Source organism: Urocitellus parryii, chromosome 13 (assembly GCF_045843805.1).
Source record: "Urocitellus parryii isolate mUroPar1 chromosome 13, mUroPar1.hap1, whole genome shotgun sequence".
NCBI classification, from domain to species: domain Eukaryota; kingdom Metazoa; phylum Chordata; class Mammalia; order Rodentia; family Sciuridae; genus Urocitellus; species Urocitellus parryii.
In genome coordinates this window covers 39,885,325-39,957,413 of record NC_135543.1, presented here as the reverse complement: position 1 = coordinate 39,957,413, position 72,089 = coordinate 39,885,325, and the positions used below count along the sequence as shown (strand labels likewise).

Genomic DNA, 72,089 nt, shown 5'->3' with positions numbered 1-72,089 from the left:
TGCATTTTGACACATCACACATAAAAGGAGTATAACTGAGGAAAATAATTTTAACACTCATTTTTTTCTACAATTTTCTTGAAATATGAGGAACAAAATGATAAATATAATGACTATGATTCTGGAAACTAAGAATGGTCCCATAAGTCAGAAGATAAATCCTAATTTAAATAGTGGGCTTTAAAGTATTTATTCAATTCACTGCACAATTAGACTGAAATAGAAGCCCATAAAGTCTTCTTGGTTGCTAGTAAAATACTGTGTGATAATGTACCTTTGAAATTAGAATACACTATACAGATAGTGTGGCTGTGACTGCTATTTTTAAAAGGCAAGTTTCCTAATATCTACTCTCTGATTAAGGACTCCAATAGGAAAAGACAGTTTTTGTTGTGAACATGAAGATCACTGCCATCCCTGACTAAATTTCCCATCAGACACTATCCCTTCCACCCAAGGAAAAGTGGGCATGTAGGAGCAATTGAAACAGGAGTTTCATTGGTAAGAATCATTGTGCACAAATTTTTCCATCCATTCCCAATCAGATGGCACCTAAGTTCTCCTACACTCATAAAGCCTCTGAAAAGCAAACCAGCCCTTTCTCAATGATTCCAAACCTTAATCCTTTATTGCATCATTTGTCAACAGAGTTCCTCCGATTCTTAGCATCTTTCCTTTAAAATGAAATGGGTTTCCTCATTCCTAATAATTGATTGGTTGCTTCCCATCACTTTATTATTCTGTCTAAAATTTCACATAAGCATCTAAATTCTAGAGTGCTTGTCAGTAATCTCCTATCTTCATTTTAGAGCCTATTGGTCATCATGCATATCTAAATTAAATTGCCACATAATCAAATGTTTCCCAGAAAAATAATGAAGCATTTTGTGCCACAGTTTAAGAGACTGAGCTCCTTTGCAAATGGCCACTTGCACCCAACTAGCCCACAGAAGACCATGCACATTAGCAAACAAAAAAGACCCTGGAAGGCAGCAAGTGCAATTTTTTTTTATTTTTTCTTTGGATTTTTTCTAGCCAGAATTTCAATCTCTATTCCTATTGCATCTTCATTATTCTTCTTTCACTTATTTTTTTTTTCTTTTTTCACTTCTGTCTTCTCTTCAGTTTCTGTCTCTGTGAGCCTAGAGGATTTCAGGGACTTTCCTGGGGTATTTTTTAAAGATTGAGATAAAGCACCAAGACAAGAACCAAAGTCACAGAAGTAGCAATAGCCCAAGCTCTCTGAGTGACTGTAATCATGGATGAGTCCTGATTTCATCCAGATGACGACAGCAAAAACTGAAAGGAGACAAAAGTTTACTTGTAAGTTAAAAACAGAAACCTCCAACATACTTGTCCGATACAACTGATTTCTGATTTTTTTTCCTATTTGTGAATAATAAGTTAAGAATTTTTAAAATATTTGCCCTAAATTCTGCTGTTAATATCGTAGACAAAGTACTGCAATTATTCAAGAATTTTCTAGATTGAGATGAGGATATGTAGAGAGAAAAACTGGGCTGCTCTGTTCCATATTTTGCTAAACAGGCTTGAGGAGAGAAGATTTCAGAAAAAGAATGAGGCTCTATTGAACTGGATATGGAATGGCTTGAGCACGAGTAACAGAGGAGAAGAGAGAAAAGTATAAAAAAGAGAAATCAAGCATGATTGACAGGCAGGTGGGGAGCCTAAATAAAAGAGAAATGAACGTTGAAATATAAGAAACAATAGACGGGTTCATATTTCATATAAGTAATTAATAATTGTCTCTGAGGAGTTGGGCAAGGGAAAAAGAAAGGATTATGATGTTGGTAAATGACCCAGGAGAACAAAAAGCAAGAGTTAGAGGGATGATCTAAAGACAAGGGGAAAAAAAATCTTGTTAGTTGAAGGAGTAAGGAAGAAACAAATTTGGAAAGTAACGTGGAGATAGAAGCAGTGAGATTCACCATGAAGAGAAGGGAGGACTGATCTGCCAGGTGGAGGAGATTTGGACACCAGAGTCTGACAGAGGAAATAGTAAGTGCTGAGTGAAGAGTGTCATCTCTGCTTTCAATGGGGAATTAAGTTATGTATTTGTTGCCCATTTAGGCTTGATGTGAAAATCAGCTTGCTGGCTAGAATCACAATCTCATGGGGTGTAATAATAAGGGAATCAAATCATGTACAGCATCAAGCTCATTTCTGGTGCTCGGCTAAAGTGAGCAGGTGAGAATTTGAGTGTATTACTCAGCATTTAGTCACCTGGAAAACTTTAGGTTTGCTTTTAAAATGTGCTTCCTTGTTTCCTGATCCCTCCTTCGAAATAAAGGTACGCATGTACTTCGTTGTTAAAGTGAAGAGAGAAAGGAGAGCCCAGGTAGAGCTACCCCAAAACACCTCCCTCCTCTTTTGCCCATGGGTTGAACAGGCTGGTCACATCAAAGGTGTGGCATCCTCAGCCTCCACCTAGTTTCCAACTCTCCATTCGAATACTGACTCTCCTCTGTGGACTTCCAGGACAGGAATGTAATGGGAATTCTTAGTTTCCACCATGGGTAGATAATAGTTGTTAATTTTCTCCTATGTAGTCCCACATACCTTACCTCTCTAAACATACCTGTGGTGTCAAAGGAATTCTATTTACATGAATGCTCCTATGACCAGCAGGAGACAGGAAACAATGGAGCTCAGATTCAGCTTCTTCTGTGACTGAAGATTAGGAAAAGGCTAGTTTTTTTTTTTTTCTTTCCTTCAAACTCTAGGAAGAATGCCTTAAAAGTATGCTTCCAAACAGAAAAGAGTAAATGCAGTTGCCTCTGGATAAAGGAAAGCAGTGTGAAGACATGTATCTTTTTAAGTAATTTCATTTTTTCTTAATAATTTTTGTTCTAACCAGTCTGTCATTTCCTCTTTTGCAAATTTATCCAAAATACTTTAGATTTTTCCAAACCCAGAAGAGGACTCCTTAGAAAACTTGTTCCGAATTAAAATGCTATTCATTACATTATGACTTCATGCAACTTACTATTATAATTATCAGTAAGGCAAAGCTTTTTTTCCCCCCAACAACTCACAAACTATGAAGAAAGTTAACATGAGATTACATTCTTTGATGTTTACTGTATGCACTTCAAATATACGATTTCATTTAATCCTTTCAACAAACATATGAGTAGGTTTTATTATTGTGTTTTTTCATAGAAAAAGAAACCAAGGTCCAGGAATATAAAAAATCTTGCCCAAAGAAGCAGTGAGGTTAAAATGGGATTCGAAGCCAGAAAAGCTGATTCCAGAGTAGACTCTGGACCATCTCAGCACCCTATAACCAAAGGTAGACCAAGATATGTGCTTCAAAAGAGGGGTAGTGACAGTTTTCTGCAAACTGCAAGTGGGAGAGATGAATTCAGATTACAGGAGTTGGGAATTTTTCATGGAAATGATATAGAATGAGCCAAGTCTTTAAAATCAGATAGCACTTCCCAGGAAAACTATGAGGAGAAGTGCAATTTCAGATAGAGGAATAGTGCAGGTCCCAAGCTGCTTGGGGAAGGAAATTTGCTTTTAGTTTCTGTAATCTGGAGATCAGAAAAAGATCCCTGAGTTAGCTGATGTTGAATGAATATAGAAATGCAGGGCGTATTGGGCACCGTGCACATCCCACTACCACCCTGCAGTTCAGGGTGGCTGATGAAAGACAGAGTAGATGGACACATGAATGGTGAATGTTGCATGTGCAGAGTATCTGGGTCAGCGTGGCCAAAGCATAGGAACTCAGCAAGAGGTTGAAAATTCCTCATCTTTTGCAATTTACTATATACTATTCTATTGTGATCTTCAATTGCAGTAACTTTTAAAAAAAAATTTGGAGTGATTTAAAGGAACATAATTAAGTTGAACTGCATACAAATTAGGCTAAATTTTAAACCACTTTCAATAGCATGGTTTAAACAATACATGTTGAGAAAATATAAAATAAGATGAATAAACAAACATTGGCTAAGTAAATATATTTTAAAATTAGTTCCCTGAAATACTCAGAAGATATTTATATATGCTTATAATCAAAGATTCTTTGTTACAACAACCTCAAGATGCCAAATGACACCCATGAAAGTGCCAAAAATCTACTCAATGATACTGGTGGCTGTGTTGTGAAGGAATTGGCCCAGTGGAACATTGTGTGTGACTTTATAAATTTTACAGTGTTTTCAGAAACAATGTATTTCAATGATCATGAAAAAAATCCACATCACATTTTATTTCTGAAAATTTGCTTATTTATTTATTCAGTGGATTTTTATTGAGCCCTTATGCTAGGTTTCGATAACATAAATATCAGCAATATCCATCCTTTTCCTAATATGCTAATGGAGAGCTTGAAACAAATAATAAATTACTACTTTCCAGTTTAATACTATTTCTATAAGGTACAGTATATATGGGAGACAGAGAAAACTAAGACCATATAATCCTTAGGAAAACACTTTAAAAAATGATAGACTTATCATAATATTAGTGGAAAACTTATAATAACAAAACCAAGGGGAAAAAGTTCAAAAATCTAAAACATATTGTTTTAATGAGACAGTTTAAAGCATTCTAATAAAGCAAAGCAGAATATGACAATACTTTTTAAATTGCAAAACCACAGTCAAGAAAAATATTATAATGTAAAATGGTTTGTGTAATATTGTAATGACCATGTAAAAATGTAGGCAAATATAAAATAATGGATAAAAACTGACTAGCTTTACTAAAGGAATATTTTTTTTAATTTTATTTTATTCGTTCTTCTGAGTGACACATGACAGTACAATTCATTCTGATAAAATTTTATAAGCATAGGCTATATCTGATTCTAATTAAGACCCCATTCATGTGAGCGGGAACAATGATGGAGTTCACTTATGTATTTTCATATGTGCACATAGAAAAATTATGTTAAATTTATTCTAGTGTCTTTCCCATTCCTATCCTCCCTCCCTTCTTTCCATTCCTCTTTGTCTAATCTACTGAATTTCTGTTCTTCTCCTTCTATCCTTTATTGTGATTTAATTAAAAAAATGGCATTATATAAAAATGTCATTTAATGTTTTATATTCTTTCCAGTAAAGAGTAAGCTTTATTCACTTGATGGTTCTTGGAAGCCTGAAAGAAAATACTATTCAAATAATAAAATTATAGAAATTATACCTAAATATTGAGGTAAACACTCTGTTATGTTGCAGAATGTTAAGACAACATAACATTACATTCTCACTGTATATTCCAAGAAGTTCAAAATTCTTCTAAATTATTATCATTATAAATACAATATTCCTGTTGAGTAAGTGGGTGTTGATTGGCAGCTATCTTATATTTTCCAGCTGAGAAAAATGAAAGTGAAATTATTTACATGACCATTTTTTGATGCAAGAACAGAGATCTCTTTATCTAGAGTCAACAATGATTTCTAATAATCCACAATCAAAACTTCTTAAAAGTAACATTCAGTAACTTGCTAAGCTTTGTATACGGAACACAGTTTTCCACCAGAGATTATTTTTATAACACTATAAAATCATTCTGAAGTTTAAGACAGTGCTTTGTATAAAGTTGAGAGAGACATAAATTCTGAAAATCAATTTGAATTGATAAAACTTTTTTCAAGAAGATAAAGATCCCATGAGGTTTTGTTTCCAGGATCTTTATACACAGATTTTTAAAGTCAAAACAAGTAAATGCTATTTAAAAATAATAATAATAACTCTCTGAATTATGCCATTATTGAATCAACTCTTCAGCATTGACCTCTGCTGTTATTATTTGGAATAATACTCCAGGTCTTCAAGAATTACAGGCGGAAACACTTACAACTAATTGCCTTTGTGAATTAAATAACAATGTTTGGGTTGTCCCTTTTGTTCCTCCAAAGCTATTTGCAGTTGTACTGACAAGTTGATGGATTGGATTTGACATCTTGCTCCCAGCTTTGAAAAGAAAAGAAAAGGCTGGTATGTACATGTTACACAATTACCTATAACAATTTATGTTGGCCCTAGCTTCGAAGCAAGTATTGTATCAAAGGAGGTTTATTATTATTATTATTATTAATTATTTTGTAGTCAATAGAAAACTGAAACAAGTCTCTTTATTTAAGAAAAAAAAAGATTTGGACACTCTAAGTGTAGAATTGCTCCAATTTTTCTAGAATCATATCTGTCCTTTCCCAAAAGCCATGTTTGTACAACAGATATTACAACATTAATATTTTTCTCATTCTTTTGAAACAATGATTACTAAAAAGAGAGGTATTAACCAATTATTTTTCCTACTACTATCCTTATGTTCTCAGACTACTTAGATGTTTAGTTGACCCTAATTTACTTATCTTCACCCATGTTCATTTATCCCTCCCAAGTCTGTGTTGTGAGTAATTTCAGTCAGGACAGATTAATAAATCCCAGCCTATGCATGGGAACCCACTGATTCAGAATGAATCTTTCCTAATTGTTTTGTGTGCACATGGGTGTTCACCTCGGCTCCTCGCCAAGATTCCAGCCGGTGGGGAAAATTATCTCTCCACACCCAGCTAAAAACAGAGTCAAAGAATAAGTCTTCTGGTGAGTAGCGTCACTGAATAAGCAGTTCCAGTTTGGTGTGTGTTTTTAAATGAACATCTTTTTGTTGATTAAGTCAATAAAGCAGCTTTCACATAGAAGATCCAAGATCCTTTGTGATTCTTTTCTAGAAACTACATTCTGAAATTGGTAATCTTTACTATCAAGTTTTTAAAATCCCAATTAACATCGTTTCCTATATAAAATAGTTTTCTTTAAAAAAAAAAAACCTGATTCCTCTTTCCATCTACTGCTGTCTTTCAAAAAAATAATAACATATTATTCTTTGGATATTATCATCTTTCAGGCTATTCTAAATGTACAGGTTTTTGAATTAGCTCTTTCTTCTCAAAAGGTGAATATTAGTTCTCCCATTTAAAAATAAAAATCCTCACAATAATATGGAATAGAACTTCTTGCATAGTTTGTGGCCCTTTTGTATACAAAAATTCATGATTAGTCATTATCTTTGACAGAGGATGAGTGTCTGAGCCTCCCAGACAGGCCTGGGCTTAGCTTTCCATATCTGTGAACTCTTTGCTTTAAGAGAGTAAAATAGGTTGGGTGCTTATAAATTATAAAAAAAGCAAAGTGAAGCCTGACCATGAACTGAATTCATATTCTAGGGTAATGTGCGACGCTTTTTATAGAAAAATAAAATTATTAGGTTTTAAGGTCTCATGCCTCCCCAAATCTATGTTGAAGAAGTCCCACCACCTCTTTCCAAGAGGATGAATCTCAATGCACTCATCTCAGGAGAGGTTTTTGCAGTGACGACTGGCAAAGCTCACCACTTGAAGGTTCATAAACAATTTTTTAAAACAGAGCTGATGACAGGCTGAGTGAAGGATGGTAGTTGCATTATTTCAGGTACAGGATTTTTAATAAATGGTACTGAGAATGAGAAGAGCTAAATGAAATCAACCCTGTGTGCGGAGGTGAGAACACAAACAGAAATCAGAAAACCTGTCTGCTTCTACAAGGTCACAAGAGTTTATTTCCAATCCTGAAAATGAATGACTTTCTTTCACATTATGAACACTCTGACCAAAGCTAAAACATAATAACACCAAATGACTATGCCATTGCATTCTTTAAGAGTTTGGGAGAGGTACATGATTCTGCTGCATAATTGTCTCAGTGTTATCTACCAATTAAACTCTGGTTTTGAAAAATTAAAAACTTACCTGACTCCCTATGTTCTATGAATTCCCCCCACTTTATCATTTTAGCCAGTTAAGAAAAACTAGGTCTCTTTAACCTTTGTTAGCCTGTGCCAAGATCTCAATCAAAGTAGGTTTCTATTTTATTTCTCAGAGAATACAATAATTGTGGGCTTGTACCTTCCCAGGCCTCATACACCACACCCTGGATGAAATGAAACTCAGGATCCTTTAAAACAGCAGAGTAGATCTTTCTAGTTTCCTTAACCACATTCTCTTTTCTTCCCTTACTTCATGTCTTTTTTAAAGCAGATTCTTTGTTTAACAGAGACACACACAAGCTTTCTATTCTAATACCCCTAATTCAAAGCTGTGGGAATGGTGCTACCTAATTATATTTTGCTGTGTGTCCAAATTGCTCTGGGTTTAAGTCTTTTTTAATCCTCCTTTTTCTATAGTTTTGCTCTACTCAGAAAATAATCCACAAGCATTTCCATAGCACTTTCCATGTATCTGCAAAACTGGTTTCTTCTTTGAGTGAAGGGCTCCATGAATGTGAGTGGACCTCACCCCTTTCTTCCAGGATGTTAACATTTCAGGATGAGTGTGAGTGTGTGTGTGTGCATGGGCGTGTGTGTGCACACACATGTGCATGTGGGTGCACGTGCCAAAGAGCAGTGAGTGGGGTCACATGCATAAACAATTAACTGCAAAGCAAGTCAGATGAGATGGACAGTAGAGATCTCATGGATGTGTTCCTTCTGATGAGAAGGACATACCCACAGGTCCGTGGAAGGAGCCAGCTGCTTCATGAGAAGGTGGCAGCTGGCAGTTTTGTGGTGGGCAGAGCAGGATGGGGCAGAGACATAAGCCAACACAAGGAACATGAGTGTCCTGCACGAGGATGCTGAGCAGGTGACTTAGTAGGATCCTAGGGAATTTGATGACTTTGATGACCATGCAGGATGGTCAAGTTAATACGTTGTAATCTACACATTGTCATCTACATCAGCCACAGTGAGTTGGATTTCACTTCTATCAGGAAGTAGCCACTGGTTCAAACACGATTTTCTCTTGTAGTTGAAAGTTTCACATTTATGTAGACCTTAGGAAGATGCAGTCTGAATCCTGGTTGGAACCTTTAATTTCATGTGCTTTGAAATCCTCATTTACTTTTTTTAAAAAAAAGACTTCACCAATGTCAAAAAAAATATTCAACAATGAATCCAGAAAATGTAGGTGATTACCCAGGATTGTCTTGTGGGAGGAACACTATAAAAGAGTTCTTGAACCATTTTTTTTTTTGTAGACTTTGAACATCACTTTCTCCCGATTATCTGATCATTCATTTTCTAAAGGATTAAACTTTGTTAGTTCACTGATCTATGCATTTTCAGCATTTATGACAGCATGTTGTGTTCCAAAAACTGTAGGAGAGCTTACAGAGTTTAAAAGGCTGCTTTTTGTTGTCATAGTTTATTTTGTTTTGTTCATAGTTAAAAATAAAAGAAAGGAGTAGGATACACACTCTGGCAGGGGAATTCCAGAGCATTCAGGGAGCCTGTAGAAAAGTATGGTGATATATCCCTGTATGTAATTCCAGCAGCTCAGGAGGCTGAGGTAGGAGGATTACAAGTTGGAGGTTAGCCTCAGCAATTTAGTGAGACCCTAAGCAGCTTAGCAAAGCCCTGCCTCAAAATAAATAATAAAAAGGGCTATGGATATTGCTCAGTGGTTAAGCACCCCTGGGTTTAATCTCCAATACCAAGAGAAAAGAAAAAAAAAAAAAAGAACAGCATCCCATGCCTGTCCAGAGAGGTCAGGAAGGCTTCTAGAGCTCATCCAGGACGACTCTCAAAATAAGAACTAGTGAAGCAGAGGACACAGAGGTCAGATACATAAAGGCAGGAGAGAATGATGAAAGTGAGAAACTGAGAATGATGCAACAGTCCAACCAGGGAGCTGAGCAAAGAGAGAAGCTGGAGCAGCTGGTGATGCTAATGAGATAAGAGAAGGGCGACTCTTCAAGGTAAAGATGTGGAGCCATGAGACCTGGGGCCATTCCCGTTGACTCTCGTTTTCCTACTCCCTGAGCTGACTCCACGTTTGAACACTGGGACAGCTCCCTGTGTGCGGAACCAAGTCCAAACTCCAGAGCAAGCACTCCAGGCTCAGTACTCTGCCTCCAGTGGCCACCTCCCAGCCAACCCCTTCACTCTCCTCTTCTCCTTGTTCTCGAGCACAGTCTGCATCCTCAAATTCTGAGCACTTCCTTATGAAGGCTCTGCCTGGCTTATTCTACGCCGTTAAATGATTCTGATTCTGCAAGGTCTATTTAAATATGGCTTCTTTGGCATGTATTCTGGGACCCCTCATAACCCCTAAGTCAAAGTGTACCAGTCTCTTCCATGCAGTCTTGGTTGTCTTATCTCCATTAAATGAGCACATATTACATTGGACTACAAATAGCTAATAAATAGCTCTAGATACCACTTACTATGTATGTTTTAAAATTATATTAACTAATTTATTCTCATAACTAATGTATGAGGCACATACTCTTATTATCCCATTTTAAAGAAGTACAAACATAGGCAGAGAGAGAGTTTAAGTAACGGGCCCAGAGTCACATTAGCTAATAAGAGCTATAGTAGAGCAGGATTCAGGCCAGCCAGCCTGACTCTCAGGTCTTTACTCTCTATCAATCCACTATGGTGAACTCCTGAAAATCCAAGACAGTTTCATTCATCATTGTATCTCCATTGTCCTGAGTGCGGGAAATATTCCATGAGCATCTGTTACATTATTATTTACATGGATGTTTTTAAATATCAGCATATCAACTTCAAATAACTCCTTATGATTTTATCTTCTGGTCTCAGTGTTAAGTGGTCAATAAGCTCTTTCTAATATTTATCTTGAATATCCCTCAATAGAAGTGAAATGCATTTCCCCTGATTCAGTCCTCGGTGGACAGAAAAACACCCATCTTTTTTCAATTGTTGTCCCTCTATATTGAATCATTTCCACAAACATATAAATGTACTTCCACTTCTCTCATAATAAAATTTTTAAATTTTTATCCAAAAATCTGTTACTGCTTCTTCTTTTTCCAGCTACCTCCTCATTTCCCTCTGGTCTTTCTGTTTTAGCAAATCTCCTGCCAAGATCTGTCCATTTCACCATTTCTTCTTGCCCCATTTCAATCTCTTAAACCAATTCTAGTCAAGCTTTTCTTCTCTAATCTCTCAAAAACTAGATCCAACTAATGGTCGATTTTTCATCTTTCATATCATGTGAAATTATTCAATATAATTGATTGGCTTTATTCAATCATGCTTGATCCGCTTTTCTTTGAAATGTCCTAGTACAGCAAACTTACTTTTCTCCTCTTACCTATTGATTCTTTTGATGGTTCTGCCTCTCTTTCCTTAGCTCCCAGTTTTGTAATTCCACAAGATTAACCATTTGCTCGCATCTTTCTCACTGCACTTCGTTGATTATATTCTCTTGTCTTATAGTCGAAAAACCACAGACACCAATCACTATCGTGTTCATACATCCAGCCCAAACTTCCTTCCTGAACTCCAAAAGCATTTAGCCAACTGCTTATTCAATGATCCTCTTAAAAACATAATCAGCCTATCAAACTGAGCAGTTTCAACTGTATTCCTCTATTTTGTTCATGCTCCATATCCAACTTGTCTGCGAATCCTCTTGACTCAACATCCAAAATCTATCCAGGTCAATTTCCTTCCATGTCCATGGTTGTAATAGTGATACTGGCAACCAAAATCATTCACCTGGATTATTTCTTTAGGCTCTTAGGTGGTCTGACTGCTATCTTTTTTTACCTCTCTGGTATCTATTTTTCACGTTGCAATAAGAAGAATCGTTTGAAAATGAACATTGAATCATAGTTTCTCTCTGCTTAAAAGTCAGAAATATTTTATTATATCCGGTGTAAAAATCAAATTCCTTATGATGTCTTTACAAAGGTCCCACATCATCCATCTGTCCCACTTTTACTTTTACTTTTGTGTCATCTCTTTCCTCTCTGCTTTATTTAAGGTATTTCTGCTTTAAAATATTTGCATTGGCTGTTTCCTCCTGCTGAGATGTTCATCCCCCTGATATGTGCACGGATAATCCCTTTACTCTTCAGTGTTTGTGCTCAAAGGTCATGGGATCAATTATTCTGATCACCCTGTTCAACCATGGCAGGCCCCCACTCTTTTTTTCATATATGTAGATGGACACAATACCTTTGTTTTATTTATTTATTATTATGTGGTGCTGAGAAGAGAACCCAGTGCCTCCTATGTGTTAGGCAAGCGCTCTACCACTCTACCACCTCAGTTCCAGATCCCACTCTTAAATTCCTTTTCCACACTTTGATTTTTACCAAAGCACTTACGCTTTAATACATATCATATAATCTAGCTACCATTTTACTGTTTTTGTCTGTCTTCCCTCACTAGACTGTAAGCTCCAATAACTCAGGGTTTTGGACTATTGGTTTACTTCCCAAACACTTAAAATTGAACCTAGCATATATCAAGAATTGATATATATTTACTAAATGAATAGACATAAAAATAACTATCCTCCCTCAGACTTTAACTTTATAAACGAAATAAACACAGTTTATTGCTTTAAATCTACTATTCAACATGAATAATTATTTTCATTATTCTCTTCTGGATTTTTTCCATATTCTTAACATTTATTACATGCTATGAGAACTTCAGTAAACTCTTCAGAGTCTGAAAGTAGAAAACTGACATTGAAATTCTCCAAATATTCTACTATAGTTGTCAGGCAATTGTTGCTTCATTTCTGATATTATTCCAAAATCTAAAATCAATTTGTCTTAGACAAAGAACCAATAAACTTGAGTTCTTTCTTCAATGACAAATATGTCTGATCTTTGATAACCACAATTTGTGAATAGCAGATTGTTAAGCATCTCCTTGGCCTCCCTGTACCCTCTACACTATGCTATGAAACCATAAGTTTTTATATATTATAAAACCTTAAGTTATTATCTCCTGGCTTTATGTACCATTTTGCATTCTTTCAATCTGGTCTTCAAAGAGGACAAGTAGCCTTCTTTTCTTTCCTTATCTTTCTCTGGTAGCTAGCTACTAGTATTATTCTGGAAGACACACAGACCTTAATTCGCTTTTTGAAATTAGATGTGACCAAAATTTAGTGTTAATAAAAGCTAGCAAAATTCAGCCTTGTGTCTAGTGTGATTTGTTACATTAATGCAACAAAAATATCATTTATCTTAAATTTTATTAATTTTTTTTAATTTGGTGAGGAGGTTGATGGAGGATTGACAAAATGACACAAATTTTTCTTAGTTTTTGTTGTTATTGCTCTTTTTATACATGGTTTTTAAAATGATGACTTGGCAACAGAACTTGAAAATTTTCTGTCTAGGTGATTAAAAGCCCATACTAGCCCTGCAAGATGAGGCACACCTATAATCCCAGCAACTCAGAAGGCTGAAGGAGGAGGATGGCAAGTTCAAAGCAACTTACGGAGGCTCTAAGCAACTTAGGAAGGCCTTTGTCTCAAAATAAAAAATTCTGTGGGGAATGTGGCTCAGTGGTTAAGCACTGGTTTCAATCTCCTATACAAAAAAAAAAAAAAATCAAAGTAAAATGATAACTAAAGACAATTGCACCCTACTTTTCAAAGTGATATATATGTGAAATTTATGTGGAACCCCAAGACGTCTAAAAATGCAAAGTTGTCTCACGTATGCTCATGAACTTGCCCCCACCCCAAGCACCCTCTGTTTTCTTCCTCTTTTCTCTGCTGATATTTTTCCTGTGGGATTCAGTGCTCGGGATAAGCTAGTTTTTCAGGGTTTACCATCATCTTTTATCATGAAACTCTGTATCCTCCAGGAATACTGGACATGTCCAGAATCCTCAAACTACAGAAGCTGCAGTGAGTTCTACAAAGAGTTGTTGGGAATCATGTATTAGTAATCAATGTCTATAGGTTTCAGTGAAATTGTCATTTCAGTCTTACATACATTACCTCCTTTTCTATTGGAATTGGAAATATATTGGGTCAAGAGATAAACCTATATGATGCTCAACAGGTATATTCATCACTGGTTCTTCACATCTTACAACCAATGTTTGTTTCTTCCCCAAGTTTTCCTGATTCTTTTTCCCAGGTAAGATCTTCTGCAAGGTGGCTTATCAGTCCCTCCTGTAGACCACCATTCCTTGTGACCCATCTCATACATGCTGCACCCAAAGGAAAACAATGGGATTGGAGAAAGGGATCTCCCCTACACATAGATTCATGCTTCTTGCAGGTTAACAACCCTTTCATTTTAGGACAGAACATATTTTATGTAATTATATATTTATTCATTGTAATTACTAAATACTAAAAGGGCTCTCTATGGAAAAAAACAAAGTACTTTAGAAGCTCTTAAATGAAAGCATCGATGCTAATTTATTTATTTCCCTTGAGCAACTTTTGAGAGTCCTGTTTCATTTTATAGTCAATTTAAATTATTTGTAAAAAAGTTAAATAAACAATGTGCAGTTGTGTAGCAAGGCAGAGACAACTTCGCTGTAAGGAAAGAGACAGCCCAGCAGGACTCTGCCCAATGGCAAAGCCTTGGCTCTGGGAAAGTCAGGCACCCTGGAGAACAGACACTGTGCATTAACAGAGTTCTCTTGAACTGCCCATGTGTGAGATTTAGGTTCACAGTGGTCCACAGATCTTCACTCTTGAAAGATTTTTATAATGTTTCATTAATTGGATACCCCTCCATAATAAAAGAGGGGTTTCCCAGATGTCTGCATCTAGGATCCATTTGTCCCCCAGTGAAAGTGATAATGTTATCTGGGGATGGGAAGTGCTGCATGTGGCATCCAACCAGTTCTGCCCATGAACACTGGGTGAAATCCTCCTAGAAATCTCAGGCTTGCTTGAGGCAGTTGAGAGGATGATCCTTTTAGTGATCTGAGGGTTTATTAGCAGGTGAGGGGCCCTATCCGGTAAAAGATCAATTAAAATTAAAAGGATCAGAGGTATTTATTTATTCTTTTTCCCCACAGACTGTCCCTCATTGCCTCCATACAGTTTATCGGTTTTAATACGGAGATGACTATAACTTTGGGTGGTTTCTTGGGAGATTAAATACCTCCTTAGAAAACTCCCTAAACAGATCACACTGAGAATCCCACCATTGCCCTTCACATTTCTTCAGTTCTTTATGAATATTGCAATTCAACCCAAGCTCATCATCAGCCACAGAAACCAAAGTTTGAACTTTGCTATTGCAACAACTTCTTGTTCTTATTCCCTGGATCCAGTACAAATCATGAATAGCAACATCACTTTGGTTGCTATTGTTCCATTTAGCTCTTAATTGGCTGTAGGAGCACTAACACACCATCTTGAGTCATAAAGACTCCTGTGTGTCAAAATTTTTATTTAATTGATACCAACCTCTTTTTTTTTTTTTAAGCTCTCCTCCCCAGTATCTCTCAGGGTTCCGCCATGCCCCACCTACTTCCACCTTCTCTTAAGTTTTCAACAGCATTACCCCTAGGAACTGCATCCTATGCTAAGCAAGTTTTAGCCTACTTGCATTTTTTTCTGTCTCTCTCAACCTGCGTTCCATCCTTTCAAGAACCAAGCATGCCTAATCTCAGCGAAGCCTCCCTAGCCCTCAGTACAGCCCAGCCCAGAGTGGAAGCACATGTTACTGCTTGTCCTGGGACCTCTGCAGCTCCACCCTGTTATACTTCTCCACTCCTCCTCGGCCCCTGCCCAGTCTACACCCTGGGGTGATCCCCCGCCCTCCAAGCTGCTTATGCCATTATCTTCACTCCCCATCCCTGGAGCCAGTTTTATTGCTCATTGTTCACTAGAGGGTGAAAACCTGAGACAGCACTCAGAAACTCTCAGGAGCCTATGAATCTAGATGCTCTGGGACGGTCACTTTCAGTCATTTTTTTTTTTTTTCATGACCCAACACAAAAAAAAATCTTTTATTCTCTGACACAGTGCATACATGCACACACTGAAAAAAGTCTGAATTAATTCAACACCCTTGAGGATAGGACAGAATATACCAACACTATCACACCCCAAATCAATTCACGTGAATTCAAACACTCATTTTTAAATTCATGGAAATTAGGGGCTGGGGTTGTGGCTTAGTGGTACAGCGCTTGCCTACTATGTGTGAGGCACTGGTTTCCATCCTCAGCACCACATTAAAAATAAACAAATAGGTGCTAGGGTCATAGTGGGCCGTGGTAGAACACTTGCCTAGCATGTGTAAGGCACTGGGTTTGATTCTCAGTACCACATATAAATATAGATTCATTGACAACTAAAAAAAAATTAAAAATAAATAAAATAAAGGTATCATGTTCATCTATAACAAAATATTTTTAATTAATGGAAATTAATTAAAATTATATATGCATATTCATTATTATAGTATGCTTATTCCTGTGTATAATAATAATAATAATAATAGCTAACATTTATTCAGCATTTTTCTGTGTTTGGCATATATATTAAATCACATAGTTATGAGATAAACACTTGTATTAGCCCTATAAGAAACCTAGGCACAAAGAGGTTAAGTAACTTTCCCAGGATCACATAGATAGGAAATGACTGGACCAGGATTTGTACCCCTGCTGACAAATTCCCTGGCCCCTATATTAGATATCTATAACTTTATAACATATTGCTATATGTGGGTAATTTAATGATTTTCAAAAATAAAATCAATAAAACTTAAAAAAGAAATTAATTTTTAAAAGCTTAAAAACAAATTTAATGATTTTCATAGGTCTTTAAGACCAACATGAATCCAGTTCGAATGATTTACTTCATAATCCTACTCCTTTACTTTAAAGATGAAAGTCAGAGGAAACACTCTTATTTCACAGACACGTTTTATTTTCAAAGATGTAAGCTATCTTCATGCAATAAATTGCTATTGATGATGTATTATTTCTAATTAAATATAAAACAAACTTTTAGTAAATTATATACCTAGATCTTTGGACAGATCAATATTATAAAGAGAATACAAAAGATTTTCAGTTTATTTCTCAATGTATCTTTCTATTATTCTTTTAAACAAAAGGGGGGAAGTATATACATTATTGCTGTCACCATGAATTGTATAGCATTTTTTAAATATCCCTACCAAATGATAATTATGGGCCAGTGTCCAAGCAATCTTAAAATTAATTGTTTGTTTACTGGTACTGTCTTCAGGTACTCACCCCATTTTAATTTTTTTCTTATTTTGAAACAGATTCTAAGTTCTCACTAATTTCTGAGACTGGCCTCAAACTTTCAATCCTTCCATCTCAGACTCCTGAATCAATGGGATCACAGATTGAACCCTCACACAAGGCAAAAATCAGGGGTTGAGCAAACTGAATGAAGATCATTTTTTTTTCCTCCTAACAGAAATAAGCAACAAAGTTTGGGTGCTATATTTTAAATTATTGTTTTGATATTTTAATTTTTGGTTAAAGTTTCTAGCCTTTTTAAAATTGTGAAAATAGTACAACTCTTTTTGTGTATCTTAGGAATGCCTAGTATCTTTATCATTCTGATAATCAGGTTATGCTGTAGTAATTTCAGTCTTTGAATTCTAATCTTCTGTCCCCATAAAAATAGCTGCACTTGGGAAATATCGAATTGAGAAGTTAAGCCAATATGGAAGGAAGACCTAACTTGACCTTGAACAAGTAAGTCCTTTATAACCATCTCAGATTCCCATGTGTCTTTTGTAAAGTGTCATCACTAGATTAAAACAAAGTTTCTTCCCAATTCTAAAATTTGAGTCCTTGAAAAAATTACTGTATGGTAATCACTGGGTTATACAAAAGTAAACATTTTCTATTGTATAGGATACAGAAGTTAATCTTGCAAAAAATCATCAGAGAAGTATACATTACATTAAGAACTAACAGCAATGTTTAACACAATTCCAAAGTTTTCTTTCTCAAATTTATAATAAAATATATTTCTTACAGAAGTATATGTTTTCTGAAATAAAAAAACTGTTAGAACTAGAAGCAACTTCATTTCATCTAACAGAACATTTCCACTTTCTAAACAAGAACTCTGAGACCCAGAGATATGGCAAGTCTGCTTCAGGTATAACTTATTTTTAAATGAATGATAGCAAGACTTTATAAAAATTAACCACAACTTCCCTGAATATTGCCAAGAAAAACTCATTTTTCATGTCACAAAGACTGTGAGACCTTTTAAAAAGTAGTTGGTCTTCTTGATGCTGCTGTATTTTAATCCTTCTCTAAAGTATTTAAAATACTTTGTCTTCAAAACTAAGCTCTATGTATGTAACAAAAATTGGTACAAAGAACAAAGACATAAGTCCAGTGTGAATTTACATTTTGATAGGGCACACCTACTCAGAAAAAAAGAAAACAAGTTTGACAAGTTCTTGCCAAGAACATCTATTAACTAGACCTAGCAAAATAATAGTAATATTGATATAAAGCAACTGTGGAAGGTAGCAGGATAATAAGATTGGAGTGAACGTAGGACAGAGAGCAAATTTTTCCTGAGTTGCAAAAGTTTTATTCTAATTTAATATGGACATGTATCATAAGTTCAGCATGAGGTAGCATTTATATTTATGGTTCTATCTGGGAGGTGTGTCTAAAGGAACAAGTATGTAGTTAGGACGATAAAAGAAAGTCTAGCTTCTATTAGTGTCTCTGATTTCAAAATGATTAGAAAATTGAGGGATTAATGTTTAAATCAAATATGCATGCCCAGTTAGAGAATTTGCAAACAGGTATCATGACTCCATCTCAATACTGCTTTCAGGCAAGGGTCTGGGAAACTCTAGCATGAATCACCCTTACTATCCAACAACTGAACAGGAAGGTTGTTTCCTGGCTAGATCCTGCAAATACTGTCTTGATATGTTAATAGCTCCTAGAACACAAAAGGCTCTTAAGTTAGCTGGAGAAGATGGATAAAAACTGTCGCAGTTTCCTAATTTTCTCATGAAGCAGTGGCTGGTTGTAGACATGACCCAGAACACTAAATCATCCACTGCTTTGGTAAGTTGTGATATACTTTAGCTTTAACAGTCATAACTTCCTAGAATTCAATGACAGTTAAATAAACTTTATATAATGTCTATAAACTGGGCGTGGTGGCCTACACCTGTAATCCCAGTGGCTCAGGAGGCTGAGGCAGGAAGATCGTGAGTTCAAGGCCAGCCTCAGCAAAAGCGAGGTAATAAGCAACTCAGTGAGACCCTGTATGTAAATAAAATACAAAATAGGGGCTGAGGATGTGGCTCAGTGGTTGAGTGCCCCTGAGTTCAATTCCCACTACCCACCCCCACAAAAAAAAAAAAAAAACTTTAAAAGATGTTTAAGAAAATGGTCATTGATTAACTTCATAACAAGTACAAAAGAAATGAACATTTCATGTAAAGTACATGGTACTTTAAGTATAAGAGTTAAGGAGGTTTTATTCATTCATTTATTTATTTTATGTTGTGCTGAGGATGGAACCCTGTTCCTCACACTAAGGAGGTTTTAAAGTACTCTCATTAAATTTGAAAATCTTTTGATCTGCCACCTTTGTTGCAGGAAAATTTATAGGGAAAGTAGCCACACTACCAAAATTGCTGATTTTTTTTTTTTTTGGTTATCACTTTCAGAACTTATATTCCTTTATTTACTTTAAATATAAAATAATGCTTTTAGGGATTATTTCAATATATTTATTCATTTTGAACTTTGCAAAGATTAACAATTTTTCAACAATTTACTATTAAATATGTGGTAAAGAGAGGAATTTAAGCATCAGGGAATATTAGAGAATATCTAAGTTTCTTTCTAACTTTTGCAATTAAAAAAGCATTTGTACCACTTTTATTTGTTTTCTGCATTCTTACTTCATCACATTAACTACCAGATCACTAACATTGTACTTGAAACATTAATAATTTCATGTAAAAGATAATGAGAAATGTAGATTCATTGCAAATTAGTTTATCCATATATTTGTCAAATGATTAATCTTACAAATATTTATCAATTTTTTCTGCAATATTCTGTTGTAGATGCAGCTCCTAGTTGTAGATACTCAATAAATATTAGTGAAATCATTTTTAATTAATGAATTTTTATTTATTTTATGAGCTATGTTTTAGGCTCATTCATGTACACAATTTAAATGGTCAGTGGTTCTCAAGTAGCTCCTATTTTTAGAGTATAGAGTTCCCCTTTTAATTTAATGTTATATAGTTCACAATTATATACAAGTTTTTAATTAGATATAAGTATCACTACTAATATCTGTCAAGAAATACTCAATGACTAAAGTTTCAATTAACCAATTTAATTTGTATTTTATTAATGTCATTATATTTTCCAAATAAGATACTTTTTATAGATATTTGAAAATTCAAATGAATATTTGGGTTTATTACTAAGCTATTTAAATAATGAGTGGAGGACTTAAAATTTGAACCTATCAATTATCTAGTCAATAATGATGGATAAATGTAATATACCAGATGCTTCTTGCAATAATTTCATCCCACTGAGTTTCCAGCTTAAAGGCTGGGCTCCCCTGACATGTAGAAAATAAATACTACACATATGAGTACAAACTAATACTTGTGGTTTTTTCAGGAGAACATCATGCTATCCAGACAGTGATCTCTTTATGGGTATCTTGAATCCCCAATACCTAGCATGGCATCTGACACTTAATAAGAACTCAACCCATGTTTATTGCACGAAAAAATTACTGAATCACACTAATTGGCTGTTCTCTAAATTCATTATCCACTATTCCTAATATTATTCTGCTGTCGGATCTTTTTTCTGTTTTGATAGTCAGTGAGTATTTTTACACCATGTCAGTGTTTGTTGGGATCTGAGTGCAAGTGGAGGGAAGGGTATTCATTCTAAGGAAGAATGCTTGCCTGGGCTCACACCACAGGGTGTGGCCCTATTCACACCGTTTAATTCACAACTAAGGAGGTTCTCTTGAAAGAGGAAGTAACCCCCAAGATCAAAGTACGTCTAACCAAAAATCTTGCCATTGAAGAATGCTGGTCCAAGCAGAGTTTTCTAGGACAGGCCACACCCAATGTTCAAAGGCCCTTTTTTCTAGACTTAGGTACAAAGATGTAAAGATTTCATAATGGGATATATAAGTCCCATAGGAATTTTTCCAAGTCCCCAAGTGTTGACAATAAATAAAAGACATTCAAAAAAAGGAGAATCTTTATATACTATGAGGACATTTGCAGCATCATAGAACATACTGACATGCACATGCACAATAATACACTTAATTACACTACACACACACACACACACACACACACACACATACACACAATGAGAACATCCTCTGGAAAGATATAACAGATAAGCAACAATAATAACTTGTTAAGCAAACACTTGGAAGGGAATACCTAGCTAACATTTAAGAGCTTTGGGGATTCTGGTTGTATAAATAAAACGGATATGAAACTTTCCCAGCAGGACTCTCATTCCCAACTTGTGCTGAAGAGAAAAAGCTTATCACATCCTAAAATGCCTTGCAAATGAGTAACACAACCCAGGTGTTGAACCAGCACCAAGAAAGTAGCACTTGACCTTCAGAAAAGTAATTCTGATGTGGGCTGACGATGGCAAGCCAGTAATGATTGCAGAGCCACCTGTGAGGGTGTGTCCTGGTGAGGAAATGGTGGAGGGAAGAGAATGACGGCCCACATGGCATGCCTTCCCTGTGAGGCCTTTGCAACCCACTCTGCAGCTGGAGAAGGAAGCTCACCTATGACTCCCATTGGAATAAAGAAGGCAGGGCTGGTTACAGCAAAGCTAACCCAGAACAATCACTGGCCAAGTCCTGCCTCTTCCAGCTCTCTAGGCCTGAGCTCAAGGTGGCTTTGGCACCATCTGCTCCCCCTAGGATGACGCACTCCCCTGCCCATGTCCTTCCCTGTGTAGACATTCTCCACCTTCTATTAAGCCCACCTCAAATGGTAACTCCTCTATGAGGACTCCTCTCACTTCTTAAAGCAGATTAATGTTTTCTCCTATAGAAATATGTATGAACTTCAATTACAGAAGTTGTCACTTAATATTTTAATTATATTTTTTAAAGTTTTGCATTTGTTTTAATTAGCTATATATGACAGTAGAATGCATTTATGCACTTTGAGATATCATGCATAGATGGGGTATATTTTCTCATTTTTCTGATTGGAGATGCTGTAGAATCACACTGGTCATGTGGTCATACATATACATAAAGTAATAATGTCTGTTTCATTCTAGTACCTTCCTATCCCCAACATCCCCTTCCCTTCACTCCCCTCTATCTAATCTAACTCTATTCTTCGCTAGTGCACCCCCACCTTATTGTGAATTAGCATCCACATATTAGAGAAAACATTTATTATTTATTTATTTATTTATTTATTTATTTATTTATTTATTTATGGTGATGCAGGCTGTTTCAATGCTATTAGGTATAGCTCTGACCCCTCACAGCTCGACTGGAAGAGCTCAAGTGGAGCAGGCAACCTCTCTTGCTAGTGAAGTGATTACTAGCACTACCTCTTTCCCCATCTGTGTTACCTAAGTAACATCCTATTATTTTCTTCAGGATCCTTAGACAGTGAGGCTTGGATTAAATGGAGCTGAGATTGTTTAAGGAGATAGAGGAAGAATTACTGAGCTATATCTAATAAAATAAAGACCATGAAACCACATTGGGCATTTGAAAAAATCAATATCATCAGGTTCAAATCACTCCCATGGATTATAAGACCATTCATAACCATATTTCTGGTTTTCTCTCTTACCATCTCGTGTTTCCTTTCATGTGGACTAAACTACCCGAGATTGTACAAACTCATCGTGATTCTCATCCTTCTCATTTAATGCCCATACATATTTATTTGCCTATTAAACATGTTACTATCTCTATTTTTTTTAAATAAGAAAACCTAAAAGTTGTGGATATTAATTGGTTTGGCCAACTTCTCACAATGGAAGGCCCAGGATTGGATCTCAGTTTTGTCTGATCCCAAAGGTGTCTTTTTTCCCTGTGTGCCAAGAAATTCTCTCTAACAGCAACATTCACAGTGATGGGAACATCATAAACTGACAATAGCAGTTTAAGTAATAGAACACTCCTGGAATCACTGTGTCTCTATTCATTTGCGTAACAGCTATGATATTTGCACCAGAACAATTTTAGGAATTGAATCTTCCTATTCATGTTTCTGTGTCAGATGTTCTCAAAATTTGAAGGTGCATCTAATTTACCTTGGAAACTTAACCAAAAATCTAGTTTCCTGCTCCCCATTTCCTGGAAATGAGAATTTGATAATGTAAAATAGGGCCCAGGAATCCTCATTTTGGTACATTTGCAGAAACAGTTTTCTATATACTATATTGTGTAAGGCACTTGTTACCATAAAACATAGTACTTCTGGATGGAAGTAAATATTTTTGAGGGTAAAAGATTTTTGTGAGATTTTGCATTTACTATTTGATACCAGTCAGAGTTGCTCTTTTTCAGATTGAGTTAAGGTTGACAATTTTCTCTTCAACCAAGATTCCTGATAGGATTGGGTGGGTGTTACTCGTATACCTGCTTCTCAATCAATACCTCTGGCAGTATGCAGATTTTCCTGGGTGTTCTTCTTACTGACTATAAGGCCACCGTTCTGTGAGTCATAATATACAAGTTTGGCTGCTTGGATGTGCATTTCCAGAGGTTAGTAATCAGCATTTCATAGCGCCTCGCTGATTGTATCATGGAATTTTGATGATGTTTGCAGTTGCTCGAGTTGAAAAACCCTCCCAAGTACGACTAACGTGTTTTAAAAACCTGTTCTCTGGTTTCTTGCAACTCTTGTTATAATTGCCAAGATACATTCACTGCTCACTGACTGTCACTGCAACTTAATTCTTGAAGTCCCGATGGTAGAAAAAAGTGAAGCATATGCACACCTCTCACTGCCTAAGATCAAGTGATGAGGAAGTAGAAGCTTTAGCAAATACTAATTATTCCTTTAAAAAGTCTTGTGGAAGCAATTTGTATGAGCTAACTGTGAGACACCTAGTCTAGAAAGATGCTATAAGAGCAAAGTGGCAGAATTTCTGAAAAATAAGGTTTTCAATTTAACTTAAAATGGACATATGTATTGCACACTTACTGGGTGCCTGTGCTGGGGAAGCAGGCAGGAAGGAGACATGCTCCTCAACTTTAAGGACCTTTTAACTTCTCAGGGAACATCACCCAGGCTAGCCACCACAACTCATACTATCATGAGAACCAGTTTCTATGGCAACACCCTAAGCCTCATGAAATCATTCCACTTCTCAACATGTGCACTCTAATATAAAGGTTTTAGGGTCACAATCCTTCTGGGTTTCTCCTTCCTTTGCTTCAAATACATATGTCTTTTGACCTCAGGAGACCTTATACTCGTATGCCCAGCATTTCTTCAGAACTAATCACTTAGGGGAGCTTCTTTTCCCAAAATTTTCACCACACGCTAGATGTTTAAATATTCTCGTCAATAGCCACTTTCATATTCTTTAAGGTGCATCTGGATTTCACCAAAAAAAATCATCTATTTTCAAATCGGTTCTCTGTTTCTTAGAATTTACTCTCATTCTCTTAGATCTCTCAGCCAAGTTACAAACACACACCCTTTATTCTTGAAACTTCACTTTGTTTTCATTCATTTATCCATTAATTCAAAAATATTTATTGAACAATATCATATGCAAGGTTTCCAATTTTTGGTTTTGATCAAATCAACAGTGTTCCTTTTCTTCTGGACATAACCATATTGTGGTAAAAACAGGAATAGACAATCACAAATAAATATAAACTTTCAACTATGATAATCACAAAGAAGAAGATAAATTAAAATGGCCTTGAGGGTTCCATACATAGAACACAGTACAATATAGTCTGGAGAGTAGGCCAGTGATGGACAATTTAAGACCTTACAGCCCAGTCAAAGGATTTCTGATCTCTTTTATTCTAAAGATCATTGAAAGTTTTTTTTTTAAAAAAGGATTGACAGTCTCAAGGTGCTCTTTGAAGTAATTTTCCATCACTAGTGTAATAAACAGATTGGGAGCTGGCCAAAATGGATGCAGATCTGTTAGGAAGTTACAACAGATATTCTGGTAAGAGACAATGATCATTTGGTTAAGATGGTGGTGCTTAAGGAAATAAACTTGAGAGCCATTTTGAATGTAAAATCAGTAGAACTTGATGATGGATTGGAAATAAAAGTGTAAGGGGAAAAAAAGATGTTGATAATAGTTCTTGGGCTTCTGTCTTGTACAACTAGGTAGGTGGTGGTCTTATTCCCTGGGAAGTGGATGCTGATGAAGATGAGAACATGAGTTTTCCACACACTGAGTTTGAATTGTATTTGAAACTTTCAAGAGAAGATAGGCATTTAGATGTAGAGGTTTGGAGTTTGGAGAAAAGGTCTGGAGTGGGTAAATTTACCTATAAGTTGTTATTACATGTGATCACTCTTGGGTGGGAAAAGGAGTATAGATTCCAGCTTCACAAGACAAACACTGAACAGTGACTAGGAAAGAATATGGTGGCAAAGAAACTGAAACGTAATAGCCAGATTTGGGAGGAAAATCAGGAAATGTGCTCTTCCCTGAAGAGTCCTCTGTCTTCAGGACTCTTCTGGAAACTTTTAATATGGAAGCTCTGCCTTTGATTTAAATTACCATGGACAGATCTGGTTTTACCACCTCTTTATTAAAGTTTTTCTGTTTTCTTTGCTGACCCTCCTTCCCCTTTGCTAAACAAATGTGAACATTCACGTTTCCCCCTCAGAGATTTTCACATATTTCTCTTCATGACTTCCCTACATGATTTCCTGCACTTCTGCAATTTCATAAAACCTTTAAATTGACAACTTTCACAAATATATCTCTAATACTTATTTCTGACTTCAGAAGGACAATCAAGATCTCATCCATTTTCTCTACCAATCTCATATAATCATACCACACTAGCATGACAATTATAAAGCTTAAAATATTGCCACTTTTTATTAAAAAATAAAGGTCTGCTAATGTTAAAACATAGAAATGGATCAAAAGAATATAAAATTAAACATATAGTTCCTTGTCCTAAAGAGTTTTGTATGAATAATTCCAGAAAATTTCTATACAAATATAAAAATATACATATACCCAACACATTTTTACTTTAATACAAAGTAGCATTCATGGCCTGCACATTATCTTGGTGTTCACACATTTACTACAACTTAGACATCTTTCCATCTTTCCATATCAGTAAATGAAGATGTCTCATTTTTTATTGTTCTGCTATGCAAATGAACGCCAATTTGCTTAGCCAATTCTGTTCTGATATTTAGTTTGTTACCATTTTTTTCACAATTATAACAATAATGCAATGAACATACTTTCATGTGATTTTTAATCTATTGTACCAGAATATCTGGGGCTAAGCTCAGAGCATAGAAATTGTTGCATCAAATTGTATGCATATTTAAATTTCTGTTAGCTGTTGTCAAGTTGTCTCAAAACATTATACCAACTTCCACTTCCACTTTCAAAGAAGAAAGTGTTTCCTTTCTAGTAATAGATATTACCTAAGGTTTTTGTTATCAAACTCCAATCTAATTGGTAAAATATTCTTTATTTGCTTTGTTTTCATTGTCATTCATATATTGATTTCAGACTGAGATTGAACATCTTTTCCCTCTTAGCCATTTTATGTCCTTTTAAGTAACATACTATTTGTGTCTTTTGCCTATTTTGGAACATCAACTTTTCCATTTTTTACAGATTTGCAAGTGCTCATAATGTATTATGAAAACTGGACTTTTGTTTGTTATACATGTAAAGAACTTTTTCCAATTTACGGATATTTTTTGTTTATGCTTATTTATCATATTTACATTTTAAATTTCATGACGTTAAATTTATCAGTTTTTTACTTAATGGGTTCTGGAATTAGGTAGGCATTCCTCACTTCAAGCTACTTAAAATTTTCTTACTCCTTTCCTTCAATAATGGGTTCCTTAACAATTAAGTCCTTTCTTCGCCTGTGTTTTTTTGTATGAGTAGATTAATATTGTTCTAAATGAATAGTCACATGCCTCAGAAACATCTTTTGAGTTATATAATTTTTTCAGTGATTTAAAAAGCATATCCATGTCAGATTAAAGGTTTAACTGAACACATGTCAAGTCCCTACCTGGAACCCCTAATCTATTTCATTGACTGTTTATTAATTTTCAGTTCCAAATTGTCTCAATTACTAGACAGTTACAAGGTTCAGTACCTTGTCAAGCTTAACTGTTTTCCTTACTGCACTTTTATCTAAATTACTGAATTTTGTTATTAATTAGGCACTGTTGCCTTTTATGTTGTTCACCATTGTAATTTTTTATTCTCTTAGGATGATATGTATAAAAATATATCATTTATAAACAATCATAAGATCAACCTCTTTAAAGAGTTTTTATGTGATGACTATTTTCAGAAAATGTTTAGTAATATAATCGTGGGATTTTCCCTCACTTTAATAAGAATGTTTTTACCAGTTTGATACTAGGTATGATATAGATTTTTATGATACAAAATTTTGATTACATTAATGGTCATTCGATTTGTATTTGAATCTTGCTTTTAATCACAGATTATAGGGGCTGAGGGTATAATTTAGTGGTAGGGTGTTTGCCTAGCATGGAAGAAACCCTGGGTTCAATCCCCAGCACCACCCAAAAGAGAAAAAAAAAGATGATGAATAATATAAAGCTTCATTAAACACCTAGGTAATTTACTTTGTAATCTGAGTTGTTACAATAGTTAATTACTATAACAGATTTTTCTAACATTAAACCACTTTGCGTTCCTAGAGAAACCTCCTGTTGGCCATGACTTATTCTTTCATTTTGTGTGCCCTAAATTCATGCCAATATATTATTTCAAACTTCAGTAATTATATTAGAAAATGTGATTATTTAATTTGTCTTGTTGTATTGCTCTGTTTTTCCTGCCTTTAGTTTGTTTTCATAATCATATTTTTATAATCTCTCAATGCCTAAAGATGTATTAAAATCTTGGTCCTATTTACTTCCTCTGTACTTTTCCTTTGGGTATGTTATGATAGTTTACTTACACAAAAATATTTATGACAATTACATTTTCACAAATTTTTGCCTTTTATGTTTTATTTTTGCCAATGATTTATAATGTTACTGCTGCCTTTTATTTTGTGTATATTGCTGCTAAAAACTATTTAGAGAAATAACATTAAAAACATGATTATTTTATACAGTATAAAATCCCCAAAATCAAATTGGTAATTGTCCCATAAAATATCCTCGATTGCTATTTTTTTTAATCTATTGAATGTTCTATGATATAACTAATCAAAACACGTTGTATTGGGGCTAGGGTTGTGGCTCAGCGGTAGAGAGCTCACCTAGTATATTCAAGGCCCTGGGTTAGATCCTCAGCACCATATATAAATAAATAAAATAAAGGTATTGTGTCCTACTACAACTAAAAAATAAGTACTTAAAAGACACACATTGTATTCATTTTTATTATTTTTTAGTTACAGATGGTGACACAATATCTTTATTTTATGCATTTATTTTTATGTGGTGCCTAAGATCGAACCAAGTGCCTCACACAGAGCTATACCCCCAACCCTTGTGTTTAGTTTTGATGCATTTTTAGTCTTATTTAATTAAGTACAATCCCCTACTATGTTTTGTATGTCATAACACATTGATATTTGTTAAATATCCTGATCATTTTTTAAAAGAATGTTCCAAAATGGAGACCATTCTGATTGATTTCTTATTTGAGGGTTTGGTTAAACATTCTGGGCAAGAACACTGTATGTGTGACATTGTAGTTTTCATTGCATAACACAAGGTGTGTGTTGTCAGTTTGTCCCTTATGGACAGCTGTTAAGATGATATGATACTTTAGAGCATGCAAACTCATGGTTTTCCAACAAACTTTGATTCAATAGTATTAACATCCCTGGTATCATCTTTGTCTGAATCAGTTAGTTTTTTTTCTCTATATTTATTAGCTAGCAATCTTCTCTATAGAAGAGCTTGTTACCACTGCCACCCTTTAACACTGTGAATTCATGTATTGTTTTTCATTCAGTGTGTCCTAGCTCCTTAGCATCATTATTCTTTTTGGCACTTTTTGCATCAGAGACAGTCAGGCTATGCCAGAATGCTTTAGTGTTCAAAGACAAATACGATAGTATTTGAAAATAAAGTGACATGATAGCCTCAACTTTCAAATTATTCAGCAGAAACAACAATAATTTTTTTAAAAAACTATGTGTATAGAAACAAAGGGGGCACTAATGTGGCAAAATGTTAGCATGTTATAAATCTAGATGGAAGATTTTAATTTATTAAGGGAAAAAAAAGAAAAAAAAACACAAACAGACTAAATCTAAAAACTTCCATGAAAACCTCAGACAGATTTTTTTTTATTTGTTTAAAGGATCAGTATCTTCCCTAACTTTAAAAGAAAGTAAGCATTTCCCCCACTCCTCTACCTCCATTGAATATACCATCTCATGCTGCCTGTTCTAACTCCATCATGTTCTTTTGCCCTTTCTCTTCCCACCAAAATCACACTCTTTCAGGTTCATTACCAAATCTGTCATGGTCATGAACGTTACCATGTATTTAGTGATATATATTTCCAAATGTATATTTCTCTCCCTATAGTTTCTTGCCTGTCCATTCATCCAAAGCTTCCAGGAAAAACTCAATTTTGATGAGGAAAACACCCTTTTCAAAATCTGACACTGGTTCTCCAACTGCTATAGACCATGGTCCAAACTCCTCAGCTGGGTGTTTGAAGTCCTCTGGTTCTCCCCAGATCTGTTTCTCTTAACTTATCAGCCCGGCTACTCACAAATATTTTGCTCAGGTATAATAGGATTTCTTTTTGCCAGGAAAAAAAAAAAAAAAGTATTTCTCCTGCCTTCTTTCTCATCTGCATCTCCATTTGTTGCAAATGTAGTCACTCCTGAAAATTTCATGCTACCTTCCATGAAGAATTCTCCAATTCCCTTAACATGGAAATCATTTCCCTTTTGCAGGGGCTCATAAAGCACCCTAGGCCTTTGCTATAGTACATATCTCAGTGTACCTTGTAATAGAGACAAGCTTCATCACCCTTTTAAGATCCAGTCAAAATTATAGCCTTCTTAAATATGGGAACTTTTATTATCCATTTTTATCTCTCCTCAGAACCCACACAGTCCCTTGAAGAAATGCTTGTGGCATCGAATTTTAAAAACCACTGTCAAAAGATTTTGAAAAATGACAAAGTAAGCTCCTGACCTATTCATTGACTATACATATATACCAGATGGAAAACAGCCTATACAAATATCAATCACCACTGTTACCTGGAAACACACTGGTATCATCACTTTGAAAAGCAGGGTCTTGAAACAGGAAAAGCAGTGGTAGAAAATCTATGAGTGTGGAAAATGATGAACCTTGTTTTCATCAGATCCATGAAATAATCCAGAGACATAAATGTGCAGCTGAGGAGTTATAATGCAGAGACATTGATCTGGGAAGAGATAAGGAGTTACTGCACTTTCTTAAGAAGAGTTGTAACATAAGGAAATCGATGTTCCAGGAATACTATTCTGGAAAATACTATTTCATGGGATAAAATGAAGAGTTGAGATGCAGGGATCACAACTAGAAGTGTGAAAGCAATCCCAGGAAAAAGGATGTGAAGAGGATCTACAACAGTAGAAATAAAAAGAGAGGCAAAGTTGGGGTGGGAGAAAAAAAGATAACATTTAAAGTATAAAATGAAGGGTTTACAGGCTAGGGTTGTAGCTCAGTGGTAGCACATGTGAGGCACTGGGTTTGACACTCAGCAGTACCCAAAAAGAAAGGGGGCAGGGAGAAAGAAAAAAAGAAAGAGAAATTGTGTCCACCTACAACTAAAAAATATATTTTTTTAAAAATGAAGGATTTAGGTAAGCTACAAAGAAAGGGAAAAAAATCAAACATTTTAGCAATCAATTCCATTCTGTCATAAATATGTAGTCTCATTCCTCATCTGTCACCTGCAATGAAACTTGACTTATAAGCATTTTATTCATGCTTTTATTGAGCATGTCAGGGGGGTAGGGAGAATCTGTTATCTTTTTCATTCCAGTTAGCTTGGAACCACAAGAGCAAGGACTATATTGTATCCATCTTTGTCACCCCAGTGCCTAGTATAATGTAAGCCAAAGAAGACAATATGGAACTGAACTGGAGATCATTTATTATAAGTAAGCAGATGGACTGAACTTGTTCTGGAAATTCAAATTCCACACTGGGGCAGCAGCTAATATACACAGGCAAGAGTGTAGGACAGGCCTCCAGCCCAGTATAGCAATATTTCTGATCACTAGTTCACAGCCACAATGCAACTTCCTTAAAGAACAGGATTCAAAATTATTTTGAACATCTCACAGTACACAGCACAGTGAAGAACATGCAGTGAGTGGATGCTTAATGAGAATTATTATTTTTTAAACTTTTAAAGCACAAGCAATGATAGTTTATTCTTTCACCACTCCTAATTTATCATAAGATTCTTAAGTATTAAGATAGAATCCAGCCAGGCATGGTGGCACACACCCTTGTAATCCTAGTGGCTCTGGAATCTGAGGCCGGAGGATCAGGAGTTCAAAGCCAACCTCGGCAAAATCGAGGCACTAAGCAACTCAGTGAGACCTTGTCTCTAAATAAAATACAATATAGGGCTGGGGATGAGGCTCAGTGGTCGAGTGCCTCTCAGTTCAATCCCTGGTACCCACCCCCCAACCGGCCAAAAAAAGAGATAGAAACCAATGTTTTCAAAATCATTTGAGTTTTTCCTCAACTCATAAATATTCTTTTTATATCAAGTATATAGATATGATGTTACTGAACTGTCATTCTAGAATTTATTAGAGAAAAATATAATTGAGGTTTTTCTTAGATATGTCTTAAAAGAATGGAAGATTCCTTAGGCTATCTATTATTCTAGTCATTAAAATCTTTCTTAAAATATCAAACTAAAAATTCAACTTGATTATAAAGATGTATTCTATCTCAGTGATGAATTTCTTTAATCTTAGAGGTTTCTTTGAGTCATCATGATTTCTGCTCATGTCCTGTAGATCAATTTTATGGATCCTCCTAAAATCATCTCATGTGCTAATGAGTCGTATTTTGTACTGCAATCTATAATCTATTCATCTCATCCAGGGCTTGGAAGATAGTTTCTGTAAGAGACCAGATAAGTAATCATTTTAAGCTTTGCAGGCCGGGCAGACTGTCATAATTACTCTCAGCTTTGCTTTTGTAGAGTGAAAGTAGCCATAAACAATATATAATAAGCAAATGAACATGGCTTATAAAAACTTTAAAAAAAAAAGTGAATTTAGGCAACAAGCAAGATTTGGCCCATAGCCATAATTTTCCAAACCTTGCTCTAGTCTATTATTTTTATATTATATAATTTTTCAAATAAATAGAAAAGCACTAAGAATACCATACACTATTATCTCCATTTAATAGTGAAAACATTTAGCCATATTTGCCTCTTCTACTTTATTACTGAAACATCGTAAAGAAAATTTCTGTCATCATGAAATTTTCTCCCTACATAATTAAACACATATCTACAGAAATAAAGACTTCATACTACATAACCAAATAAAATCTATAATAATTCTCTAATAGTTTATATTAAAATTTCCTCAAATAGCCTAAAATTGCTTTTATAGCTGTTTTGTTCACACCAAAAATCCAGTTAAGAATCAAAAATTGCATTTGATTGTTACATATTAAAAGAAAAGTCTCTTTTTATCTAAAATAGCATTCCTCATCCATAGTTTTTGTGAGTGACGCTGAGTCATTAAGGAATAATCTAATTTTAAGCAATATGAACAAGATCTGAAAACAATATACTTCATAGGAACATGACTATAGAAGTAAAAAAATTCTTTTGTTTTATATTATCCTCAACATATGTACTTCAATTTCTTCTCCATTTTAAGATTTATCTTTATCTTTTGTGTTTTTAAAAACAATTGGTAATATTGATACATACATGAATCAGAGGTTCACACATGACATAAAAGCATATTCCAGGGCATTTCTCTGACTTACAAGCCCATGCTATGGGCACTATGTACATTATGGTGGACAGAACAGTTACCAGAATTAGTTTCAAGAAATTCTAAGCCAGTAAAACCTATCAAATTTAAAGATGCTGTTTTCATCTTTCAAGAAAGTGTTATGTTATCCTAAGCCATATATAGAAATGCAGACACTTGGAATGGATGATATTCTGGAGTCTTCAGTGCCTTGTCAAAGAAAGGAAAACTTACTTACCAGGAGAACTTTTATTTCTATGGGAAACTTTTGGCAGATCACCAGGAAGATTCCAACAGAAAAGTCACCCTAATTTCCACAAAATTTTCATGAAATGAGAACCATAGGTACACATAAGGAGGTATAAGTACCAGCCAATGGTGACAGTACAAACAAGGTATGATGCATGGAGACCAGAGAAAAGCAGCAAATGTGCAGTACAGTTATGCCACAGTGTGGTGTCAAGTCACAGATAAGGCGACTGCCATAGAAGATTAAGAAAATGGTAACATGGAAATGAGAAGGATTTACGTCACTTATGTTTTAAATCATTAGCATTAGGAAAGAGAATCAGTAAGGAGAAAGGAAAGGAGATTGGACCCAAGTGAGATAATAAGATTACATGAAGGAAAGGGAATTCCAGGTGTTAATTGTAAACTGAAACAAAGGTAGAGTTCCCCCAGTTGAGAAAAGTTAATTAAAAGGGAGTTAAATTTTCAAAAGTGAAAAGTAGTTAAGGTTTGGAGTAAGACAGAAAATAATAAAAGCAATAGTGCTCTTCCAACCCTTTTGAACTGTCCAATAGGGTAGCCAGTAGCCACAGGGTTATTTAAATTGATATTGAAATTAACATAAGTAAATTTCAAAATTCATTTCTTCCACAAAATAGCCACATTTCAGATGATGAGTAGTTACATATAGCAAGTGGCTACCATGTTGAACAGCTAGAGATAGAGAACATTTCCACATAGCCCACAGTTCTGTTGGATAGCACTATTCTGAGGAGATTAAAATAAGTGAGAGAAGGTGAGGTTGTAGCTCAGTGGTAGAGTGCTCGCCTAGCATGTGTGAGGTACTGGGTTCCATCCTCAGTGCCACAACAATAAATAAATAAATAAAGTCATTGTGGCCATACACAACTAAAGAAAAATATTAAAAAAAAAAAATGAGTAAGAGAGCAGATTATGCTAAGTGAAGTTAGCCAATCCCTGAAAGACAAAGGCCAAATGTCTTCTCTGATATAAGGGGGGTGACTCAAAATGGAGTAGGGAGGAAGAGCATGAGAAGAAGACTACCACTTAATAGGGAAGAGAGGTGGGAGGGAAGGGGAGGGGGAAAGGGAATTGCACAGAAGATGGAAGGAGACCCTCATCGTTATACAGAATACATGTATGATGATGTGAGGGGTAAAAAAAAAGAAGTGTGTCACATTAGTTTGGGTAGAGAGAAGTAGGGGAGGGGAGGGGTGGGGGAGGGGGGATAGGAAGGGCAGCAGAATAAAATAGACATTATTATTGCTGTACGTATATAGGTGACTGTATGACCAATGTGATTCTGCAACCTGTACAATCAGAAAAATGAGAAATTATACCCCATCTGATTCAAATGTATGATATGTCAAGATCATCGTACTGTCATGTGTAACTAAACAAATAAAAAAATGAGTAAGAGAGAAAGACAGGGGAAGAGGCAAAGGAAGAGGAATTGAATTCCCTCTACCACTGTGATTAATGTCTTCGGCTCTCATGTGATCATCCAGATGCCACATCCCTTCTGCAGACCTCTGTTACAGAGGTTGCTTTCCTGAAACTTCTCTAGGTGGTTGGGATTGTTGGAGCAGGGCTTTGAGTTAGGGGTGGAGCCACAGCTGGGTTTAGCGAAGGGTAATTCATTGGATGAGGAAGGCCCGGGCATACCCTGGCATCATGCCCAGAATCCAAGATGGATAATGTTTTCGCTGTCACTGGAAGGGTGTAAGAGTAGGTCCTTTGGTTTCTGGTGCTCAGTGAGTCTTCTGTCATTCACAGTCAGACAATCCTACCACTAACACATTGCTCAGACTTAAATCATAGGTCAATGCTCACATTGTATTTTACTTGACTAATGAGAAAGTTAGCCTGCCCTCTCCTTTATTTTCTTTTATTTCATTTACATTGACCTAATCTTGTTAGAAGCATTTTTATTCATTGCAAGTAAACTTACACAGCCTTTCTCCATCCCTCTGTGCTCTATGATGAATCACATAAAATTTCAAAACTCTGTCAAGTAACTTTGCCATACATCTGTAGTGAAATGACAGCATTCTGTAGACTATCCGACTCTCAAAGAAATCCTTTCTTTCTGAGACATTTCTAGTATCCTTTGACCATAATCGATATCTTGGGTAAGTCTGCTGTTCCAGACTGCCATTTCAAACTCTGAAGGGATCCAGCATCTATAAGACTTCCTGCCACTGGACATTGTCAATTGACAAGTTCATATCACACCAATATGTTCCAATGGTGCCCTGCAAGGGTCACTGTTTATTTTCAAAACCCTCAGGACCGCATTCAATTTTCCACCTGCATGTGTGGGCAGTCATATCCTTATGTTCTAATTGGCTCACTCTGTGGATTCTTGGCTCTGTGCTTGGGAATCATCGCTGACTTTTAACCCACCTCACCTGAAGAACAGCTTTCTGTGTTTCCATTAGCATTTCAGGCACTGAAACTTCCTTTAAAAAATTATCGATAGGATTTTAATTGGCAGTTGTTTACTTTGAACCTAGATTATTGACATTTTAAATTGTGTGTCACTGCATTTGAAAAAGTACAGAATCTAAAAGGAAGAAAATTACTTGGTGAGAGAAAAATATTCATTTAGGGAGAAAATGAAGGCTTACCTGGACTTTGGCTGGTCACTTACAGGGATTTGTAATTTATGTAGAGGACCTAAGAATTGTAAGTACCATAATAATAATTGTTAAGTACCATAGTTTTGCTTATTTGGATTAATGATTTTTTAAAAAAAAAAGTACTTTATACTAAACACAGGCAAATTTTCTGTCTCTTAAAAACTTAGAAAATAAACTGTATCTTCTCTAACATCTACTAAAATGGAAAGCTTATCATTTTCTACCCTGACCTGAGGGTTTGGCTCTGAACATGGGCTGGATAATTCTCTGAAAAATATGAACAGCCAAACTGTATCTGCCTTTTTAATACGGGGAGAAGCTAAACTGGAAGCCCCTATCAATCGCACAACCCTCCTTATTTTTGGTCACTTTAAGTGCTTATCACTGAAAACTTTCAGTAGAGAAGTGAATATTCCTCTCCCCAGAGAAGGTTGCTTTTCAGCTGGAAGAAGGGTGTGTCCCTAAGCTTTTACCTGGGAGCAATGATGATCTTGTCAAGCATTTCAGTGAGACCAGCCCAAGTTTTTAGGGTGGGGATCCGGACTGGTTATACGTACCTGCAGTCCTTCTCCCAGAGGAAGGCAGAAACACCTCAAAGCCTGCATGTACGAACATCTACTGAGAAATTATTTTAATCAGACACCAGCTGAGTGGGAGAAAGAAAAAGAACAGAGAAGAAACAAACAAAACTCCCTAGGTGTTGGATGTAAGAGATCCCAGCAGCAGCAATGGACTGGAATTCCTTCCGAACAGCTGCAGTACTATTCATTTTCCTGGTAAGTGGAATCTACAAAAAATATCCTCATCTTCATCCTCATCGCAAGCAAGTGAGAACTTTTTAGAAAATGTTATTTGGTGGCGCTTCTAACCTAAACCCATTAAAAGTTTATGTTAATGACCAGGTGATTTTATGAACTCGATTTTTAAATAGGGTTTCTCTATTTAATTGAAGACTCCAGATCATATGAATGCCTCCGTGTCCATTCATCCTATCATATCACTGACATGGAAGTCATTGCTAAGACATGCTGGGAAAATCCTGAACTTGGGAAATTCTTATCACTCCTTGGGTCACTGTACAAATTCTCATTGACAGGTGGGCTTTTATATTAAGTATGGCAGGTGTGTCCTGACTTTCAACCTAAACAATTTTTTTTATTCTTTTGGTATTCTTTTGGCAAAGTCACTATAATTTTTAAATAAAAAAATAAGATCCATATAAATTTAAATCATAGCACAGTCAGTCTGTGATGGGCTTCACAAGCTCATGGACCAATTTATCCTCAGGATCCACACTATGAATACCAGAAGCCCCTGCTACTTATTATGATTTGATTTAAAACTTTTTAATCTTAAAAAAACTGTCAGTTTAGGATATTTGTAAATAACACAGTAGGCAAAGGCATGGCTATAATTAAGGGGTAAGTATAATTATCACTCTGCTTATTCTTACTACTGAAAAGTTAGTAATGACTGATATAAAAGTTGTACATTTGATGGTCAATGATGTCAGGAAATGGTTTATCATTGCCCCCTTACCTGTTATTAGTTTTCTCTTTAGAGATGATAAATATTAAATGCAACACCAATACCTTATATCAAAAAAGAAATCTCATTTTGTGCAACAATTTTAAAGTCATAGTCTGCCTCACCGTAAGACTCATGGAATCCCACAAGGCAGGTGCCAGGTAAATCACCCTCCAGCTTTGGCAGGATGTGGTTCATATTTGTTTCTACTTGCTTAATTTTTGAACTGGAATGTTGGGTTTGTGTAATAACAAGGTAGATCTTTGATGCAAAGTAAGCTGGTTAGTTTAAATTCCACTTATTAATGAAAATAGGTCATAACAGTACATTAAGTTACCAATGAGCTTCAGTAAACTGATAGCTTTAGTTTTTCAAGCTGCACTTCAAACATCACTACTCCTATGCCATAGACTTGTCAATGGATTTTCAGTTTCAGTTGATATCATAACTTAAGATATGGCCATGATCAATAAGCATTACCACTCTGATATTTTACCTTAGGAATATTTTTTCATTGCCAAATAATCAAATACTTTTATTTTTAGTTTCACACAAATTCTTTTCATGTAAATTTGACTGATTAAAGTTTATTGTATAATTTTAATTGATTAGAGTTTTCAAATGTCTATGTACCTTCATTAAGTCTATGAGATCTGCCCTGCTTCTTGATCTATATAATTATTTCTAATTGATTTTCATTCTATAAATTCCTTTAAGCAGCTATGTCCTAATTAATCATTCTTCAATAAAACATATCATTTTATAAAAATCATGTATTCTCAATGAGCTTTCTTTGGAGAGAGGTTTCTGGGCATTTGTGCTTTAATTTCTGAGTTTGGATAACTTTGATTTTTTATAGATTGATTTTGGAGGAATGAGGAGCATTTGACCATATTTCAGTTTGGAATCAATCACAAGTTTCTCATGTCTTGTGAAAAATATTTCTTGAGAAACTTATATTGTAATGACCTTAAATATCTTATTTTTCATATTGCCATCATAACATTTTTTGTAAAACATTTCACTTTCTAAGGCTTTGAAGGCCATAATTTATTTTTACTGCTGATTTTACCAGATGGGTTTGGTAACTGTCCTTTGGAATCTCTAATCTGTCTTTTGCTTTAAAATATTTCTTCCCTAAAGACAACCACCACTATAGCAAACTCTTTCAATTTCCTTTCCTCTAATCTCACAACAAATGTTTGCCTATACCAAAAAAAGAAGAAAAAAAAAACTACATAAAGGTTTTATATTTTTCTCTGCTCAAATTCATAAATAAAAATCCATGTAGCAACATACTTGAACAATTGTGAAGATATTTAAGATATTTAAACTGTTAGTGTCCATAATGCAAAGCCATTTGAGAGCTGGGTAACTGTCTGTTCACAGCATGTCATATAGTCGGCTAGACATATGTGAAAGTTTTAGACCTTGTTCAATCTATGAGTTGGGCCAGAGAGAGTAAAGCACAGGAGCTACTCTTAAAGTAGTCAAGGTTGTTTCAAGATTGTTCCAGTACTCAGACAAGTCTTCTAGACCGATAATAGCCCACATCTGCTTTAACACTGAAAGCCAAAAACATTAACTGTTTCACATTGATTTTTTCTTCTCCTTCTCCTTCTCTTTCACCTCTCCTTTCCTCCATAAAATTAGCATTTAGAGTGGAGGAAACAGTTAGAATGTATGCTGTTTTGGCAATAGAACAATGTTACCTATGCACCAAATATAAGACATCTGGCCAGATGTGGTGGTGAATGCTTGTAATCTGAGGGATTTAGTAGGCTGAGGCAGGAAGATAACAAGTTTGAGGTCAGCCTGAGCAACTTAGCAAGACCCTGTCTCAAAAAGCACTCAAAATAAAGAAAAAAAAATAGAAAGGAAGGAAGGAAAAAGATCTACATGATTGCACTCAGACTAAAATACACTGAAAATTATATTCATTTTATTACCTGATTCATCAATGGATTTGAATCAAACATCCTAAGTTCCCTTAACTGTGTTCAGTGGCATATAAAGCAGGAGAGGGCTAAAAAACTAGTACAGACGGAGCAGACGAGCCGAGGAGAGAACTCTGCACATATTATAGTTACATACATTATAGAGATCAGTATTTCAGTAAAATATTTTATAGAAAATGGAAGCAGTAGATCTGTTCATCTATTCAGTGAAACTCACAAAAAAAAACTCCATTGATACAGGGCTAGTGAATCAGAATTACTATTTCAATGCAGTTTCAGGATCAGCATCTTCTTTCACCTTTACATAAACAGGAAAGCCAATGTATCACCACTCAATTAGTGTGAGTTGCTTCACAGTAAAAGCATTCTGCCAACCTAAGGTTTTAAGTAATAGGAAAACCTAAATCACTAGGAATGCAAATTTATCAATCTGAAGACTTGACCCTGAGGGTCAAAATTCACATATTTGAAGAGTCTCGTGACTCTTAAAAAAATGACATTTTTTATCTACATCCAGAACACTTCACCTCTGATAGCTCTTCACTCTGCTTTTATCAAGGACACTGTTGCTGAGTATCCTTGTGTCCTAATAGGCACTGCCTGCTGTATAAGCTCGAAGCCTGCTCTACCTGGCATTGCAGTTTCATGATGCTCAGGGAACGCCCTCACAGAGTGCTGGGTCATGCCACCCCCGCTGATTATGCTTGGCATGCAAATTCTTTAATGGACTTAGGTTGAAATTTTTTATAATGCCATTGGCAGCTGATCCATACTCTTAATTGGTCTAAGAGAACAATGCTCTGATGAGAAATCCCGTCTCCACAAATTCAGAGCTGCCTGTTGTTTAGGAGTCTACTTGACTATAAGTTATTTGAAGGCAGGTTCTGTGCCTGGTTCAGCTTTGTGTTCCTCATAATGCCTTGAATCTGTGCAAGATTGCTCAGCAGATATCTAATCACACTGAGCAAGGGGGATTTTTGGATAGTTTTGTTTTTCTTTCCTCAAACATACCCTCCCAAAAATATCAAGGTATTAAACTTGGAAATAATCACTTTGGATTTTCCTAAACTTTTTATGACATAGTATTGCATTTTCTTGACATTTTTTTCTAAGGCTTACCATAATATTTTTAGGATTTAGGCCCTTCTTAAGTCTTAAAGTAGCCTTGGATCCATAGAATACACATTCAATACATGTTTGTCAAAGAAATGCACAAACTAATAAAAAAAAATGTGAGAAATCAACTGAGGGATTATCAACCTCAGATTGATATCCTTTGCTGGAGTAGTAAAAAGAAGAAAGACAAAGAGGAGGTTTTTAAAAATAAGTAAATGATATTTTACCTTTGCTTTAAATTCATCCTTGTGACATACATAGCCGTTAAATGCATTAAGATTTGACGCTTAACATGTTGATGCTCAAAATCATTAAATGCAAGAGAGTTTCCTTATAAAATTACTTTCTCAGGTCTATTTCTTATTATATAAAAAATATACACTTCAATTTAAAAAAAAGCTACAACTGCAATTAAGGAATCATTAAAATTACCATGCAATTTTGCATCCTGTGGCTTTTTCAAAATAAATAAATGAATAGATTGTCTCCTAAAACAAAGATGAACAGGGGAACTCACCGAAGATGTACTTTAGATGGATTAATCCATTAATTAATCAATTTTAGAATACGAGAGGATTCAGTTCTCACATACAGATGAGGTAATCGAGGCACAGAGTGACCATCCCTGTGCCTGTAACCAGGGGACAAGAAAGAGACTCTTAGGGGTTGCCCCATATTCCTCACTGCATGAACTTCCATCACAGGCTCCCTAACCTGGTTCCAGAATTATTTCCACCCATTCTACTCCCCTAATTGTCAGAAAACAACCTCAACCTTACTCCAGGGACAAGATCAGAGCAATGTCCTTCAGCTTACTTGGCCTAATCAATTCTTGTCCCCATCCTCCTTCTCCTCTCTGTCCTCTGTCTCTGAAGTCCTTTCTTTTTTTGCCTATTTCGTCCTCCTCCCTCCATCCCAACAACTCTGTTTAGCATCTTCTGTTAGAATCTCTTTTATTTTAAGTCAAAATTTCCTTGTCTCCTTCCTCAACTTCAAAAATCCAGAGATCTCCCTTTTCCACCCAAATTTTCTGGATTCCCGTATCTAATCCTTTCGTTTTAGCTTTGTTTCCTTTTATCAACAAATTTCTTGGAAGAGCGGCCATCTTTGTGTCTTCCTCCCCTCCTCTTTATTCCTTAATCTTTTTCAATCCAGCAAATGCTGGTTCCATCTTTATGAAAGTGTTCTCTCTAAGATTACCGAAAACCTCAGGTCTTCAGGATTCACATTTTCACCTTTTAAAAATATCATCTGATGCCTATTTACACACCATCTGTCTCAATTTCCCCTTCCCTTGTGATCTGTTAAAATGCATTATATTTTCCTCCTGTTTCGATGGCCACTCCTTCTCTGCTTCTTTGTTTCTTGTTTGTTAAACTTATTTCCAGTTATATAAATGTTGGAATTCCCTGCTCCCATCTCAGCCACAGACAACTTCTTTTCTGTACCCTTTACTTTAAGAATTGCAACTTCTCCCATGATTTCAACTATCCTGCCTGAGCACAGGAACTTCAAATCTAGGTATCCAGGCTGAGCTTTTGATCAAGGTGAAGATGCGTTTTACAAACGGTTAAGTATCTTTACCTGAGTGTTTCTCTTACATCTCAATGTGTTCTATACAATCTGCTAATTCCTTGATTTCAGGCTCACTTTTTAAAATCACCATCATCTGAGATTCTTCCCTCTCTTGATTCCCCCATCTCTGAGGCTCTGTCAATTCTAATATCTCCCTGTGTTGATATTTCCCTGTCAATTCCTACTACCTCTGCTCAGGTTTAGCTTCTCCTTGCCTCTAACCGAACTTGATATTGGAGACTCTCAACTGCTCACATACTGTAATTGCTGCCTCTTCCCATCACTTCTACCAACTGTTGTCTGAGTCATCTTTTAAGCTCACAATTTTTATCATGTCTTTCCCATGATCAAAACGTACCTTCCTAATGAACAAAGGGAGATGATGTTAGAACTGGAAAGGTATGTAAGTTGGTCTTCCTCTTTTACAAATGAAACTAAAGCCCAGAGGATTTAGAAGCTTTTCTGACTCTCCCAGTGATTTTTTTTTTTTTTGTCACTATTTTGCCTTTGAAAGTCCAAGAGTGACATTGTATCTGAGCTTAATCTGAGCTTATTCTAGACTCTGAGCAAAAGAAAATAAGCTTAGGTCAACCCACCACATTTTTAAGCAGACTTGGCAGTTTTTTAATTACCCATCCAATTGTGAGTCTGACACAATGGTGAAACCTGCTTGGTCTCCTTCCTAAGTTGCCTCTCGTGGGAAAAAGAATGACCCAGCTTCATAAAGTGGGAAAAGTCTCTTAGTCATCTGGGACATTGATCCAAAACAAACAGCAGACAGGACACCTCACCGCAGGAAGGGAAATGCAAAAACAGATAACAGATGTCTACGCAGCTCTGTAACTATGAACAAAGGGCTTCCAAACTGACAAATAAGGTATCCCACATCCCCCCGTTCCACAAACAGCAAAAAGGGAGAAGTACTTCACCTCTACAGGTATCGAGAGTGCATTTGCACAAGCATCTTTTCAGTTTTGTACTCAAGACAGACTTTACAGATAAAATCTCAGCTACATGTGCAAAACATTTAGGCCTTTGACTTTCCTTTTTTCCCTTTTACTACTGTTGTCATTGTTATTACAAGATGGCACAGCCTGTAATTCCAGCAGCTCAGGAGGCTGAGGCAGGAGGATCATAGGTTCGAAGCTAGCCTCAGTAATTTATGGAGACTATATGCAACCTATTGAGACCCTGTCTTAAAAAGAGTTGGGAATGTGGCTCAGTGCTTAAGAGCCCTTGGATTCAATCCCTGGCACCACAGAACAATCAAAACCTGTTTCTCATCCATGCAAGGATAATATATTAAATTATCAGATAGTTTTGAGTTCTCTAAGGTGTTATGTCAATTCTGTATAATACGTTTTGAGGGAACATATCATTTATTGTAAAACCCCCAAGCACAAGTTTAAGCTGAGATTTATTGGGTCATATGTAGCCATAAATTAATAGCCACGCCCCAATTTCCTCATCCATTAAATGAAGATAATACGGATAGTGACTACACGGACTTACTGCAAAGATTAAGTACATAGCTAGCGAATCACTGGAGGGAGAACAGAAGGGAAAGAGAAGGTCCTGGGGAACTAGATTGATCAAATTATGTTATGCATATATACAAATATGGCATAATGAATCCCATTATTATAAATAATTATAATGCAACAATAAAAATAAAACAAAATAAATCTTTAAAATGCTCCCCATTAGCTTTGATGTGGAGACCCTCCCAAAAAGATTAAATGCATAGATTCCTCTAAACATATTGTCTAGTACTTAGTTATCATTCAGTTAATCATAACAGTGATAATTATGATTAATACTACACCATGGGTAAATAATTCTCTTTTCACACTACTCATATTAACTATAAATACATGTTTTCTTGAATTATAAATCATGACAATTTTTAAAAATTGGTACTTGGAGACTGGCATTTTACATTTTCTTTAAGAGTGAAGTTAAAAACAAACTATCAAAAGAATTTTACCATACTTAAAAATTACTATTATTATTATTTTAAAAATGTAACCAGTAATTTTCTTATATCACTGATGCAGATAATGTCTGATTGTGAAAACAATTTTCATTCTTTGCAATTCTGGAAAAAACTCAATTAGATGTTGAACATGTCTTATTAAGGAAGTACACCATCTTTAATTAATTCCAAGTGCAATCTAAAACCTAATAAATGCAAACTAGCCATCAAAACCATGTCTAAGCAATATTTAAACAAACATATGGAAACATCAGAATTGAAGTGTGTATGTCTTATATTTTACAAAACACTTGTGGTTTTTAGGGGAAAAAATAAGTTAAATTATACTGATGTTTCACTACTGATCACGTGTAAAGATCGTGGCCAGAGCTTAAACTAGGCAGAAATATGACCAGCACACTTGTTTGACCAGAGAAATTGCAAAAGAAAAGATTAATGAACACTTCATCTGTAGCAATTTATACACTCCTGTATTTTCCTCTCCTTGCTATAGAAGATTGCATTTATAGCATCTATTTCAGTTTTAATGTTAACAATAAAACATCGAATATGAACTCATTTTACATATAGTAAATTATTTGCTTTTATTTCAAAATTTTTATTTTTATTTTTCAAAGCAGGCAGGAGAGTTGTCTTCTTAAAATTTCTAAAAAGACTAGAAAACCTTCCATCTAGAACTGGAATATAAAGGAAGAATTGCTATGAAGTTTTCTAAACAGCTCTCTCCTTTACTTTGAACAATTTTGTTTTTCTATTTCCATTTGTAGCATGTCAAATCTTGCAACCATAGCCCCAAGTTCTAATACAGGACTTACCATTGACTACCACTGCATAATATCAGAATATCTCTAGCTCTTCAGGAACAGGATTTATTAAGAAAACTGATTTTCCAACCCTAGTTTCTCATGGAATCTTGCTTCAAAAATGTGATTGGGAATATCTACATAGCTTAGAATGAAAAAAAAAGATTTTTAAAAAGTAATAAAAAGAAAAGCAAAGTGAAAAGTAAAAACAGGAAGAATTCTTAGGTTCTTACCAGACCCCAGAGCCAAACCAGATCCATCAGCTATTCAGACTGATGAATAATTCTAATAACTCACAAGACTATTGTTTGATTTTTTTAATGATGGGATAACATGAATTTTATAACATTCAATTAAAAATCGACTATTGTAATTATCTTTTTTTTTTTCCATAGGTGGTGGTGGAAGTTAACAGTGAATTTCGAATCCAGGTAATTTCCCTCAAATCCATTGAAAAATGATTTTTGATTAAAAAAGAAAAGAAAAATGTTTATAACAGATTTTTTTCCAAAGAAGATTCATTCTAATATGTAAAGTTAATCTAAACCAGGTATGGTAGTACATGCCTATAATCCCATAGACTCAGGAAGCTAAAGCAGGAGGATCATGGGTTCAAGGTCAGCCTCAGTAACTTAGTGAGGCTCTGTCTCAAAATAAAAATAAATTCAAAAATAAATAAAGTTAATGTCATGCTGAAGTTAATAGACTACCAAAATTACCAGCTTCCCCAATTGAACATCCTTTCTTTTTAACATTATAATTTCCCCCTCCTCCAAAACCTCCAGTGAAATATGAACTATAAATTATGGATACTATTACTTTGTCCTCCCTATTCAAGGTTAGAGATTATAATACTAAAAATGGCACCATCAAGTGGAATTCGATCAGAAGGCAAAAACGTGAATGGATCAAGTTTGCTGCAGCCTGCCGTGAAGGTGAAGACAACTCCAAGAGAAACCCAATTGCCAAGGTAACTGTCAGCCCCGAAACCAAAGCTGAAAATCAAAATGGATGGTGTTCAGGTTTCAAAAGAAGTTGTCTTTTAAATGTGTGGTGAGCAATCTCACTGAGAATTATGACAGAGAACTAGAATCATTCAAATTGTGAAAACCGAAGTTCCTAAAAGGATAGATTAAGAAATTTGAGTATTTAAATGAACAATTAAGACTTGACTCACCTCGCTGGCAAAATTAACATATGTGCCACCCAGGAGTCTAAATGGGAAAAAGAATACTGTGATTTGAAGAATTTCGTGTTTGTCACACTCACAGGAACCACTTCAGCATGTGCTTTTTCTGCTTCATAATCTATCAGAATTGAATTCCTAATTTTGTGCTTATTTAGGAACATCCACAGGTGCCTCTTTTGTGCTATATTTTTTCTTTGATTTTCCTTCATTTTCCTCCCTGCACACACATACACAACCACAATCAGAAATGTGTCTGCACACACAGATTCACACACACAGATATATAGGTTCATGCACAGATACACACAAATGTGCACACCCATTCACACAGATATACACAGACTTCCCGTATGATTTGTTTGCTGGCATACAGTGCCTTATTTCAAAGAAAGAGTTCTGATTTCTAAAAGCATTCATTTGAGCAACCTCCTTCTTTATCTGCTAATGCATCCTCTACAATTTCAGAATTAAAATCTCTAAGTAACTTGATACCTACATAAATGCACTTAAAACTTTCTTTTTAAATCTTACATTTTTTTTTTTAGTTTTTGAATACTGACCATCAAAGTTAAGCAATGAGAGCACTAGTGAACTCCTGACAGAACAAGAAGCTCTCTCCTCCAGATCAAGAGCTCACAAAGCTTGAAAATGACACAAATTCAAATTATGAATGTTGAATGAATGACAAGCGCAGAGATTTAAATTTATGGGGGTGATATTTTACCTTTTTGGTCTTAGTAGAAATAGAAATTGAATTTGTTTTACTGATTGTTGGTTACCATTAAAAATACTATCATTATTATTGAAAGTAAAGTTAAGTATTACACTTAACTCAAGGAAAATAACTCTATCTTTTCAACATTTCCCAAATGATGACAGGGACCACACATTCAACAATTCTCAAGAAAGATAGCTGTCACATATCCAATATAGAACCCTTTCCTTGCTCCCTGTAATATTTTCACTTGTGTTCTTTGTGCAGATTCATTCAGATTGTGCTGCCAACCAGCAAGTTACATACCGCATCTCTGGAGTAGGAATTGATCAACCACCTTATGGAATCTTCATTATTAACCAAAAAACTGGTGAAATTAATATAACATCCATAGTCGATCGAGAGGTCACTCCTTATTTCATTGTAAGTGGGTTTTATCTAATGAGTGTGTGTGTGTGTGTGTGTGTGTGTGTGTGTGTGTGTGTGTTCAGGCCTAAATTATTCATGGAAATTTTCAAACTCAGATCAATGCTTGACTTGATATCAAGAGTCTCAATATCCAATAAATAGAGAGAAAATTAAGAGAGAAAGGAATATTTCACTTAAGGGTTAGCAAAAATACCAGTGTCTACTCAGCCCCTGTGGCAAACTAGAATATTTATTTGAAGGAACAAGTATCTAAATTTTACTCCTTTTTAAAATAATTCAGTTGAAAATGTTGGTTCTTTTCCATTCCAATGCCACTAATGAAGGATTCTGTTCTGATACTATTAATTTATTAATATTAAATATGAATTTATAATCAAATGTGTTACAATTTGATTATAAATTCTCTAAATGAGCCTTAGAAATTCTTTCGTCCTTACCTGGATTGCCCTCCACTTTTTGCAGGAGCTGTTGTGAGCTCCAGCACCTCTCTCTTCAAATCTTCAACTTCATTTACCCCTAAGCAACTGACTCTGAGACCAGCTTTAAAAAGCTGGGGCCACCCAACACAAATTCCCACAATTAATTCTCTCTCCTCCAGATCAGAAATGTTCTTCATTAAATCCAAAAGCAGAGTCAAGTCTCTGCTTTTCCCCACACCTAAGCCAAGATATTCCCATTGTGCCATAATTGCCTCTTTCTTCAAGAGCCTTATCCCATCAACTTTTTTTTTTCATTTATCTTTTGCTTGTCCCATTGGCTGCTTCCATTTATATCTATCATTATAGTCCACACCTATTAATACTTACAGTAAAAAAAAAATTTAAATAAACTCTTCTTTGATTTTGTAATCTCATCTCTTAAAATATCAGCAATTCATATCCAAAAAAGGCCTTCAAATAGCAATCTGCACTTGCTGATCTCACTCATATGGCTTAATCCTATGACTACTCTAATTCCATATCTGCCTTCAATTCCAAATCTGCATTCCTGCCTTTTCTTCCACAGTGTATCCCCACAAACTCCAAATCAGCCAACTAATCTATCAGTTTTTCTTGACACACAATCCACATTTAGACAAAATGTATCACATATATGAAATAGTAAACATCAGACTTATGCACATTGCAGATAATAATAATGCAAATACCCCCACAGTGGCTCCTTACTTTAGAATGCTGCATTTCAGAACATGTTATTCAGAGTAACTTTAATCCATGTTTTGGGGCCATAGTCATTCATATATGGTTCAGGAAAAAAACTATTTTCTTATTGCCGAAAAAAGGCCTACAACATTTCTTCAAAGTTCCCATGTGACTCTTCTTTACCCTGTGATCAACCCCACTCCCAATCACCCCTGTCCTAATTTTAAACACAGCATTCACATCACTACATTTCTTCCTTTCTAAGAATCTCTTTGTTTGGAACACCTGCCAATTCCCAGCTCCATCTGTTGAAACTCTCTTCCAAGATCTACCTCAATCATCACATTCTTCTACAAAGTCATAGTATTTTTGTTCTTCCTTTTTATATCTTATCATATTGTCTTAATTAACATTTTGTGTTCATGTTCACCTTCTCTGTTGACTATATAAGTTGTGCCTATATTCTAGTATAAAATGATAGTAATAATATGTCTTATCTTTTAATTTCCAACAGTACCTAGTATCAAGCCCCCCGAAAAAAGTCAGAACTTAATACATATGTCTTTCGCCGTATAATTATTCTTCTTTTCTCTCTCCTAGATCTATTGCCGAGCTCTCAATTCAATGGGCCAAGATTTGGAGAGACCTCTGGAGCTTAGAGTCAGGGTTTTGGATATAAATGACAATCCTCCAGTGTTTTCCATGTCTACATTTATAGGACAAATAGAAGAAAATTCTAATGCAAGTAAGTAGTCTACTTTATTAAAGTAAACAAGAACATATTAGCTTCCAGATCACTCTTTACTTCCAGGCAACTACAGACTAAACTGCATCAAGGTAAACATGGCGGATTTTAGAGACAGCCCATAGAAAAGCATTCTGAACAGAAAGGCTTTCCCTTCAACTACAGAAGTAGCTCCAGTCCATCATCTACAAGAAGCAGCTCCAAGGCAATGAGGAGGAGTTATTTATGTGACTCATACACTGGCTCTGTAGAAGATTCCTAACAAATTCCAAGAGCATTTTCCAAAGTGGTGGCAGGGGCATAGGGATGAACATTTAGTCTCCCAACCTGGCTGTGTTGAAGGGCAGTCTCACCTCTTCTGATCATCATGTTTCTTTTTAAGTTAGATATTTACCTGCACTTACCTGCAAGGACTTTGACAGTCTCAAGGAGCCATTGTCTCTTTATGGATCACTGTTTAGGGCAGTGTTTAACTGCCTAATACATAAGGTACCTAAGTATGTTAGCTGTTTATCATGCCATTAAAGGGTGGCCTAAACACATGAACAGATAAGGTTGTTCCTTTGAAGTCAAAACCTCAATTTACATAGGAACTTTTAATCTTTAAATAGTATAACTTCTTATAAATTCTATAAGTCCTCACATTCTACTTTATTCATTTAAATACTATATCTATACTTTGAATTTTTAAAATTCAAATAAATTTAAAATGGAAATGGGAATCTATTTTTTTCTTCTCCCTAGTATCATTCTTTGGAGGCAAACTTTAACATCTGTACTAGGTACATGTTTTGTAATTATATAAACATAAATAAACATGCTTTTGGACATAAGTAGTACCCTTATGCATACTAATCCATGCAATTTTATTTAGATATATTTTGAACATATTTCCATATCAGGCCATCTTTCCTGATTTCTTCACTTATTTCAATAGTTGCACTGGATTTCACATTATATACATATAATTAGTTAATTACCTACATTTTTTAAACTATGCTAAACATTTTTTAAACTATGCTAAAATGAAGAAAGGGAGAAAGAAAAGAAGGGAGAGAAAAGGGAAGAGATGCCCTGCTTCACTTGTAGAAAAACTTTTTTGAAACAGTTTGGAAGGTAGAAAAGAATTCTAGATTATAAATGAATACTTGCAGCTTTTCATAGTCTATAGCACCTTTCATTAAAACCACTCATAAGGCCCGGTGCAGAGGCACATATTTGTAATCTCAGCGGCTCAGGAAGCTGAAGCAAGAGGATCGAAAGTGAGTTCAAAGCCAGCCCCAGCAATTTAGCAAGGCCCTAAGCAACTCAGTGAGACCCTGTCTCTAAATAAAATACAAAATAGGGCTAGAGATGTGGCTCTGTGGTTGAGTGCCCCTGATTTCAATCCCTGGTATACCCCCATCCCCCCAAAAAAACACTCCTAAGATCAACGGAAAAGATAAGAGACAGGACAGGACTACATGTAGTTAAATGAACATTTCTTTAAATCTACTAGTTATTCAGCACTTAACTGAGAACAGCCCCAAACAATAATAATATATATTTACTAAAAGTGCATATCCAATAGGAACTTCATTAGCTATTTAAATCTTGTCTGATCTAAACAAAAATATATTACCATCATCTCTATTTATAGCTGTGGAAACTAAGGACCAGATGATTTAGTTGCGAAGTGTGAAAGTCAAGAAAAAGTTGATTGGGTCTTAACATCATTTGTTTCACCTAAACAAAACATCCTAAAGAAGAAGAAGTTGTACTAAAATAAGAAATGGAAATCCAGAATAATACACTTCCTTTGTTTGCTAGCTTCAGAAATGTCTGAGCTTCTAGTAAAATGTGATCTCTTATTAAGACAAAGGCAAACAAAGGCGCTAAGGTATTGATGTGTTGAAGCAGTAGAAAGGGAAGATACTAAGATTATATGGAACAACTAACACACTGTTGGGTAGGTAACATACTATACTGTAGCAAAAATGTAAATTGTCTCTTTGCAATCTATTTTCCTTCATTTCTAGATACACTGGTGATGAGACTCAATGCTACTGATGCAGATGAACCAAACAATTTGAACTCAAAAATAGCCTTCAAGATCATAAGACAGGAACCTTCTGATTCACCAATGTTTATCATCAACAGATACACTGGAGAAATTCGAACAATGAACAATTTTCTAGACAGAGAGGTAATTCTTTTTCCTCAAATGGGTGTTTAGTCAAAGGAACTGATTCTAAAAATAAGAATACTTAAGAGAGAGAGAGAAAGAAAACAATGTTTTGAAGTTATTAGTTATATAATCATCTCTCATAATGGTAACAAGAAAATATGTAAATGAAAAAAGTATGGATTATTCAATGACATTTTATTCCAACATCTTTCATTTCATCAATTGATTAGGATTTGCCTTAATTTAAGAAAAATGTATTGTGAAAGGACATAAAATTTTCGTAGAGATAAAAGCGCCATTAAAAAATAAAAGGTGTGCTCTTTAATGAAATAAGCATAAGAAACACTTGCTGTTGGTCCCATGTTGGTGAGTCACAGTGCATATGATCATGGTAGAGGCTCCAAGAATATAATATTGAGACAAAGAAGCCAGCTTGTTTCTTTAACCTAGCACAATTTGATTTCTTTGGAAGCAGTACTCTAATCCCCCACCCCACCCCACCCCACCTTCCTCCCTCCATCTCTTTCTTTTTTCCTTCCATGTAACATCTACTGGCAGCCCACCTACTGGTTTACTTTCAGAACTGGATCACAGGGTCAAAATAACAGATAGGAATTAAATAACACCCAAACCAATCTTTGATTTACAAATAATGACTCATAATTGTTAACAGAGTAGAATCACCCTTGCATGACTTATATTGTATCATGTGGTCCCATGATTTAATTTTAAAATACCTATTTTTTTATTTTTTAAGAAATATATTCTTTAAATAGAATGTATCAAATCTGCATATGCATTAGGGATACAAATGAAGATGTTTTATCTTCTAATTGAAGCATAATTAAATTTTATTTTAATTATTATAGCTATTTCAAAATGACAATCTCCCTACTAATGACTCTTAGGTTTAGGATAAATTAGATTATTTTCAAATTTTTAAAAAATGCTATCAGTTTCTATGTTACCAAAATCTCCTTTTTTACACATTTGAAAATGATCAGTAATAGAAATTGATTATTTAGCTCTTCAAACTTTCTGAAGCATCCCAGTGAGAATCCTTTAATATCAAAATAGCTATAATGGTAAAGAGCTTTAAGAAAGGAGTGTCAGACATTAAGAAACCTGGCCATGAAGAGATATCAAGATGTCTTTAACAATGAATGCCTTAAAGTTACACCCAAATTTTTAATAATAAAAAAAAAACTTTGTAGCTTTTACCAACTTTTAAAATGTAAACACCACTGCATAGGACCAAGAATAGATACATCATCAGTAACTCCAGTGCCACAACTTTTCACCTCCCCAAAATACAAACTGTTTCTCTCCCTTTATTTTTCTCACCTATTCAAGGGCTGATGTATGGAATTTTCGTGTCTTAAATCTTTGGTAAACATTGGTCTGATCTTTCTCCTCTTGATCATTCTGGTCTGTTTCATCATTTATCAACTTTTTCCATCTCTGGACCTATTATGATTAAAAAGACACAAGATCTTTAAAAAAGTGTCTCTTCTTTTAAATAATGCTGAGAATAGAAGTGGCCACTTCCATATTGGCTCATGTGAGACTGGTGGATTTTTCAACAGTCTGTGTTATCCCTCTCTCTATCATAGACTTCTGTAAATGCTGAGTCAATCTTTTAGAAAAACTTTACATAAGACAGAGTAAAGACTCTATGTCAAGTGTGATATTGTTTGTAATGTGAACTTTTAGCAATATGGCCAGTATTCTCTTGCTGTGAGAGGCTCAGACAGAGATGGTGGGGCAGACGGCATGTCAGCAGAGTGTGAATGCAATATTAAAATCCTGGATGTCAACGATAACATTCCATATATGGAGATGTCTTCGGTAAGTACTTGTTCTTTCAGTTTTTAATCTAATGATTTAAAATCAGTATATTTTAAATTTTGCACAATTATATTTACAGATATATGTGTAATAACATAATTGAAATGTAGATACACTTTTTGTGTTTGTTTATACAACAGGGAAAAATATATTTAAACAATGAAAAATAAAATTATAACAGATATAATTTTTAAATAACAAATAATATTAAAACATCAATACAAGCCTAGTACAGTTCTTCTTTCATAGTTTGTGTTTGTTTTTTTTTCCCCACTTCTTGTTTTAGTACTCTGTAAATATTGAAGAAAATGCTCTACATTCAGACCTACTCCAGATTAGAGTAATTGATTTGGATGAAGAATACACAGCTAACTGGATGGCAGTAATTTTTTTTATCTCTGGAAATGAAGGAAATTGGTTTGAAATAGAAATGAATGAAAGAACCAATGTAGGAATTCTAAAGGTTGTCAAGGTATAGTGCAATTATCCTACTTATTTTGTTTTCTTGATCTTTTTCAAAATATTGTTTAAAATGACAATAACATTTTACACACTTGAGTTAGTGAAAGAATAAGAATTACTGTGGGGCTGGGGATGTGGCTCAAGTGGTAGCACGCTCGCCTGGCATGTGTGTGGCCCGGGTTCGATCCTCAGCACCACATACAAACAAAAGATGTTGTGTCCGCCAAATACTAAAAAAAAAAATAAATATTAAAATTCTCTCTCTCTCCCTCTCTCTCCCTCTTTCTTTAAAAAAAAAGAATTACTGTGCTTTAAAATTATAAATGATTTAAATTTTTTAAATATGAAATCTTTCTGCTTATAATATTTCAGAAAACCAGGCATTGAACTTTAACTTGAAATTATGTTTATCATTACAGTACTCCCAAAAGATAATATGAATTGAAAGCATGTTTAAAGGAGAATCTTATTTTACACTTTCAACAACATATGATTAATAATTAATATTAATCTTTTCAGAATGTTTTAAACGCAGATTTATCAGGCTCAAAAAAAATGTGCCCATGCTCAACCTTCTAAGTCAATTATTGTATGCCAAGAATATTTACCATGTAAATTAAAATTTGTTTATTCCTCTCATGCATTTTTATAAAATTAAAATTAAATTATTGGGATTACAATAATTGTCATAATCCCATCTTTCTGTGGCTGCTGACCAAGGCTATTAGAAATATAAATATTTGGTCCAGTGTTCTCTTATTTCCCCACCCCTCATATTAATGATCTACCACATTCACCTGCAGTAAAATTTTCTCTGAGATACAAGAAAAAATAGGTATTTGACTTGTAAGGAGCTGATAGTGAAGGTTTCACCCTGTGCTATAAGAGTAATAAGATTTAATATCTGAAATATACACTAACTTTGCTTTATCTCTCATAGCATCCTTGCAAATTAGGTTATATTAGACTATATTGCAGGTAAAGAGATTAAGGCTCAGGTAGACTATGCAACTTCCTCAAGTTCTCATAGCTGGTAAGTGGTACAGCCAACATTCAAACCTATGTTTTTCTAGCTATGAAATTCATATTCTTAGCCAGGCGCAGTGCCATACACTTGTAACCCAGGGTTCAGGAAGCTGAGACAGAAGGATCACAAGTTCAAAGCCAGCCTCAGTAACTTAGTGAGGTCCGTCCTAAGCAACTCAGCAAGACCCTGTCTCAAATAAAAAATAAAAAGTGCTTGGGATATGGCACAGTGGTTAAGTGCCCCTGGATTCAAGCTCCAGTACCAAAAATAAAAAATAAAAAGAAATTCACATTCTTTCCATAATACTATGAGCAATTCAATATTAGGGAAATTGGATCCTCATCTATTGTACCCTAAACTAATATGTTACTTTAAAAATTTATTCATCATATTTTTTCATATCTCTATCCAGAATATAGTATAATAATTGTTTTCTCAAACATAATATCATATATACTAAATCTTTTGTCATAATTATGTTGAGATAATTATGTATGTAATGTACACATACATATATGCTATTATAGCTACTCTTTAAATTGCAATTAAGACCAAAATTCAAAATTTTAGCTAAACAGGAGAGATCAGTGTGTGAATCTCTGTTTTTATCTAAATTACTCTCATGCAAAAATTCTGAAAAATATCTTTTTATTTGGTACATAGGGACATAATGACTTAGTTGTTTTGTAGATTTTATGAGCTGTGGATTTTGACAGCACTTTTCATAATGAAATTCACTACTTGATTATTTTATAATACAAAATTAATTTTTTTAGAATATGTTGGAGAAAAATAGGAATTTTATCATATAATAAATATCAATATTATAGTCCAGTACCCGACATACTCAAAATATCACATTTACAGAAGTAAAATTTCTTCTAAATAATTCTTTATGGTTGAAACTTGTGTAATGATCAAATCTCCAATATAGTTGACCCATACTTTGTTATGAATAAAAACATAAAATGATGGAAGCTGACATAAATTATCTTTGCACTATAAGATACATGATTTTGACCATCTGTATTATTTTAAGTTTTTAATTTATTGAATGGGCATAGTTCATGCCATACATTGGCAAGTTTTTCAACAATGAATGTAGGACAACTAGACTTCTTCTTACTATGTTTGCATGTATTTTTTACATTGAATTAAAGACAAAGAAAGTAAGAATAGATTTGGTTTTGCATGCATTTGTATTTAATGATGGAAAGAAATCACTTTTATTATTCTCAAAGGACTTCTCTTTCTCTGACATTTTTAATAAAAAGGGCATTTTTTATTATAATAAAACAATTTTACTCTGTATTTCCAGCCCTGAAATGTTTTCTTATGGTAAAACTATTTCACTCTGTATTTTCTAGCCCTTAGATTACGAAGAAATAAAGAATCTGCAACTTAGCATTGGAGTTAGAAATAAAGCTGAATTTCATCATTCAATTATGTCTCAATATAAACTCACAGCAACTGCAATCTCTGTGGTTGTGGAAAATGTAGTGGAAGGCTCAGTGTTCCGCCCTGGTTCAAAGACATTTGCAGTTACAAGTAATATGGGAGCAAATCATAAAGTAGGAGAGTTCATAGCTACTGACTTGGACACAGGTTCAGCTTCAACAACTGTTAGGTAAGAATGACATTTTCCAACTAATTTTTACCAAATATTGAACATAAGTACATATGTTATTCTTAATTTTTTAAGTATCTGAATTAAAATATTTTCATTATTTTTAAACCGTCATTCAAATGCAAAAAGTACTAACTGCTGATTTGTTACTTGGGATATTTAAGAAAATATAAAAATTTGTGCAAAATGTACTATGTGAAACTGTGAAGATAAGTGGCAATAATATATCTGGAAAGTTCTTACATGCCTGTGTTTATATATCTCATTAATCAATTAGCTAATTACCACAGGCATTGGTTTTCCACAGTACCCCAATCTCACCTTAGATCCTGGGAAGATTTTATGAAACTGATTTTCACATTACAAAATTTCTCAGCTTGAAATAAATTAGATTTAGTTAGCCCATTTTGACTATTTTCTTCACTTTTACCAGCATTAAATGCTAGTCAATAACTTTGATACAAAACATTAGTTATATTAAGGAAAAATGTGCTATATTATAAAGACTTTAAGAACTCTCTATGACAAAAAGTGCTAACTACTGAATCGTCGCTTAAAGTATTTGATATAAGAAAATATAAAGTTTAAGCCAGGTGTAGTAGTACATGCCTGTAATCCCAGCAACTCAGGAGACTGACACAAGAGGATAGCAAGTGCAATTTGAGACCCTGTCTCAAAATTTAAAAAATCAAAAGAACTGGGGTATGTGTCTCAGTGGTAAAGCACCCCTGGGTTTAATCTCCAGTACCAAAAAAGTAAATAAATAAATAAGGAAAGAAAAAAAGAAAAAAAAGTATAGTTTAAGAACTCTGTATGTATAACTCTTCTACTTAATCACACACACACAAAAAAAAACTGTGCATATATTTGCACATGTGACTATGATCAGGAAGAGTGGAGAAAAGACCTTATTAAGGAGTATTAAGAGTTCTTTCCCGTGTTCTCCTCACACATGTGAGCACTTGTGTCCTTGACCTCATCACTCTGGACCACCATTGCTGATCACCTTTCTCATACCCCTCAGGAGTAAATCCACTGACACATCTTCCCCTTTTCTGAAGGTTCTGTCCTTAAAGCTTAGCACAATGCCTGAGACAGGGAGTTATATGACCCGTGTTTGTTTCACAAGTATGTCAATGAGGAGAACACTGAGGTCAAAGATGAGAGAGAAGGAGAATAAGATGGATGCACAGGCAAGGACGAAGTTTGGAATTCAAAAGCAGTCTCACAAAGTCATTGTGAATTTAGTGGGGAGGACTGGAAATTGAGAGGGAGTGCTGGCCACGCTGAGGAAGGCTAAGGAACTTTTTTTTTTTTTTTGATAAGAGAATAATATAGACTTAGAGCAGCCCAGGATCTAGGTCTTCCTGGATAGTCTTGCTGTCACCTAAGGGAGATGATACTGAAGCATATAAGCATAAAAAGACATTCATCAGAAATGCTTACTTAATTGGTTTTTTTTCCCTTAAATTAAATCTTGGCCTCCATTTGAATGGTCCCATATAGCTGGTACTGTGAAAAAAAATCTCAGCTCATTGCAATCTATACTTAGGACTTATTACTATGACTAAAGAAATACATTTTATGATTAAACAGTCTTTTGTTAAGATAGTTAACATTGATTTACATTATTTTCTTTCAAATACAGATATGTAATGGGAAATAATCCCTCTGACCTGCTAGTTGTTGACTCAAAAACAGGCATCATCACTTTAAGAAACAGAGTTACCAAGGATCAATATGACAGACTGGGGGGAAAATACCAAGGAACAATTCTATCTATAGATGGTAAGAAATCAATTTTAAATTATTTTTCTTCTAGAGAAAGCTATATGCGAACATACTCAGACATTAAAATTTTCATTTCATTCTTATATTTTTAAAAATATTTTTTACTTGTAGATGGACACAGTACTTTTATTTGTTTGTTTGTTTGTTTGTTTATTTATTATTGGTGCTAAGGATTGAACCCAATGCCTCACAGGTGAAAGGCAAGTGTTCTACCACTGAGCTACAGCCCCAGACCCCATTAATATATTTTTTAAAAACACTTTTTCAACAAAAGTTATTATGTAGGGTGTTACAGACTCAAATCTTTAATGCTGTGAGGCGGTATGATACAGTGCCTAAAAGCATGAGCCCTGAGGTGAGATGCATTGGTATCCTGTACCATCTCTTACTAACCCTAGAATCTTAGAGAAGTTATTCAGCCCATCCGTACCTCAATCTTCTATGAAATGGGACAATAACAATTTTGAATTAGAATGATGTGATGATAATGATGAAAAATAATAGCAGAAGCACAACAATACTATGAGCACAGTTGAGTGAAAGTGCATGGACATTAACATCAGACTGACGAGATTTAAATCTCTCTTTGACACCCTTTCAGACATTTGCTTCCATTTTGTTCAGAAAGCGCATATTGAGTTTTAACTCAAGGTCAACCATTGTGCCAAGGTCTGAGATTATATCCATGAAAAGTTAAACAGCTGAGCTCACATTTATACAATAGCACTAACAAAAGTACCTGCATTTCTTTTATTAATGTCATGTATCATTTGCCTTTTTGTTGTCTAGTGAAGAAGACACTGGACTTAGAGTCAGAAGTTCTAACTTTGACATAATTAAGTCTTGGGAAAATTGCAAGAACTTCTAAACTTCAGTTTTTCCTTCTGCCAGATTTGGGCAGTAACCTCTTTAAATCATATATATAATTTTGAGGACTAAATGGCACGATTAAATGAAAAGCATCTAGCTGATGGCTAACAGATAGGTGTTAATTTAATGTTTATTATATCTAACATACAGTATAAATCAGAGCAGTGTTCATGTCATTTACGTTCTTGTCCACATTGTCCAAATTACAGGGCATAATGAGGCTTAATAAATATCTCCAAGCAACAATGGGAGAAAAACTTAACTCAGATTATTCCTATATTTTTACCCAATAGTTCTACTTCCAGTAATCTTAGCAGAAGTTCTAAATGTTAAAGGTTGAATATACAGGGATGCTAAGTACAGCACTAACTTTAATAATTAAGTATTGAAGGCAAAGTCAATAGGCAACGAAGCAGGTCAATCACGGTCCACTTGATAGGAAATCATATAACCTTTGGAAACTATATTGGTGAAAAGTGTATTAAGACATGAAAGAATGCTTATAGTTTAAAGTAAAGAATATAAACTGGAATGAGCTATATGATCTTATCAATATAACATAAATAATAAGCAATGTTCAGACATCATAATTAAAGACAAAATGTCATCAGAACAAATCAACATGGGGGGGGGCCTTTGGAACTACTACTATGGGTTTTTATTTTATTTTACTTCTTTCTCTAATTCTATACTTTTCAAAATTTTATGTAGTACCCAACTATTTATTATTTCAAGAAATAATCCCCCAAAAAAGGAATAATCCAAGAATAGGATTAAGAGTAATAGTAATAAGGTTAATTATAATAATATAAAAATATTTGTATATAAAAACTGAGTCACAGACAAGGGATGACTTACTAAATTTATGCCAATAAAGACATTGAAAGAGGTATTGGCACAAAAATAGTTCTACCTTTATCCAAACATTATTACACTCAATGTATAAAATATTTCTTCTATTTTGAACATCACTATAGATTCTCTTCAGAGAACTTGCACTGGCACAGTCATTATTGACCTTCAAGGTTCTGGCTGGGAAACTAGTAATGAAGGTGGTGGTACCAGCGGTGGAAGTAGCAGTGGTGGTGACAGTGGTACCAGCACCAGCGGCGATACAGGTTCCAATACTGAAACCAGTACCGGTACCGATAACAACCAAGGAAGAGAAGACACCAGTACCAACACAAATGAGAATGGTTCCACTGATTCCGGTACTCCCAACACACAAGGAAATGACAATGGAGAACCGACTGAGTATTTGCCTAATGAGAATTCAGGTGGTCGAGGAATTCCCTCAGATAATGTACATTTTGGTCCTGCGGGTATTGGACTACTCATCATGGGATTCTTAGTCCTGGGATGTAAGTACTTCCACGATTCTATTTATATGTGCCCCCCCCTTTAAAAAAATGGTGGGTGGTAGAAAGAGTTTTCTAATTCTTTGGTGAAATATATTTTACAAATTATGATTTTGTGCAATTACCCAAGAAATGTCTATGCTTGGTACTGAGTTTACAAAATGAAAAAAAAAATCAAACTTCTTGGCCCCTTATAGTGCAGTAGAAGGCAAAGATTTGTTTGTTGTCAATCTCAATGTGATGGGAAAATGCCACAACAAGCAAGTTCAAATGGATCTATTTGGGTGAAGACAATCAGAAATAATTTATTGAAGCAATCAGAAAAGGCTACATTAAAATAAGTAAACTCTGAGTTGAGTTTTAACAAATGAGTACGAGTTCGCTTTAGGGACAAGAGAAAAGGAACAAGATACAAAGAGGGGGCAAATTCCATGTGTAAAAACCCCAAAGAATGAGAAAACCAGGTACTGAAATAAAGGACTCCCGTGTGGAAGAAATAAAGGGTGTTCCTGAAGCATGGTCAGGGTTGAAACTAGAAAGAAAGGCAGGAGCAATATCTTGAAAGGATTTCATGCAATGCCGAGGCTGCATAGTTGAATAAAATGGAGACTCAAATAGATCTAGGGCTGAATTCTGGTTCCTTGTCTGAATCTTTCAAAGGTTGCCAAATCTTTCCAAACCTTGCCTTTTTCATGTGCGAAATAATGATACTTACTTCACAACATTGCTGTGATAGCAGAAAAGAAGAACCACACAAGGCACTCAGCACATCCTGTGGTCCTAGAGGTCTAGTCAAGAATCTAGTCACAAGGTACAATCCAGTGGATTCTCCAGTGGCTTTTAGCACTGCCTTGGATGATGGTAGAAAGTAGGGGAGAGATGGGCCATGTGCTAAAGTGTCTGAGAATGAGGGGAACTGCTAAAATAAATAAGTTGAAAACTGTGAAGTATGATTAAGTTAATGCAAACATTTCCCATTTCAAGTATGGAATCATAAAAATCTTCACGTCAGAAGATACTTCACATATTTAATTAAAACACACACAAAATGTGAATTCTGAGCACTTACATATGAAATACGTTTTCTACCTTCCTTTGCCTTTACACATGAACAGTCATAAATATACATTTTTTTTACCAAACTTTTTTGTAAACCAAGTTTACTCTGACTTTAAATAACAGTGCCCTTTGAACATTGTAATCAACACTAATTTGTCTAAACCACAGAGAGTTTGGACATGCTAATAACACAACTTAAAACTGGGTATCTAAAATATACTCCAAAAAATGAAATTTCTATAGTAAGTAATAAGAGTTCATTTTTATTGGCTCATAATGTATTGAAGTAGTAACCAGGAACAGTTCTCTGAAAGAGGGAACAAGTTTTTAAAAAGGATGAAATGTCATCAAAATGAATCAAGGCAAGAAAAATGTAAAAATGCTAGCAAACTTGCAGAACATAACATAAAATGCATATGAGAAAATACCAGCCTCTAAATTTTGGCCATAATGATTACCCATCAATATTATAAAACTTTAAAGTATATTACTTTATAAGTGTAACTTGATTACCCAAGTGTGATTATCACAACTGTGTAAATAAATAAATAAGTTTGTTTTTATATTGCTGATTAACTTTCCGTAGTTAATTAAGGCTTTTAAATTAGAAATGGGCCTTTGATTCAATACCTCTAGATTTAAAGTTTTCTCCCATCCTACTATATTTTTAAAACAGCAAAGCACACAGGATTTTTTTTCCCCTTCTTCTTAGTTTACTCTCTACTTTTTTTCTCTTATTTCAGTTCTATCTTTCTTCTTTGCTAACTTGCTTCCTTATTTTATCCTTCCTTCTTTCCTCAATTTTTTTTTACTTACATATCCTTTCTTTCATCTACCCATTTATTCAAAAATACTTGAAAATATTTTATTATATGAAAATATGATAAATAGATGAAAGAGAAAACTCCAATTGATTAACAGGAAATGACACTGTTAAACAGTGTGATAGTCTCTCTTTGTGTAAAAGTAATTCAAAGAAAAGATATCTGTGTAGGGGGAAATAATAGCCTAATGAGAAAAATCTCTGGGTGCACAAGGAAGATTTTGTTATTGAAATACAGAAAGGCAGGCATATCTAAAAATAGAAAAATAACTAAAGGCATGAAAGAGAAAACAGAAGAACCAAGCATATTGCCTGGTACCTCCAGCTTCTTCTCTCCCATACTGTGACAGGGAAAATGGTCATCTGTTTTAATCATGCTATACTATTTACAATTTTAATATTGATTGTAGTCTATTGACGCTCACATTTACTTTGATACCTGACCATTAGTTTGTTTCCCAAAGTTTCCATAATAATTTAAAAATCAACAGAAGTTTTATTAGAAATTCAAGTTTAACTATAAAAAAGCAGATTGTTTTCTTTTAATAGGGCCCACTACTAACCCCAGTATTCCTCTCTTTCCACTGTCAGTGGTCCCATTTTTGTTGATCTGTTGTGAATGTGGAGGAGCCCCTGGTGGTGGAGCTGGCTTTGAACCTGTTCCTGAATGTTCTGATGGAGCAATTCATTCATGGGCAGTAGAAGGACCACAGCCTGAACCCCGGGTAAGTGCTAATCTGAAGAAAGGGACTCAATTCAGTCTTCATACATGAGCCAAGATGGTATAATCACTCAGTCTATGTAATACTTTGTTCTGGAATAGCTGATGGGGAAAGGAAGGGGAATCGAAAGTACATCAAAATTAGATGGAAGTAACCAGAGAAGCTTTTCAATATGAGGATCATGTTTTAAATGAATTTCAGAGGTTTCCTACAAAGTATTTTTTTAGGAAATCTGCAACAATTTGAGAATAAAACAAATGTATGATAAGAATGAGAAAATGTTGCTTCCTGTCTTTTAGGATATGACCACAGTCTGTGTACCAACAATACCACCTACTAATGTAAATATGATAGAATGCATTGACAACTCAGGTAAGAAAAAATAATTGAACAGCTCAAATAACTAAAAAGGAACTCTGTTCTCTCTGGCTGTATATGTTACTATATTTTAATGACCTTATTTGTCTTTAAAAGTATTTACATGATTCCTTTTTAAATGACTAATGTGTAAATTATATGGTAAAGGTAAACCTGCTATAATTATTATTCTTATGTGATATATTTTTGAAATTTTCCTCAATCATCCATAGGAGACTGATGATTTTCCTCCTCAATGCATAGGAGATGACAAAATTAGGACATCTATAAATGGAAGTACTGAATCATAACCATGAGTCAATTTTGTCAAGATTTTTATCTAACAGAGAAAATGTCATATATACAATTAAAATGTATATCAAAATATATTTTAAGTGTGTATATATATACATATATACACATATATGTACATGTGTCTATATACACATATACATACTAAAATTAAAATACAACTTGATTAAAGTAGATCTGTGCTCATGTATTAAGAATACAACCTTCTATAATTTGTTTAATGACTCAAAGTTGCTCTGAGTTTAGAGGCTTATTATGACAAAGAAAAAAACTAGATTCATTCTTAGCCTCAATATCAGAGTTGATCTAAAATCTTTGCTTAAATTGAAAGACTCAACACTGTCAAAATCTTTTAAAGCTTTCAGCTAAGATTTTGTGCATGTGGTGGAATTTCCCCTTGTATTGGGGCAAGACTGTATAAATACAACTGGACTTAAAATAGGAGTCCAGACCCACTTCACAGGCAAAAACCAGGGAACAGTTAGAATCTCACAGTAAGTGGATAACTACCACTGTAATAAGAGGAACAATTAAAATACTTAATAACTACCACTGTAATAAGAGGAACAATTAAAATAACTTCTCATAACTTGTGAAAATAGTTGTACCATGTTTCCTTTTCCAAGGTAAATGCTATTGATTGTTATTTTTCAAACTAATTATTACTAATGATTACTTTTCCACTTTGGACACTCTAAAATGTAATAGGCACTAAAGTGTTTATAACTTGTTTATAACTTGCACATTATTCAAAGAAGTCAATAACTAGTCTTTGAACCTATTTCTCCTCCTCACATATCCATTTTGGTGAACAAAACCAATATCTTCCCAACCTAAAGAAAAACTCTTGTTAACTCACATCTCCTTTTCCCTTGGTGTCCAATCAGTTATCATATCCAACATTGTTTACTGATGCATTTATGCTTTCACAAAGTCTATAAACCTTTGCACAGATCTTAAACAAATCATCATGGAAGACACTAGGTTAATTGAAGTATGAAAATTACACTTCCCACAAATTCGAGATCTTTCAAATATTAAGGTCATGGGAATTCCTATACTCTTATGGACATTCTCTCTGTGGCATTTCCATAGTCCATGCCATTGTTTTTTTCCCACCTACCTCAAATATTGTAACAAGTTTCTACTCAACCTTCACGTCCAAGAGCAGATCGAAGAACGGTGGCCTCTTCTCCGAAAGCTAGTGGAGTTACTTTTGTTGTTGTTTTTTGTGTTTTTGTTTTTGCCTTTTTCTGGATGCCCTGAGCTTCCGATAATACATCGGAGGTATGCTTATATTGTTTTTTTAACCTTCAAAATTTGAGTTATTTATCCCAGTCTCTCAATTGGAAATCAAACTCTTGAGGGCATAGGTTTTTGTGACTTTTCTGCAGTCCCCACTTCTAACACATCCTACAGTAGTCTCTGGATAGGTAATTACCAAATTAACAAATTGATCATTATTTTTTGACCTCAAGATCATAATTACCTCTCCTTTCTTTATATGTCATCTTCATTTTATTTCTTTGCTCATGAGTGCATGCCTGGATGAAGAAATCTTACATCCTAGTAGTTTTTAGTTTATATTATACTAGAGAAAGTAAATTTAATGTGATCAACATTTTTAGGAGTTTATACAAATGAGTATTGTGGCAGAGAAATGCAGGATCTGGGAGGAGGAGAAAGAACAACAGGATTTGAACTAATGGATGGAGTTAAGACATCAGCGGCACCTGAGATATGTCAAGAATATTCTGGAACATTAAGAAGAAATTCTATGAGGGAATGTAGAGAAGGCGGTTTGAATATGAATTTCATGGAAAATTACTTTTGTCAGGTAAGGCCTGTAGCTGCGTACCTTCCTCTCTATCCACCATATTCTAAGTTTTTCCATCAGGGAATTTGGGAAGAGTCTTGGATTCCCAACTTCTAATCTTCATGCCCAACAATTTGTATTGTGGCTGAATAATAGCCCAAAAGCTCTCATCTGAGAATGTGTACTCTCCCTTTTAAAAATAGCCAGTGACTCCCATTTGTGTTCTGTTATAACATAAATTCCAAATTCTTCAACATGACAATTAAGGCAATTCACAAACTGACACCCCCACCCGCCACATCTCCAATCACCCTTCCTTCCCATCAGCCTCACTTGCTGAGTACCTTTGCCTTCTGCACAGTGGACTGTTCTCTAAGGTTTTGCTTCTGTGTGACCCTCCTGCAATGCTTTCATCCCTTCCTCTCTCACAAAAACTTGCACCCATCCATGAAGATCCAGTTCAAATGTCACTGCCTCTCTGAAATTTTTACAGTTAATTATCTCATCCAAAATAAGATCCGTGTTTCCTCATCTGTATTTTTGTCGTACTTTTTACATTTTATAGAACTTACAATTGCCAAAATGTCTTCATGTATATGTCCACCACCATTTTTAGTGTCTCATCCATATGTTCTTTACATTGTAGGGCTAGCACTCAGTTCAGTTCCAAGCACATAGTAAACATTCACTAAGAGAGCCACAGTACATTTCCAGAACATTCTAAGAAATGAAAAGAGTGTGGGCCCTGGAAAAGTTTGGCAGAAGGAGAATTAACCTTGCCATCCCCAGGCAGAGACCCAACTGCTTGTGGTTACACATTACATGCTATTCAACCTTCAGCAACTTCCTGTCTCTGATTTGGACTAGAAATACAGTTCCGTCCTTCTGCATTCTCACCTAAAATGCTTTTATTAATTCCCCTCTGGTTTAGAGAGTGATTGATATTTTTAAATAAATATTAGTAAAAGCCTTTTAAATAGTAATTAATAATAATTGGAATAGCTCCTGAAACATATGGGAATACTTTCCATTCAGGTCCCTACCTATGAATATTATCTTCACAAAAAAAGTAGAATTGTGCCTTGAAACCTTCACACTTATAGCTCCCACAGTCCACTCAATCGACTTCATTGTGATCTCTGATTAGCACCACTTGAAGGAGATGACTTCCTTCTCCTATAGACGGACAACCTCCATCACTCTGCATACCTGAACCCATGCTCCCCGGCACCTATGATCATGCCTTGTCTGTCTCGTCCTACTGAAACATGAGCCCTAGGAGAGAAGATCATATCTGCTTTTGTTCATTGTTGCATAGCTAAGTTCCTAACAGAGTGTCTGCCAAAGAACAAAGGCTGAATAAATATTTTTGAAGGAACCAGCACAATGAGTTGGTTGACTACCTGATATTTCTGATAGTCAACCTGAAAGCCTGCAATTCAGTACCATGAACTGCAAAGATGAAATCAAAGTACACACATCTGTGGGCTTTCAGCTTGAATTGAAAGAGATTAATCTTTAAAATTTGTCTGGGATCACCTTTATTTTTTAATATAAAAATGGCACAGATCCAGAGTCAAACTTTCCTATTGCACTAAAAAGGCCACATTAAACCAGGCACAGGGGCACACAGCAATAATCCCAGTGACTCTGGAGGCTAAGGCAGGAGGATTGAAAATTCAAAGCCAGCCTCAACAACTTAGCAAGGCTCTGAGCAACTTAGACCTATCTTAAATAAAAAATAAAATAAAAAGGGGGAGCTGGGGATGTGACTTAGTGGTTAAGCACCCTTGGGTTTAATCCCTGGTAACAAATATAAAATTAAAATTTAAAAAGTAAGTAAATAAAAAGGACACATTAAAATAAACCTTCCCAGATCCATCACATTCATTCTGCTTGAAGGAAAGAAAATGCAATGCTCAATGAACCCATAAACTATGAACTGCCTTTTTTAGGAAAAAAAATATATATATTTATTTATATACAAACACATTTTGCATACCTCCTTCTAACTTTTTTTGTGTGTAGCAATTTTTTTGTTTGTTTGTTGGGTACCAAGGACTGAACCCAGGGGTGCTTAACCACTGAGCCACATCCTCTGTCCTTTCTTTTATTTTTTATTTTGAGACAGGGCCTCACTAAGTTCCTGGGGCTGGCTTTGAACTCACGATCCTCCTGCCTCAGTCTCCCCAGCCCCCGGGATTTCAGGTGTGCATCACCGCACCTGACGTATACAGCATTTTCATATGCCTCCTTCTAACCTGGTTATAAAATTGTTCATGGGACTTTTTTGTATGGGATTCTGTGTCCAAAGTGTACTATTTTTGAAACAAGTCTACCAAAGTAAATTTCAAAATTTACATATTATCGGAATTATAGTTAAAATATCTTCTTAACAAATTCTTTCAAGAAATTATAATGCTTTTTAAATCATTTCCAGTAGATATTAGAACTTTGCTCTGCATAGGCCTCTTTGGAAATGCCCTGGAAGAAACAACAATGGTAACGACAATATGTATTCATAATTTCATTTTCTCTTTTCAGAAGGCATATGCTTATGCAGATGAAGATGAAGGACGCCCGTCCAATGACTGCTTGCTCATATATGACATTGAAGGAGTAGGTTCTCCTGCCGGCTCTGTGGGCTGTTGCAGTTTCATTGGAGAAGACCTGGATGAAAGCTTCTTGGATACTCTGGGACCTAAATTTAAGAAATTGGCAGATATCAGCCTGGGAAGAGAAATTGACTCTTATCCAGACCCTGAACCTTCTTGGCAACCTCAGAGCACTGAACCACCTTGCCCTCAGCAGACAACAGACCCCATGGTGGGTGGACACCCACCAGTCTCCCCGCACTTTGGCACTACTACCGTAATTTCTGAGAGCACCTATCCCTCAGGACCTGGTGTACAGCATCCTATGCCTATTCCTGATCCTCTGGGCTATGGTAATGTCACTATGACAGAGTCTTATACCACCTCTGGCACTCTGAAGCCCTCTGTCCATCTTCATGATAACCGGCATGCATCAAACGTGGTGGTGACAGAGAGGGTGGTGGGCCCAATCTCTGGCGCTGATTTGCATGGAATGCTGGATATGCCCGACTTGAGAGATGGCTCGAATGTGATAGTGACAGAAAGGGTCATAGCACCAGGTTCAAGTCTACCCACCTCTCTGACCATCTCTAATCCTAGAGAGTCTTCAAATGTGGTAGTGACAGAAAGAGTAATCCAACCAACTTCTGGCATGATGGGCAGTCTGAGTATGCATCCTGACTTATCAAATGCCCACAATGTGATTGTGACAGAGAGGGTTGTTTCTGGTGCTGGCATAAGTGGAATTAGTGGCACAGCTGGGATAAGTGGAGGTGGGGGCCTAGGTAGCAGTGGCCTAGTTAGCACCAGCATGGGTGCCGGTAGCATGGGCCTGAGTGGAGCTGGAGTCAGTGGTAGTGGCATTGGGCTGAGCAACCTGGGTGGAGGTGGGGGCTTGAGTAGCAGTATGGGGGGGACAGCCACTATTGGTCATGTGAGGAGTTCCTCTGACCATCACTTTAGCCAGACCCTTGGATCTGCCTCCCCTAGCACATCTCGAAGTCGAATCACAAAGTACAGTACAGTACAATATACCAAGTAATCAGGATCCCAGTGTACCTATGCACAGTAATTGTGATATAGGTTCAATTCCCAGCACCCAAATATCTAACAATGCAATTTATGATGCACAACTAGGTGCTAAGATAATTGTGGAACAAGCTGAGGAACCACGATGAGAAAAATAAATGAAAACATTGCTGTGGGGGAGAGCCTTCCTTAGCATTCATCAACATTTTTCTTATATTAGTACTAATGAAATTGTGATCGTGAACTAAATTAAGGAATGGTCTTTTTTTTTTTTTTTTTTTTTGGATTCATGGCCTGTAGGGCCTTTTTTGCATCTATGAGGCCTGTAGTACATCTCCAATATGTTAAGAAATAAAATGTGATCATGTAAAAGCACTGGCCTTAAGATGGCAATTGGCACAATTCTCCTTGCTCTGTTATGATTTGCCAAGTAGCTCAGGCAACTTTCAAAAGTATAAAGATGTGGTATGTTTATGTGGGGAAACAGGTTATTAACATGCTATTTCCCTCCATATACCCTGTTAATTTCATGGATAATATAAACTAAAAATCCAACCATAGATTTAGACCAGGGTTAATCATTAAATAAAATCTGACTATATAGTCAAGTCCATAAACAACCAAGGACTTTTACCTTGACTGCACCTTAACAGGACTCAATGAAGTGAACTTCAAATTAGGAAATATTTCCTAGGGGAAAATTCCATTAAAGAGCAGCAAGAAAGTAAGATTTGTTCAGGGGAAACTGGCAATGTCTGCACCTGAATTTCATGCCAGGACTTCGTTTAAATCTCCTATGGAGTCAAGGACTTTTCTGATTCTAGACTGTGTGTGATGGTAGATGTGATCTTGAAGAATATTGCTTACTGGTGAGGTTATGGGACATCACACTCATTTCTCTCTTTACCACTATGGTACAGAATCAATAATAAGGAAAACCTGCCAAGTTAACTTCTTAGATTGAAGCAAAGAACACCTAACATGGTTGTCATCATTGGTGGTAAATGACCTTCCAAGTAAGCAGATGGAAACTTCGTTGTATTTTCAGATTGCATTTTCGGTACATGCTATTCACTCATACCCAGCTTTTTACTACATAGCTCCTAAGTTAAAAATGATTTACTTAAGCTGAGCTGTGGGGAAAAAAGCTAGCAGTATGGTTAAGCTTTGCGGGGAATTTTTTTAAGGGTCTCTAAGAATAATGTTTTTAGAACATGTAAACTGTTTTAAGTGGGGAAAGTTAGAAAAGAATTGTTTGGTAAAGTAATACCATAGTAATTATTAGCCTTAATTGAGTTTGGTACTTTCTTTAAACAATCCTCTGCTGCCATTTTGAGGTGATAAATCAGAACTAACAGAGTTTGATGATATTGTGTTAGCAAGAGTGAAATAATACTAGACAAACCCATTCCTTCAGTCTATCCCATTCCCTAATTAAATTTTTTCACTATCATAAATTTTAAATTGCTAGTTTTATTTTTAATAAGCTCTTGGCTTATACTTGGTTCTGATTAATACTTTCCAAATAAAATAGTATAATATATTTTTTAGCTTCAAAACTTAGTAATGTGCTATTTATGATGTATTATTTCTGTGTTTTTGCCATATTATGTTACCTGATTAAGACTCTCTGAAAAGAATCAAACCATTCAAAAAGATAGGTAAATTTCCTATTGCATGGTAGAGGAATTTTTCCTCTTTTTAAAATCCATTGTTAATTTAAATTTCACTAAAATGAAACTAGATCTGACAAAATAAAATTAGAAAAAAATCTTTCCCCTGGAATTGTGAATTTTATACAACTTTTAAAGATTTTTCTCCTGTCTACTAAAATTTCCCAGGGTGTTATACAATCCAAGAATCATCATTTAACTTCCAACACTTCTCAAAGAGGGCTAGGAGTGAATTGTTTTACCTAGAGCTATTTTGCTCTACATAACACCAGATGAGGTAAATATTTCAAAAGCCACAATATGCATCTTATTTTAACTCTGTAGAATATGTAAAATTTTGATAATCTGTAGTATTCCAAAATGCAGAGGTGTAAATAAAGTCATTTAAAGGGTGTCTTTCTTTTATTTCTTTCTGTCACTTTAGGGGATTGCATTAAGGATGGGTTAATTGTTTTTTCCAGAAACAAAATCAAGAGGTGTTTATTAAAATATACTTGAGTATGTCTGGGTTCAGGCATTTGAAGGAAAAGAAATAATTATTCATTAATTAAGAGATTAAAGAAATTAATTAGTTCATTAAAGGAATGGTATCTGACCATAAGAAATTTATTTATTGTTCTAATATGATATATCATGATAAGTCTTTTCTTAAAATACCTGATACCTTCCAGAGATGGTTTTTAGGTTATCTACCAAATGGTGGAGTGACAATCGTACAGCTGTTGTTGTTAAGATCAATTATAAAAATTATGGAAAATACAATTTTAAAATGCTAACATTAGTCATTTATTTTTCTAGGAAGAGTCCTTCAAGTCAACGTTTTTGAGGGAGGGTGGGGATTGCACAGTGATGTTCTAACTCTTCAGTTGTAAATTTCACAATCACCTTTTTAAAACATCAAGAATTCTAAGACTCATGTAAAGGTATATTTTTCAATGAGTAGCCTTTGTGCAGAATTTCATTCTTTTGATGCTTAACTCTAACTCGGATACATCATTCCATAGACCTAGAAGAGATGTGGAAATAATTTCATAAGTAAATAACTACAATTTACATCCATATGGCATGTTGAATCTTAAAACAACATGCTCTTAGCAAAAGGGAGAAGGAATAGATAGTAGTTTCGTGTTTTGCATATATGGTTTGAAAACAAACCACGTTTATATAACATCTGATTTTCTAAAAAGGTATTCCTCAAGGCAAAAGTTACTGTATTATAAATACTTTATTATTTAATATCAACCAAAATACCCTCTTGAGCTAATATTGACATTGAATTCCAGATATATCTGCTATATATTACTTACCTCTATGCCTGATGTAACTATTTGCACTGAAAAACTTGCAGGTAAAATATCTTTTTAACATTATTTATATATCTTCATCTCGACTTCTGCTCTATACTTATTAATAAAGTTTTTGGCATCATAATTTTATTTGATGTAT

At 35.0% G+C, this 72,089-nt stretch overlaps 1 protein-coding gene across 1 annotated transcript; it reads left to right on the top strand.

The window, feature by feature from the left end:
- Positions 1-36,641: 36,641 nt before the first annotated feature.
- Dsg1 (desmoglein 1) lies at positions 36,642-68,983 on the top strand. The gene is made up of 16 exons (XM_026400753.2): positions 36,642-36,689; positions 45,284-45,319; positions 45,727-45,858; positions 47,060-47,215; positions 48,964-49,108; positions 51,127-51,293; positions 52,989-53,123; positions 53,410-53,595; positions 55,980-56,239; positions 57,888-58,027; positions 59,878-59,943; positions 60,019-60,261; positions 62,732-62,865; positions 63,162-63,234; positions 65,160-65,368; positions 67,892-68,983. The coding sequence occupies exons 1-16, from the start codon at positions 36,642-36,644 to the stop codon at positions 68,981-68,983; spliced, it is 3,222 nt and encodes a 1,073-aa protein (XP_026256538.2).
- Positions 68,984-72,089: the final 3,106 nt, after the last annotated feature.

Excerpts from the sequence above, each read along its gene's own strand:
- Dsg1 (XM_026400753.2), top strand. The coding sequence starts at position 36,642 with ATGGACTGGAATTCCTTCCGAACAGCTGCAGTACTATTCATTTTCCTG. Across the intron at positions 47,216-48,963 it reads AGGTCACTCCTTATTTCATT|ATCTATTGCCGAGCTCTCAA; the intron begins GTAAGTGGGTTT and ends TCTCTCTCCTAG. Across the intron at positions 59,944-60,018 it reads AGGTTCTGGCTGGGAAACTA|GTTCCAATACTGAAACCAGT; the intron begins GTAATGAAGGTG and ends GCGGCGATACAG.